The following is a 72,089-nucleotide window of genomic DNA, read 5'->3' as shown; positions in this document are numbered from 1 at the left end:
TCCTTAGTATTTCTTTGGGATATAATCCCAATAACAGCAATGCTGGGTCAAAGGGTATGCACAGTTTGACAACTTTTTGGGCATAGTTCCAAATTGTTCTCCAGAATGGCTGGATTCTTTCACAACTCCACCAACAATGTATCAGTGTCCCAGTTTTCCCACATCCCCTCCAACATTCATCATTATTTGTTCCTGTCATCTTAGCCCATCTGACAGGTGTGTAATGATATCTCAGAGATGTCTTAAAAATTAAAACATTTATTATGAAAATAATGTTTCCTATACAGAATGAATTAATCCACAATGTATAGTAGAAATTATTGCCTTAGTTTTGATTCCTATAAATTAGCAATCAGATTTTAATTTGTGAAGACATTAGAAGAAAGCTTATTAATTTGTATTTGAATCTCAGCTCTGCCACTGATCACTTTCTTCTCTGCCTCCTATATAAATGAGGGGATAAAAATCAAGGATTAAAAATACTTTTTTTACATAATTCTAAATCTTACTATTCATAGGAAACCTTTCTTGTAGCAAAATTTCTTAGGCCCAGCAATTCAGAAATGAAAAAAAATATGAATGACATGTGTCATGATTAATTAAATTTAATTAATTAATTTAATGTTAATATGACATGTGTGGATTGATCCAGATTAAAGATGGGGAGGAGTTGAAAATTTAATACAATTGTGTAAAATTTTGAAATTTCTATTGAATTGAATATATTAGAAAATAGTGATCAAAATGAAGCAAAACAAACTATCTTTCTGTTGGTGAAATGAGAATTAAATTTTGTGGCTTTTGGATAGCTTTATTTTATCTTTGAGGAAATGGGGCAGTATATTAAGATTTAGTTGGGAGTCTTTTTGATGTTGAGTTTGAATCCCAATAAGTCACCAAGATTATAAAACTAAGGGGAGTCATTTAAATATTTCTATCACATCTTTGTGAGACATTGCAGTAAAAGATACTCTATCAAAATTCCTCAAGGCTAAAATTACAAATAGAAACTCTTTCATTTGGATATGACTATATACAGTTGTCCAGAAAGAAATGTTATATGAAACTCTAATCATGGAATTGTTGAGAATTCAGATTAAGCACATTTTAAATATATGTTTAAAGTACGTAATTTTCAATTATCTATAATCAATTACAATTAGAAAAAGAACACACCTTTCTGACTAAAAGTTGTAGTCTTTAGTGTTCTCTAAGAAAAATAAATGCTATTTACATCTGAGGGGATAAATCTATACCATATACCAGCTATATTAAAATATAAATATTTTGACAGGAAAAAAAACCTACAAACAATCTGAAAAAAAAGAAACACATTGTGCTTTCTTATATATATATATATATATATATATATATATATATATATATATATATATATATATATATATATATATATATATAAAATATATATACACACACATAAGCATGCTGCTCTCATATCATTATATAACAATCATTAGGAAGTAATACATACATATATAGGTTTATATATAATTATACATATACATATATATGCATATATATATATATATATGTTAGAAATACTCATTCAACAAACAACAAAGTAGAAATTTGTTTGTTGTGATGTAAAGAACATTATTATAAAAGACCTTGTTGGAGACTGAAACCTAGGGGATGGGCAAAATGTTTAGACAAAATTTTTTAAAACAGCTTAAATACTAAATTAATCTCAGTCAAACCTTGCTTAATTATACCTTTCAGATGTTAGAAAAAATTGGTTGAATTTTAAAAAATATTGCTTTTCCATGAGGAATTTGTCATCTAGAATAAGTCCCTAAATAACACAATAATTCCATAGTAGGATGAAGGGAAGGAGGATCCAAGAGGCTTAACAATAGTACCAGAAGTCCCAAGTAAATCAGGTACATATTTCTATATGTCTGTTTAAAGTCAATAATACACTTTCAAAAAACAGTGTTTCCTTTGAGACACAAGAGACCAAAAAGAGCAAAAACACCATAAGCCTCAAGTTTATTTCCATTATCTGGTCTTCACCTATTGTCTGGCCCTTTATTACTGTGATATTTCTTGAACAATAACAATAAAGAGAAAATTTCTTCATTGTAATCATTTTTCTAATAAATTTGTATATATAGCAAGAAGTGGTGTAGAACAGTCACTAGGGTTATTTTTTAGGGCCTCTGAGAATCCAAAGTATAACAGAATATCTATGCTCTAAAACTGATGACTTCATTTGAAGAACACCCTGTCATTTATTCACACCATCTTTTTGCTCTTACCTTACATGCATTTAATTTTTATTTATTTCAAATCTTGCTTCTATTTCCACCATACATTTATATGTGAATCAATTCACTAGCATTATAAATTGCAAAGAAGGCAAGATTCTTGTTAGATAAAGAGTTTATTCATGTAGGTATTCCCAGGAAAATTATACATCCAGTTCCTAATTTTATTTCGTTTCTTATGAAAGTAGATAACAATAACAGCAGTAGCAACAATATTAATAATTATAAAAATAAGCACTAATTATACATCAAAAATCAAAATATACATAGATGTACATTTATACATATGCATATACAATAACATGTGCTCTTCACAAAAATTCTGTTAGCTGTAAGTTTTATCTCCATTTTACAGACTCATTTTTCTCATGGGTTAAATGTTTTTCCCACTATGACAAAACTAGTATGTGGCTGAAGAAGATTTTAACTAGATTATTGCAAGTCCAGCACTCTATTCGCTATACCATTTCACCACCAACATATAAATAACTAGGTACATACAAAATGTATAAATGGTATTTGGAAGAAAATTTGAAGAGGATAGAAGAAGAAGGTAAAACAATTAGCATTTATATAATCCCTACAATGTGCCAGACATCTTATGAAATGATTTATTTTATTAAATTTTCTTATTTCTATTACTCACATAATTTTGGATATTGCTCCTAGATTTTTTTGCTTTATTTTCCTGCAATCTTATTCCATTCACCTTACCATTGTCCTCATTCATGAAACATACTCCTCTTCCTATTTAATACAGTTTAGCATACCAATTTTTAGTGCAAGAAAATATGAATACATCATTTGATTCTCACAACAATCCTGTGAGGCAGGTGTCTTTACTATACCTATTTTACAAGTGAGGAAACTGGGGCAAACAAGGCAAATTATTTGTCCAGGGTCCCAAAGCTAGTAAGTATCTGATGCTAGATTTGAATTCAAGTCTTTCTTTATCTTATTCATAAATTAGTAGGTTAACTCATGATTGCTTAGAAGTGGGGATGGAATTTGGGTTAATCCTTGAAAAAACTAACACTGAGATAAAGGAACAGAAAATCAGGTTTTTGATGTTGTTGTTGTTGTTTTGTTTTTTATCCATTATGAATTTTTTTTTTCAATTTACTGCTTTACTTCACATTTTAAATTATGAGATTTAAGTGTTTATTTTCTTCCACTTGTGATTAGTATTTTATTAAATTATCTTATTCCTATTAGTCACATAATTTTATATTGTTGTTTTAGATTTTCTTTTCCTTTAATCTACTTTCCTGCAAACTTATTATACTGACCTCACCACTCTCCCAGTTTATGAAACTTACCCCTTCCTGTTTAATATGGTTTGGTATACCAATTTTTAGTGCAAGAAAATATGAAGCACAGCAAAAGACTGAACAAAGGAAACAAGATAGATTTATTAAGAAGTCATGCTCTTCATAAAAAAGCACAAAAAGGGAAGACAGAAACCAGACACATCTTCTGAACTCTAATTTCAAAATGACATTATTTTCATGCCTCAAGTGAAATCAGATTTCCCCAATGCAGCAAAATGTGGGATGTATTTATTGGGTTCTTACCCGGGATTAAGCAAGGTGAGGCATTGGAGGATGGGAGCCAGTTGGCCTGAATCTGGAGAATCTGGGTGTCTGTGCTGATTTATCCTAATGGACATTCTACTAAAAAGCAAAATTCCTGGAGAATTGGTGGCTAGTTGATATTGGATTAGAGCAACATAGAATCTCTCTTCAGTACTTCATCTCCAGTCTCTTCATTTGTGAGTTCTTCAATTCTGAAATTTAATCTCACAAAACACATTGATTCACTTGAAGGAGATATGTGAGTTTTAGTCTAACTTTTTAAGGTATGTTCTTTTCTTGCCTCTTCTACTTCTTTAAATCCTACTTTCTGATTTATCTCATTGTAAACTTACAATAATATCTTAATGATTCATCTGTTCCCCTTCTCACCCCCCTCAGCAATTGGACTAAGTTGTCCAGGGTCACATAGCTAATATCAAGTGTCTGAGACCAGATTTGGAAGTCAGGTCTTCCAAATTCCAGGGCAGTGCTCTAAACATTGCTCCACCTAGCTGCACTTCCTTTGTTTATTTTTAACCTATTGTTTGGTCTGTCAGAGTTTGTGAGAGGTACTAATCAGAATATCTATTCCTCTCCCTTATTGGTCATGTGACTCAGAAATCCAGCTCAATCTTTTCAAGCAACAAGTATTAAGTGAAAGATCTTTTTAAGCAGGCTAAATTATGGTTCTTGTTTTTGGATATTAAAAACAAAACGGTTTCCTTTGAAGATCCCTTATACAATGAAGATTTTAAGAATTTGTATAAGAAATAACACTAGAATTTTTTTTTTCTTTCTATTACTACAGTCAAGAAATATATTGCTGTATGGAAGCTATGACTTTGAATCTATTGATGTAACTATTCTAGAAATGAAAACCTTCAGAAGGTTTACCCAGTCAAGTTACCTTTATGTAGTCTTTGTATACCTTTACTTATACAATAATAGACATAAGAAAATGCTTACTTTAATACTGGATAAAAAAGTATCTATTCACCTTAGTTTCTAGGTACCTATTCATATAAAGGACAAAATATATTAACTTTAGCAGGTAAACACTTTACCCTGAAGCAATACCAAATAGGGATATTTATCAACAATAAAGATTTATTCAATTACAATTTACATTTTTGTTACTAATAAACAGCCATGTATCCTTTGTCTTAGACAAACTATATATGTGTGTTTGTATATGTACACACACATACATACATATATGTGTGTGTCATTATATATATATAATATTTTCTTGTGATAGGGAAAAAAGGGCAATGATCACAAATTTTCTGGGAAGGAATGTGTATAATGCCCAAGTCATTAGGTCTTTTTCATCCTGGGTCAAGCTGAAACTCTGGTATCTGTTCACTGCCCTTTTTAAAAATTCTGTGTTTGATGCATATTCCCCAGGGTCTTACTCTCCAGGTTGTATCTGAACCATAAAGCTTTGGATTTTCAGAGTATCCTTCTGCCAATTATGGTGTGAGTTCTTTCATATCTCTCTGGACATGGAAAAGCAGCAATCCTTTGTCTCCCTGTGGGGATGTGATCGCATCCAGAACTATTGTTTCTGTATGCATTCTCTAACCTGAAGATTTTCTTTGCAGTTGGTTCTCACCGCTGGGGTATTTCTTACCATTTGGTGTTTTCAATTACATTTATTTATGGACTTCTCATTTTCTGGTCTATCCTTTTGAATTCATTCTTCCTCCCCACAGAGTAAAGCAGCCTTCATATCATATTTCTCTTCATGGCTTAACCTAAGTTCTGTATTTGCCCTAAATTTCTCAGTTCTATCTAAATTAAAGAAACAAGATCTGAATTTTACCTCTACTCAAAACTCTTTGTTCTTAACAAAGGACTCATTAAAACTGCCTTTCCTTTCTTTGCCAGTGTTACTAGTTCTTCATATTTAGTACTAAAGTGGAGAAAAAAATTATATTAAATTTCTGTTTTGAAGCTTTATTTATGCCTTTAAACACAGCATATCTTGTATAAGATATATTTGCCAGTTGAGTCTAACTTCTATTTTAGAATTTTGTTTAGGGAATGAATTTGACTCAGTAAAGAAACTTCAAAAAATATTACAAATATGTGCTCCTCCCAATGCATTTCACACAATTATTTGCACAGTGGTGGACTGATGCTTTGGGCTTCATCTACATGGTTTCCCTTTTGCATGCTGAACATAATTTGATACACTTTTTAAAATTTATTATTCCAGAATCATTTGATGTTCTAATTTACTTGGTGTGTCAGTTTTTAATTTACTACTAATCTTTCTTAAAAAAAAAAAAAAAAAAAAAAGGTTGATTAAGGATCATTGTAACCCTGCTTCTTAAATACTCCACTGCAAACTTGGGACTTTACTGAAATAAGCAAGGAGCTAGTGTGGCAGTTCATTACCTAGCTGAATTCTGTCTGTATTGAGTTACTGCCAGAAAATATTTACAAACTACAATCATAGGCTTTACCCTTCAATCAACAGTGGTATAAAGTGCTATACCTGAATATTGTTAATGCTTTCTGATTATCTTTCAAGATTAAACCTTGTCAATTTTGTTACTATCTTGCCTTTCAAAAGGACAGAGGCAAGACCAGTGAAGAATACAAACCTTTAGGGAAAAAAAGGTTCTTCAAAGAAAGAGCATAAGTTTTCAAATGTATCAACACAATTGGCATTGCCATTCTCTAGTTCTTTAGAAGCACATAGAGACTTTTCTCAAGAGAGAAAACCACCTACTTTAAAGCAGTATACTAGTATAACATAACAGTATTTTATTAACTCTCACATAATATGTACACACAATAATTTACAAAATTCTCTGGAAGTTTGTCTAAGTGAACTTTATTCTTTAAAGTACATAAGAATTGTATGGAAAAAATTTCAAAATTAAATTAATCAGAGAAGTAGGTGTAGTTTTATCTCAATGTAACTCTGGTTAATTTATTTTGTCTTTTCTAACTTTAGCCAGTTTATATTCATTTATTTATTTTGTGCTAGAGATTTAAATATGCATCTCATTTGAGTAAGTATATCAATTGTTCAAAAATATGCTTTTTAAAAATCTATATTTTTAAATCTAATTTTGGTTTTATTCTGATTTCCTTGTTTTGTCTTGTCTTTCCTTAGTTTATTATCCTTATTGTCATTTGTCTTTCCTTCACTTCATTTTTGTGCCTTCTCTTCCTAATTTAATTCCTCCATAGAATACCTACTATTCATAGGTAGTTGTTTGTCCTTCCTTCTCTTTTCTATTTGTTCAGTTCTGATTTTTAGTGAGTCATTTTCTTCATTAGCTTTTTTTACTTCTTTTTGTATTTGTCCAATTGAGTTTTTAAAAATGAGTTATTTTGTGTTATGGAATTTTTTTCCATTTCACTAATTTTTTTTTTTTTTTTAGTGAGTTATTTTCTTTTTCTAATTCACAAATCCTGTTTTCCTGGGAGTTCTTTACATTTTCCAATTCACAAATTCTGTTTCCCTGCACTTCTTGTGAGTTTTTTACCTTTTCCAATTCACCTTTCAGGAAGTTGTTTACCTTTTCCAGTTCACCTTTCAGGAAGTTGTTGCTTTCTTTCATAGCTTCTCTTTCCTTTCCCCATTTTTTTTCTAGCTATCTTTTAAGATTTTTAATAGTCTCTTCTAGGAGAGCCTTTTGTCTTGGGGACCAACAGTTGTCTGGAGACTGTCTGCTATTAGTCTCCTTGGGGTTGAAAACTTGCTCTCTTTCTGTATAGAAGCTATCAATCATCCTTTTAATGTTACTCATTTTTTAAATCCTGTAGGATCTGCCTTCAGAACATGGATAGGTGTATGGATGGCCTCTCAACCAGCTACAAGGAGTAGCCAGGTACAGGAGTGCTCTGGGAAATAGTTCCCCAAAGGAAGTGGCTCAGGTCTGCACAGCCAGACTGCAAGAGATGCCCTGCTAAGAATCCTGCTGTGCAGATTAACGAATGCCTTGAGGCAAGAGTGTGAGCAGTGAAAGTGTCACTACCTCAATACAAAGCTGATGTAAGGCTGTGGGTATTATCAGCTGACCAGATGAATAGTCCTGCACTAACTGGAAGTGTTTTTGCCCCAGAAGCAGGGTCTTTCTGAGGAGGTTCAGTTGCCCCAGGCTGAGCCCCCCACTGTGCAGATTAGAGGCTGCCCTGAGCTGCACCTCCCTGGTTTGTAGATTTGCAGCTGCTCTAATCTCTGTGCTTATCCACAGCTTTACAATCAAGGCAAAGTAACCAGTTTATGGCAGGGTCATTTCCACTGCTCTTCTAGCTACAGAGGCTACCCCTGTTCCTGATCTGCTCAGAACACCAGACTTTCCTATCTCCCTGCCTGCCAAGGGGACAAACCTGCTCTGGAGATCTTCCAGATTATCTTCAGCTGGTAAATCATTGCATCTTTAATCTTCATTAATTTCACTAGTCAAGCACTATTTTTGAGGCTAAATTCAAAGATTGGTATTGAGGGCAAGAGAGGAGCTTAAAGAGCTTGTGCCTTCTCTGCCATCTTGGCTCCGCCCCCCTGTCCTTCCTCCTCAAAAAGTAGATGTAGTGAATTGCAAATGAATTGGATTTAAGTGAAGGTGAGCTCTGATAAGGAATCAGTCTAACCCTTTCCTCTGGTGCCATTCCTTTGGTTCTCATTTGATGGCCAATAATTCCTTTCAGAACAAGTTTAATATGCTCATTGATGGATTTAATGATTCAGAGTGAGTGCAAATAGTAGGTTTTTTTTTTTTTTTTTTTTTTTTTCTGTTTTGGCCAGAGAGTCTTCCTCTCCCAGATTGATTTTATTTTGGGACTAGGTAAAAGAGACCAAAATTTGCCTCATTTTTACCTAATCCTAATCATTGAAAGGTCATTGTTTCAGACAAACTGAGACCTAGGAAAGATTTTGGCTCAGAAAGACCAAGGCCACTTGTAATGTTCTGTTGTCTCTAGAAACTGCCAATCACTCTCTGGGAGGAGATCTGCTGTCTCAACTCAATCCCAGGCTAGACTCTTCTTCCTCCAGAGAGCCATCCCAACTCTGTCCTAGAGTAGACTAATTCCTTTCTCAATGTTGTCTTCTTTTATCCTCCCAGAGAATGGGCATGTAAGAACTCAAGGGCTTGTGGGAAAATTACTTCAACCAATGAACTTTCTCCTTTTAAAGGTTGTGTAAACTCCTTTTCATATGTAAACTCCTCCTCAGAAGTTCAAAGGGGTAAACTCCCCTTAAAGGCCAGAACCAAAGGTGTGAACTAGAGAATTGTTAAGGACTGACTTAGCACTTAGTAAGAACCTAACATCTCTCCCTTTCTTTTGATTTAGAACATAGGATGGTCATGACCTTGAAACATAAATCCATCAATATGGGAGATATTACATATAATTGCATAGATTACATAAACACATAGTAACATAGTAACATAATACATGCTAGAAGTATATAACAAATAACATGATCAAATAATCATAAATTGAGAATTTATACATGTCCATAAGTCCATTGTCCATTAGTTCATGTGCCAAAAATCAAATAATTCCTGCAAGTTTTGAAGTCCTCCAATAGTCTCATCTTGTGTTAGGAAATCCAATGATTCCTGCTGATTTTTAAATCCTTTAACAGTCTTATCTTGTGTTAGGGAATCTTTAGCAGTCTCTTTATCAGCTTTTCTTTCAGTGTCAGATGTTTCTTAGATCTTCTCCTTTGTTTTGAGGTTTTTCTCTTTTTCCGTCTCTCTCCAGGTGCTTGTTGCCACCTATCTGTTTCCTTCTTCATCTGTTTCCTTCTGTCTGTTAAAATACAAGCAAACCCTCTCTCCCAGGCAGTTAACCTATCTAATTTCCTTCTATTTACCACTTTCTAAATCTCTTCTCATCATCTCATTGGAGTTGTTTGCACTGGACACAGCTCTGTTGGTTTAAAAGGCCTGTATTCTCCCCAAGTGTAATCCATCTTTGCAATCTGATTGCCTTTTGGCTGATTGATCAGGTAATCCCTTTCTTCCATGTGATTGATTTTTGGCTGATAGAAAGGCTCTTTGGGTGTAACCTCAGTTGCAATCATGCCCCACCTATCCTTTGATTGATATCTTGGAGCTGGACCCCGTTTCTCATTTCCCTGGGTCAATCTGCATTCTGAGGGCCAGTGAAAGCTTTTGTGACGTTTTGGACATGGAGTTTTAGGTTTTCTTTCACCCTGTCTTCTCACTCTATCTCCATATCTACATTGAGCTCTTAGATGTCCAATTTTTCCACATTGGAAACATCAATGAATTTCTCTAGAAATCTGTAGCCAAGAGGGACCCTGTCTTTCCATATTCCTAATGTAGCACAGTGTCTTATGGTCTCCTCTAAAGGAGCATCTTTGTCTAGTCCCCATGTAATTCTTTTGTAAATCTCATTGGCATTTTCCTTAGACAGATGTCTGGTCATTATTTCTATAGCTGCATTTTCTCCAATAGTTCTTTTGACAGCAGTTTGCAAACATCCCACAAAATCTGCAAAAGGTTCATTGGGACCTTATTCTATTTTAATGAAAGCCTCCCCCCGATCTTTCTGTCCATGGAGGGAACTCCAAGCTTTTATTTAGCCTTAGCAATTTGCTCATACACTATCATGGTATATTTTAATCTGTTCTGAATTCTCTACATACTGACCTTCACCAGTTAATTGCTCAAAAGTGAATTGTGTGTTAACTTCTGTTTCCAAATTGCATCTGACTTGGTTCTTACATAATTTGTGAAACTCTGCAAGCCACAACAGATTTTGTCCAGGTTCTAAACATGTCCTTGCTATGGATTTCCAATTATTCGGGGTTAGGACTTCATAAGACAAATCATCTAGTAACATTTTAACATAAGCTGATGTAGCCCCATAAAGGATACAACCTTTTTTCAAATATTTAATTTTATTCAAATCTAAAGGTATATATCTTCTCCTTTTTTGACCTACAGAGTCAATCTCTTCAATCACAGGATATGCATGTATAAAATCACTTATGTCCTCTCCTTCTCTCTTAGCTTTAACCAATACTTTTTCTAATCTTGTCATAGGCTGCTTAACAGTCGATTCTGTTTGTATTTCTGCCTCTTCCCCTCTTCCTAATTGTTCCACCCCTGAAGGGTTAATTGAGGGAAGAGATGGGAAATGCTCCTGTTGCTCAGAATTGTACTTAACTTCACTGTTATCTGATTCATCCTTTTCACCTAGTTTAGTTGACACCTCCCCATTTTGCTCCTTCTTCTTTTCCTTTAGAATAACAATTTTTAAAGCCATTTGGATTAAATTGTAGGTATGAAGTGTATTTTTGGAAATTAAGTTTGGTTTGGAATTGTAGTGTTCACCTAATTGCTTTTCTACTAATTTCCACTCATCTGGATCCAATTCTTTTTCCAGAGAAAAATAAGGACATATGACCTGCACAGTTTTTAAAAGCTCAGTAATCTCCAAAATTATAATCAATCCTTGGCTTTTCATAACCTTGATAATACTCTCTAAACATTTTCCTTGAACAGAAGGCATTTGCCCCATTTCACTGAAATTCTACTTTAGCTCTTTAAACAAAGTTTAACAAAAGTGTAACAAAGTTTCCTTGTTACTCATGCTTCTGGGTCAGAGAGACTTTTCCACTGACGTCTGGATCAGAGGCTTTTCCACTGGACCTCAGAATGCAGATTGACCCAGGGAAATGAGAAGTAGGGCCCAGCTTGGAGATCTGCTATCTCAACTCAATCCCAGACTAGATTCTTCTTCCTCCAGAGAGCCGTCCCAACTCTGTCCTAGAGTAGACTAACTCCTTGCTCAATGTTGTCTTCTTTTATCCTCCCAGAAAATGGGTGTGTAAGAACACAAGGGCTTGTGGGGAAATTACCTCAACCAATGAACTTGCTCCTTTTAAAGATTGTGTAAACTCCTTTTCATATGTAAACTCCTCGTCAGAAGTTCAAAGGGGTAAACTCCCCTTAAAGGCCAGAACCAAAGGTGCAAACTAGAGAATTGTTAAGTACTGACTTAGCACTTAGTAAGAACCTAACAGCCTCTCACTGCATCTGGGTCTATTTCTAGTCTATATTTTGTCATTGGACTCAAATGGGCTCAGGAGGAAGGAATGAGACTTAGTAAGCTTTCACAGTCCTACCTCACTTAAATCCAATTTATTTGCAAGTCATGCATATCTCTTTTCTGATGGCATGGTCCTCTTCTAGGTTGAAGGATAAACAACAATCTATGAATAGTAGCATCTGTCCCACTGGGACTCACATGGTCAGTTCCAGTTGGGCAACGCAGGAACTTCCTCCTTTTCTTCTTCTCTCTCTCCTTCTCTTTTATCCTTCCTTCTCTTCTTCCCTTCACTTTTCTTTGCATCATTCTCTTTACCTTTATTCCTTTTCTCCATCCTCCCTTTATTCTTTTGCTTCTTTCCTTTATTTCTTCCTTCCTTCTTTTTTTTTTCTCCTTTCCTTTTCTTCCTTTCTCTCCACATAAGGCAATATATTCCTAATTATGGATGCTCTTGTGGGAAATGTAAATAAGTCCAGGTAGTAGGAGATGAACATAGCATGTCATACTCAGTAATAAAATCAGGATCACTAAAAATAAGAAGGAGCTAAGAGCATAAAGGGAAACTAAAAGCAACAAAAAGATTGGAGAAAAAAATGAAGGCTCAACAAAGAAATAGACTTTTTGATTGGAATGGATAGGATGATAATCAACAAGGAAAATGTAGAAATGCTCAATTTTTTTTCTTTTCATGCACTAGGCAAGAGATATCAAAGAATATTAAGAATGAGTTAATAATAATAAAGATAAGTGAGTCAACAATAAGAGGATATATAACTACAACTGATGGCTTCAAGAAACATGTGCCAAAATAATTTTATGATTCAGTTTCATAGAAACAGGCAAATGTATTTGCTGAGCCACTGTCCACAATAGCTAGGCATGATACTGGAAAACAGATTCTATCATATTGGAAACTAGAGAAAGGAACAAAAGACTAAAAAGAAAAAAAAAGTTATTTTCAAACAACTAGAGAGAACAATATGTACAAACAACAATCCCTAGGATTATTATGGAATTGATCATTAAAAAGAAGGTTAGAAAAGATATTGAAATGGAATTAGTGATTATGAAAAACCCAGCCTGACTTTATCAAGAACAGATTCTTGGGAATCTACCTACCCAAGATGCATAATGAAACTACATTGTCAGATCTACAAACTTTGGATAAGGAAATAAAATGATTAGAAATCTGTTGATCGCTCATGGATAGCCCAACCTAATATACTAAAAAATATAATACTACGAAAATTAAAACAATTATCCAGTGTTATCAAAATCAAATTGGCAAAGTATTATTTTATAGGACTACCAAACATAATAATTAAATTTGACTGGAAGAACAAAAATCAATTATTTTAAAAGAAATAATGAAATAAAATGGGAAAATTTTTTTTAGTTTATTAAGTCTAGTTGTGCTTGATTTCAAACTATATTTACTACAAAATAATGACCCAAATCATAGTGGTTAAAAATAGAGAGACTAATCAGTAGAACAGGTTTGTAATTATTTATTCAGTCCAACTATTTGTGACCCCATTTAGGTTTTTCTTAGCAAAGATACTGGAGTGGCTTTACAATTTCCTTCATTAGGTCATTTTACAGATGAGGAAACAGAAATAAACAGAGTAAAGTGACTTGCCCAGGGTTATGTAGCTAGTAACTATCTGAGATCAAGTTTGAATTTAGGCTTTTTTTTGACTTTACTTCCACTGCTTTATCTACTTTGCCATCTACCTATCATTGGAACACAGTAAGCCTACTTAATAAACCTTACAGAAAAAAACTAATTTAGTAGCCTAGCATTCAGTCATCCTAAAGATCCAAGCTATTGAGTTAAGGAATCATTTTTGACCAAAATCTGTTGAGAAAACTGGAAAGCACTTAGGAAGAAATTAGGTATAGACTACACCTTCTGTCATATGCCAAAATAAGCTATAAATGGAAATGTAACCTAAATATAAAGGGTCAAATAAAAAAATGACAAACTAATTTTCAGATATAGGGGAGATATTCATTACTAAACAAAGAATAGAGGGAATGATATAAGACAAAAATTCTATTTTTCCCCAAAAGTAAATCATATACTTCTAATATTAGAAGGGACACAGGTAACTGGGTCAAAAAACAATATCTGCCACCTGATGAATATCTAATGTCCAAAATATATATTAATAATGAATTTAATTTTATTAGAATAAAAGTTATTCATCAAAATGGTAAATGGATATGAACAAATAGATTTCAAGGAAAGAAATTTAATCTATTTATCACCATATAAAAGTGTTCTAAAAGCTAATAAGTATATACATGCAAATTAAACAACTCTTTAGATTTGTTTTATGCTGATCAGATTGACAAAGTAGACAAAAAGGGAATAATAATTCAGAGAACTGTTAATAAGCATAAAGGAATCCACTAAATATGCAGTCAGATACACATATTTTGTTCAAAGTCAATAAGAGATTTTGACTATGCATATTTTGCTATGAATTTTTTTTCTTCTACACTGAAGGATGTTAAAGAAAAAAAAAGTAACCCAATATTTCATAATTAAAAATAAAATAAAATTTAATGAGAACAAACTAATCTCAAATTATTTTTGGACAGAATTTCTAAACCAGGAGATAAAGAGATAAGACACAAGAAAAGTATCAATAGAAAATTAGAAGGGATTATTACTAGCTAGTAGGAAAAGCAAAATAAAACAAAACAAAAATCATAGATCAAAAAAGCTATTTGTATACAAAATCACAGATCTTGTGTAATAATTCAAAAATATTTTAGGCAAAGAGGTATAGTCCACATCATAGATATCAACTAACAATACTATTTGCAAGAGTAGGTATGTATTTCATGAATGAATTATCGATCTTTCTTCAAAATAAATTTAATAAAAGGCTAATTCATTAACAATGTATATTACAGACCCATGACTATAAAGGCAAAAGATTTTGTGGTATTCTTTTTTTCCCCTGAGGCAATTGCTGTTAAGTGACTTGCCCAGGGTCATATAGCTAGGGAAGTGTTAAGTGTCTGAGGACAGATTTGAACTCAGGTCCTCCTAATTTCAGAGCTGGCGCATCTAGCTACCCCTTTGTGGTATCTTTTGAACAAATAATGCAAAGTCTCATGTAGAAAATTAACGTTTTGGCCTCATTTCTAAAACATATAGAGAACTGACTCAAATTTGTAAGAACTCAAGCTATTCTCCAATTCATAAGTGGTCATAGGATATGAACAGACAATTTTCAGATGAAGAAATTAAATCCAATTCTAATCATATGAGAAGGTACTCTAAATCACTATTGATCATAGAAATGCAAATTAAGACAACTCTGAGATACCACTACATACCTGTCAGATTGGCTAAGATGACAGGAAAATATGACAAATGTTGGAGTGTATGTGGGAAAACCGGGACACTGATAACATTGTTGGTGGAACTGTGAATGGATCCAACCATTCTAGAGAGCAATTTGGAGCTATGTTCAAAAAGTTATCAAACTATGCATACTCTTTAATTCAACAGGGTTTCTATTGGGCTTATATCCCAAAGAGATCTTAAAGAAGGAAAAGGGACCCACATGTGCAAAAATATATGTACAGGCCTTTTTATAGTGGCAAGAAACTGAAAACTGAGTGGATGCCTATTAATTGGAGAACGGTTAAATGTTATGTATATAAATGTTATGGAATATTATTGTTCTATAAGAAATGATCAGGAGGATGATTTTAGAGAGGCCTGGAGAGATTTACATGAACTGATGCTAAGTGAAATGAGCAAAGCCAAGAGATCATTGTACATGGCAACATCAATATTATACAAAGATCAATTCTAATGAATGTGCCTCTTTACAACAATGAGAAGACTGATGCCAGTTCCAATGACCTTGTGATGAAGAGAGCCATCTACTCCCAGAGAGAGAGGACTAAGGGAACTGAATGTGAATCATAACATAACATTCTCACTCTTTTTGTTGTTGTTCACTTGCATTTTGTTTTCTTACTTATTTACTTTTTTTTATGATCTGATTTTTCTTGTGTAGCAAAAAATAAATTGTCTTAATATGTTTATACATATTGAATTTTACATATAATTTAACATGTTTAACATATATTAGTTTGCTTGCCATCTAGGAGAGGGGGTAGAGGGAACGTGAAAATTGGAAACACAAAGCTATGAAAGGATTAATGTTGTCAAATCATCCATGTATATATTTTGAAAATAAAAAGCTTTAAAATTAAAAAAAAAGAAAATAAACTTTTGGAAATTCATATTTTTCCTTGTTATTTTCTATTCTCCTGTTATTTTTTTTATAATATAGGAAACTTTTTCATATATAACTGAAATACTCAAAAGTCCTACTTTTGCTTCATTTTCACTAAGGGCTAGTATCCATTTTACTAGACATATTTTTCCTAGTGTACTGTCTTAAGTGTGGACTGTTTGGGGGACTATCATATGACTTCAAGGAGTGTTTGATCAAATAACTAGCAGGTGGAGAAACTGAATACATGAAGCCTTGCCCATGATAGCTAATTGTTGGGCTTGTTTTTAACAAAATTAAGTGTATCTTTGACTCATTATCTAATACTTCCCTACTTCAGTCCTTCTAATAGCTGTTGAAACTCCCAACAAATTATACCAGGATTCAGTTCCTGACACAATTATAAGCTCTCTATGGCCAATTGTTCAAAGAAGCAACCTTGTATATTCTAACAGGAAATCTCCTACTGATTCATGCCCTCCCCATAAATTTAACCCTTGTCCATCTTCACAGGACTCAATCTCTCTAAAGATGGTCAATGTTCTTTAGGCAGTGGATGCTGAGCCCTCCCCTTCCTTTCCATTTTAGTGTAATAGAGTGAAGGTAAGCAGGGACAAATATATTTTTATCTGCATCACAGAATTTATTATCTATCTTTCCCCCATAATCTCACCTCTCTTCCTCATTTAATTATTTATTATCAAGGTCATTAGCATCATTCTTGTTTGTCATCAAAATCTTTTTTCTCAACTCTTCAATTTCATTTTTCCTAAGTATTAAAACAATAATTACAGATTTTGGAGGGTAAGTCTCTAATTAGTCACCTTCACACAGCCACAACCCTATTTCAAGCCCTGATCAGCTTTTCTGTGGATTATTTCTTTGGTTTCCTACTTGATATCCCTCTTTACCTTCTGGCTCTTCTGTTTTTACCGATCTGGTAATGAGATTTTCCTAAAATGAAGATGTAATTATGCTATCCTCAAATTCAGTTAGCTCTAGTGTTTCCTATTCACTGTTAGAATAAACATAATTTTTTCTGTCTGTATTTTAAAACCCTTCCCAACCTGACCCTAGCCTTCCTTTCCAGACTGTATATATTTTATTCTCCACAATGAACCCTGTAGTCAAACTATTATTTTGCTTACTCTCATAGAAAAAGATAAAGCACTCAAATATGATTAAGACATTAAAATATGTTAATGAAAGAGAATGGATTAATATTTAAGTCTTTCTGGTGGGTTAGATATTTTTAACTTTTGTTTGGTATTTTTGCTTTAATTATAGTAAATTTCTATACAAAGAAAAATGATTCTTGCTGGGAAGCTTATATAGTAACTGTCCATTATAACATTATAACCTTTTTATTTTTTTTACTATGTATCTTTTAATAATAAATAATCTTAAATGAATTTACATGCTTGGCTAGTTACATTGATCAATTTAATGAATAATTGCTCTCTAATAAACAAAAAATATTTACAAATCTGCCTTATCCCCCAGGACATATTGGATTTTTTGGAAAATACTAATACATATTCAATCACATGGATGACATTAAATTATCAATAATAATTGTTTTGGCATAATTATATTATATCTTAAAAGAAAAAAATATTTCATCTTTTATCAATCATTTGTCTATTTTTGTGTGTTAAAAGTGTTTAAATCGTTTCATACAATAGTACATGTATAATACTTATAAATTGGGGGTGTATGTTTATTTTATTTTGTATTTATATATTTCCTTATCCATTTTTAGTTTATTAATAGATTATACTGACAAAAAAATAACAGACTGCCCCAGTCCACAAAGATTTCATAAAAGAAATAACAAAATATTTAATTCAGTTGTAATAGAAAAGAAGCTTATAACAAAATAAATGAGCAACAGGTTCATTCTTCATCTTTTTTTCCCATTTCTATACATAAAAAGACTACAATTTTTGCTTTCCAGGAAGTAGCAACTCCTGGGGAAATTATTTGACAGACATGTCATCTATATGTATCAAATTTTCAAAGTCACTTATAGAAGTTTATATTTGGGGGGAACTTTGGAATCAATGTAATTCAACAAATATAGAAAATATGAGTCATCTCTAAAACAAGGGACTTGCACATGTTCATTTAGCTTGTAGATGGAAAAAACTTGAACTAGCATCCTAATCTTTTGCAAATTTGATACATATAGATGATGTTTGTCAAATAAATATGTTCAGAAGCTAATTAACACATTGCACATCAGAATCTAAAATATATTTCAAGTCTGAATTGATGAGAAAATTTAATAAAATGAAATTTACTCTTTCTATTACTTTAATTGATCTGTGATCTCATTAACTCTAGTACTACTTCACCAAAATAAGACAACTAGGAACAATTAGTAACCCATTAAAGCTTTCTCTCCTTAGTGCATTCTTGTCCTTGATACTTATCAATTCTTCATAAAGAACTCTCTAAACAAAGATTTGAAGGAGTTGCTTTTTTTCTTTAATATTTTGTGTACAGTTGTTAAGTCACATTGTTCATCCGATATATTTTTCTCTCAATATTTGCCAAACAAGCCTTAGTTTCTAGTTATTCATGTTCGTGATAAGGATTATGTTGTTCAGTCATTTCAATTATATCTGACTCTTTATAACCCTTTTGGGGATTTTTTTTGGAAATGATACTGGAGTGATTTCCATTTTCTTTTCCAGCTCATTTTTCTGGATAAGGCACCAGGGCAAATACAGGTAAGTGACTTATTAACACAGATAGTAAGGGTTAGATTTCTGAGGATAAGTTTGATTTCACAAAGATGGGTTTTCCTGATTCTAAGCCCATTATTTTATCCACTTCACCACCTAGAAGCTCTTATAGATAGAAATATGAATATATATATATATATATATGTATATATATATATATATATATATATAAATACATACACATTTTAATAACATCAACTTTCATATATATATATATATATATGTATATATATATATATATATATGAAAGTTGATGTTATATATATATATATATAGCAAATCCCTTAACTGTGTCTTTGTTTGCCTGAAAGTTTTCTTTTTTCTGAGGTCATAGTCTAATCTTGTAGTTAAAACAATAATCTCCCAATAGGTACAATTTGTGATAATCGAAAAAGTAAAATTTTCTTGATTTGATTTGATAGACTTTGTATTTCTCTGATCCTTTGTCTTTCCTCATCCAATTGCAGTCCCTGTGTAATAAGTAATAAAATCACAGTATCACAGAAAAGTAAGGAATATCAGCAAAGAATTATTTCCTCCAGTATTTGCACAAATATGGCCATCCAGTCTTTCCTAAAAGACCCTTAGTGAAGGGAAATAGTCTAGATATTTTCTAAACAGAATATCACTTCACTTATTGTGTATAATGTACTCTTCTTATTGTATCCCATAATTGTCGTATCTTGTGGGAGAGAGTGTCAGATCACAGGTGACTGACACATAACATATATAGATATAGATAGAGATCTATCTACTTTCAAATTAACCCAATGTGATGCCCTCAAAATATAGATTATAATTTCCATAATACATAGTCTCCATTAGCTTAGTGGGAGTACTTGAGATTGAACACTTTATTTGCAGATGTCCTAGGGAAATAATTTCACCTCCCTTGACCTCAGTATTCATATTTACAAAATGAGAGGATTGGACTAGATTCCTTCTGATCTCCCTTCAGATCTAATTCAGTGATCCTGTGTTCCTATTAAGGTAATTGTTTTTTGGCCTTATTATTGCTGATGTTGGACTTCAAGATGAATATAAGCTAGTATAATGCAGCAGGAAAAAATTGATTGCTATCTTATTAGCATTAGTGTAATGTTTAGAATGAGAAAGGCAAAAGTACTATTTTGCTCTATCCGGTTGAAACTACATATGATGTGTTGTTTTCCACTGTGTATGCCAAATTTGAGGAAGGCTATTAATCTGTTGCAAGGGCAGAAATGAGCAAGCACAAGGTAATGACTGAAGTGGAGATTGTCATATAAAGTACAATAGTAACAGCAACATTGTGTGATGATCAGCTATGAAAAACTTCACTTTCTATAGCAATAGTATAATCAAAGACATTTCTAAAAGTCTTATGATGGAAAATATCATCCATATCCAGAGGAAGAACAATGGATGCAGATGGAAGCATACTATTGTAACTTTTTAAATTTGCTTTTTTTTTGGTTTTTAAAATTTATCATGTTTTTCCTTTTATTCTGATTCTTCTTTCACAATATGACCAATATGGAAAGATGTTTAATATCATTGTACATGAATAGCTTATAGCAGATTGCTTGCTGTCTTGGTGAAGGGGAGGGAGAGAGCGAGAAAATTTGGAATTCAAAAATCTTACAAAAAACAAATGTTGAAAACTATAGTTACACGTAATTGTAAAAAAAAAAAAAAGTGCATTAAAGCAAAACAAAAACAAAACGAACTAAAAATAACCGAACGAGAAATCTGTAAAGGTATTCTTTAAAATATTTTTTAACCAAAAAGAAAAGAAACCATAAAGCAAAGGTTCTTAAACTTTAAAGTCTATAAACTTGTATCTGTAATATTTTCACAATTATAAATCAATGTTATTGGATTTATTATAATGTTTTATACATCGCTCTCTTAGCAGTCCCTGGCACGTAATAAGTCCTTAACAAATATGATTGATAAGTTCACCATAATGCTCAAATTGTCTTTTATGCCAATAATTTTAAGAACTCCTATCTTAGAGCTAGTGGGTAAAGAGGGATCCAATTGCTATAGCATCCATCAAAAGTTAAATGAATCAAAACTATTAAATGATTTTCACCTGCTCTCTACAAAGCCTGCATTTAATTTTATTGTAAAATAAATAGTATCATGTAGATTTGTCTCTAGTAGGCTTGTGCCACAAGTACAAAATACAGATTTTAATCTCCAGAAAAAAAGAGAGTTTCACTTCCAACTTGTGGAATTTAAGATACTTGTGAGTATTCTGGAAATACATATCCAGAAGTGAGTTGATTGAGGTGAGATTAGAGTCTAGTATAAAAGCTAGGAATTAATACATAAATTTGTGAGACATATACACAGAGATAGTGAAACTATGGGAAATCAGGGAGCACATGTATAGAAAATAAAACCTGGGAAAAAGCTCTATTGGATAAGAGAAGGGGATGAAATGGTTTGGTTTGGGGAGTACTGGCGTTTCATGGCTCCATGAAGGAGCACTTGATCTTTTCCCTTTTGTTTTTGAAATATTTAATAAACCACATACACCTTGGGGAAAAAAAAGAAGAAAAAAAAAACCTCATATAAAGTACAACTGAAGGAGCTAAGATAATTTAGATCAGAAATAAGAAAACTTATAGAGTAATAATAACTAGCATTATTGTTTTTTGGAGTTGTGCAACTATTCTGGAGAACAATTTGAATAATCATGCCCAAAGAGCTATAAATCCTTTGATCTAGAAATACCACTAACAGGTCTATATCCCAAAGAAATCATTAAAAAAGGAAAGGGTCTACATGTACAAAATATTTACACTAAATTTGGAGGGTTTGATAACCTGAATATGTATGTTTGATATATTATGAACCAGCTATGTGACCTCAAACAAACCCTTAAATCTGCAAAGGCCTTAATTCTTTACCTATAAAATGGAAATAACTCTATTAAAGCTATCTTAGAAATTTGTTTGTGAGAAAAGTGTTTTGTAAGCTATCAAGAACCCTTAAATTTGAATTATGTGTTATTCGTTTCAACTCCACTCCCCCAAATCACTTTCTCACACAAACACACACACACACACACACACAGAGTAGCTATTCAGAAAATGATTATAGTATGACTGATTGAGTTGTAAAACACTGTTAATATTGAGTAATGATTTTAATCAATATCTGATAAAGCAAATAAAGAAAATTACACAGATATTTATTTTTAATCTACCATGAAAATTGGCAAAGTCCATTTCAAGGGTCTCAATAATATAAGAGAACCTTGACAGTTTCACAATTAGACCCAGAAATGGTGCAGTGGGGAAAAATTGTTGGATTGGGAGGACATAGGTTCTAATATCCATTCTGCCTGTAATGACTTGTATTACCATGAATATATCACTCACCTCTCTGTTTCAGTTTCTTCACCTGAAAAGTGGGAGAAATTGAAATTGATGAGCCATAAAAACTCTTCTACTTACAAATATCAAATATGCAACTTTCTTTGCTGAAGTTTTTTTCATATATACCCTATGTTGACCATTATTTGCAATGCTTGACTACCAAAAACTGATAACTATATAAACATAGATAGATAGATAGATAGATAGATAGATAGATAGAGATATAATTACAAATTACTGAATTCCTTTTAGACTTTTTTTCAGCTTTGTTTTTTTTTTTTTTTTGGTTAGAACATGTAATATTTCTTCTCCTTCCCTCAATTCTCCAGAATACCATATATATGACTATAAAATCAAGAGACAGAAGTAGGTAGCAGGGCATTTAATATAATACAAAACTGTGCCCTCCAATACCTTCCCAGATTTTTTGGTACTGCCTTCTTTTTTGACAAGTCAGTTTCTGTACTCACTCTTTTAGGTTTTGGGTGAGAAGCTAGGTGAATTGGAGTTTGCCTTTGCTCTGACTATTTTCTGGTAAATGAATGCTTGTACAACACGTGAAATGAGATTCACTTTAAGTCAGATTCAGCTCCCGAGGTTAACTGCTGCACTCAGAATTTTCTTTCTCTCTTTTTAAAGAGTGTATTTTGAAGGTTGGATTCTGTCAACTAAGAAAAAAGAAGGAAAATGATATTAAGTTCAAAATTGAACTTTTGACCCCCAAATAGATCAGTGTTAAGGATCCATCATGTGGAATTCAAATGCTGTATTCCTTGCTCATTATAAGTAGCCTGCCCACTATATAGATAGCCATTGAGCCATAATTGACCTTGATTAAGCACAAGTGATTAGATACACAGATTTATTAAAAAAAATAAGGTTTCTAAATGATTTTAAAATGGCTTTCTGTGACTAACAGTATTTTTCCCTGGTACCTGATGAATCATAAGTAAGATTGACTGAATAGGGAGATTGTAGGATTCTAGATCTGGAAGTTTCTAGAACTTGAAGAGACTATAAATATCTTGTCCACTTCCTCATTTTGTAGATGAGTAAACTGAATATCATATATTGAGTTGGTTACTTGCCATGATCACACAAGCAGTACCCCAGGATTTACTCAGATCCTTTGATATCAGCTGCTTCTTTTCCACACAATTAACAGATAAATGCATTCATCAGATTTCATAAGCATCCAGATCCAGCTCCAACCTTGGGAATTAAAAATAACATGGAAGGAAAGGCATTTGGGATCTGTTCAATGATTAGAAAACCTCATCTCATATTGAAAATAGAGAATAGAAACATTTTCATTTCATTGTGCTAAGATGATGGCAGAAAATACTCATGATCTTGAGTCAACCATAAATGGTTGTGTGGAGGCTGATGGGAATAGATTTAAAGTAATAACCTTCTTAGGACTAATAATTTAAGAAAAAAAAATTTTCTGACTGTAGTATTTCAAAGGTTGAGGATTATTGAGCTTCAGAAGTATCCTAGAACCTCAATGGTCTTCTTCCTTTTTTGTGATTATGGATTAATTAGAGAAATATTTAGATGTAATAGGAATCTGGTAGTTGTGGAGATTTCATCAGGTTCCTTAGTTTTTCTAAACCTCTACAAGATATGTCTGGGAGCTCTTGTTTCCAAGGGAATTGTAATGATGTGTAAGGGAAATTCCTTGGAGAGATTGTCTAGCATATGTAGGCAGTCTGTAACTAGTTATTAATGACTAACAATGTGGTCAGCTTTTTTTACATTGACTGAGGAGTTAGCATCTTCAAATACTCCTGAATCAGCTTCAACCTTTTCTATTATTTCTTTCATATTTGAGGCAGTTCTATGACTCTCCACTCACAGTATCTGAAAGTGATTTGTGTCTAATACTAGCAGTCATGTGCTATGAAGTTGGAAGGAACAATGCTTTATAGGAACTAAGCTAATGTATGAACTTTTAAATCTTCTCACAGATCAAAATGGCATAAAGGAAATTATAGCATAGTTCCAGGGGTGGAATGTGTGTGTGTGTGTGTGTGTGTGTGTGTGTGTGTGTGTGTGTGCTTCTAATCTTTGGAATAAATATTCCTTCACAAATGTTAATTTATGTTAACTCTTACATGGAAATAAAACACCAGTAATTAACCCTTAAAAATAAGCAGATTATAATTTTCAGGGACTTTAATGAATAGTAATAAAGAAAAGAAAATCAGTTACTTAGTCAACTAGCATTTATTAAATACTTATTATCTGCCAAGTTCTATGCTAAGAGGTTGGGATACAAAGAAAGGAAAACAAACAGTCACCATTCTAAAATAAATTTTAGTATAATGGGGTCACACATTGAAGTAACTATATAGAAACAAGTAATATGAAGGATAAATTTGAAATAATCAACAAAGGAAGAATACTGGCATCAAAGGACATATCCCAAACTTTCAGAGTTTCCTCCTAGAACCCTGAGAGAGAATAAAATCATATTTGCTACATTTTTAATGTTCAGTCATTTCAGTTATATCTGACTCTTTGTGGCTCCAACTAGGGTTTTATTTGCAAAGATTCTGGGTTGCTTTGCCAGTTCCTCCTATTTATTTTACAGATAAGGAAACTGAGGTAACCAGGATTAACTGACTTGCCCATGGTCACATAGTAAGTGCCTGAGGCAGAATTTGAACTCAAGTTTTTTCTCGGTGTTCCATCTATCTAGCTACCCAATTACAAAGGTCTCTGCATCTAGCATTTAAATTCTTATTGAATTTAAAAGAGATATTATTTACTTTCAACTCTTTTTTCACATTTGATGTGTTCTTTAAAGTTTCTATGATAGTACTAAAAATTCTCCTTGCATTTGGCCGATCGTTATGGTTTGAGATAAGTTTTACCCAAATAATCAATGTGCAATTTAGTCCAGTGCATTCTATTAATATACAATTTTATCTTCAAGGATAATTCTGTACATGAAACATATTCATCAGCATCTACTAAAGCATATTGTAACCAAAAATATGTGATGTTGAGCTAGCAAAAGATTCTTAAGCAATCTTTTGACTTGTGTAGTCAATTCAGCTACCTATTTCTAAGTGCTAAATTTCTGGAACAAGGTTCTTTTTTTTGTTTTAATTTCTAATACTTCTACTTTACCACAACCCACAACTGTTTATATATTTATATATATGTATATATGTGTATATATATATATATATATATATATATATATATATATATATATATATCATATTATGTTATGCTAGAGAACATCATCTAATATGTAATATACAAACACATACACACACACATATATATATATATATAATATATATGTATTTGTCTATATATTTATATATATATATATCACTGACTTATTAGTCACCAATGAAGTTCAAATTGCCAAAAATAATATCATTCACTCCTCTTCTACACCTTCATCTTTGGTGAATGTTCTGTAGCACTCAATTTTGAGTATTCTACGTTCTATTGGACAATTTTTTTTCTATATTTCAGAATCATTATGTTATCATGATCTGCTTCTTAACTTTCTAAGTATTCCTTATTTTACTCTATTTTCTTGCAGATCCCTTTCTTTTGGCTTTCATCCAAGCTCCTATTACTGAATCTTTTCTTACCCTCCCCTTCATGAGAGGGTCATGAGTAAATGTTCATGAAAAAGATACAGTACACTTACATTTTGGATTTGAAGGAAGAGAATAGTTTCCTTAGGGGGCAGTCACATCTTGCAATTGATAAAATGTTATGTTTAGAACCTGGAAGGCCTGAGTTCAAATCCAGCCTCAGACACTTACTGATTGTGTGACCTTGAGCAAGTCACTTAATGCTGTTTGTCTCAGTTCCTCATCTTTATAGATGAGCTGGAGAAGGAAATGGCTTATCATTCTAGTCTTTTTGCCAAAACCCTAATGGGGTCATAAAAAGTCAGACATGAAAAGAATGATAAAACAACAATTTGATCAGTAAATTAAATAATGATGACTGATCTGTTCAATGCACATAGGTAAGATAGAGTTAGTTCAATCTACCCCAAATTTCTCCTCAGTTCAATCAATCTTCCATTTAGCCACTAAAATGTATTTTTAAAGCTCTAGTCTGGTCATGTTACCCCATCTCTTCAATAAATTCCAATAGCTTTCTATTGTCTTTACAATAAAATACAAAATACTTTGGAATTAAAATCCCTTCATAACCCTTGATTCCTTTATTTTTCCAATCTTCATTCATCTTGTTCCCCTACACATACTTGATCCAGTGACATGTGTCTCCTGGCTATTCCTCAAAGGGGACATTCCATCTCTTACCTCTTAGCATTTTTTCTGGCTTTCTTCCATGCCTGGAATGACATCCTTCTTTTTGACCATCTTACCAATTTTGCTGATTCCCTGACTTATATAGGATGTCTTCCCCAATCCTTTTTAAAGCAAGTACTTTCTCTCTATAAATTATTTTCTGAGTTGCCTTGGACATGTTTATTTCCATGCTGTCACCTTTAGATTATAAGCTCATTGAAAGCAGTGACCGTCTTTCTTTTTGTATCTCCAGCACTTAATACAGTGCCTGGAACAAAATAAATGTCTATTGATTTATCTATCATAAGTAAAAGCTGGTATAAATTAGTTTGTCTAGAATAGAGAGTATGTGAAAGATCATATTAGATAAAATTGGATTAAAAAGTTAGGATACAGGCATAGTGTCTGAGGTCTTGCTTTCTAAACCAAGGAATTTGCATTCTATCAATGGACAATAAAAAACGAGGAGTCAAATGGTCAGATCCATGCAATTGAAGATAGATTTTGGCAATTGTATGTGGGAAATATTTAATTGGATTTGAATTGGATTCTGCAAAACTGATTAGAAGGCAATGGCAAAAGTCCAGTCAAAAATCTTAAGGATATGACTTAGGATGATGACAATAGGAATGGAGAAGAGAGACAGAATTTGAGAAGTTATTCATATTTAATTTATAGCACTTGACTATCAATTGATTGGATTTTAAAATGAAGAAATGAGGGGAAAAAAGAAACAATGGATGACTAGATGAAAAATGTGCCATTGATAGCAGCATGGGCATTGATAGGTGTCAGGATGATACAAAAAAAAAAAAAAAAGGAAACTTTCATATTAGTCAAAAATAGTGATAGTTTTGAAACATACTTTAAGAGGTAAAAATGTATTATTTTATGTAGATGCATATAAACAAGTAGAAGTTTATATTCTATAAAAAGTTGGGTAAGTACATACAAATGAGTTTCGTTATTACATAAGGCCTTAAAGAAGATCCTCCTTTGAGTTTTGGTAAAAATCTCAGGAAACAAGAAAAAAATATATATAGTGGCAGAAATAAAAAGAAAATTTGGATAGATATTTTGTCAAACTAGGAAGAATACATTTGTTTACTTAATAAAAGCTCCATAGAATATTTTAAATTATACTCTTATGTGCAAAAAAAAAAAAAAAAGAGAACAGATATTTCATTTAACAAGTCAATAAAATAAAACAGTTTTTTTTGTCAATATGACAAGTGCAATACAGATATGATTTAATACCTTTGCCAATGGAGTCAAAGAACTGATATTCCTAATGATTTGCCAATCAAATCTGATATATAATAATATCAACAAGTGAAATACTAAAATTCAAACAAAATTGCATTACTAATTAGTAGGTTTTTTAGAGAAGGTCTTTTCCATGAAACTCCAATGGAAGAAGGACTAGATGAATTCACAGGACTTTTTAATATTAGTCCTGGTGGGTCTGGATGTGTAATGTGAAGAAGGGCAAGGAAGAGGAGAGGAGAAAGAAATGAAGTGGAGGGGAGAAGGGAAAATTTTTTTGTTTGTTTTTTAGTAATGTGGAGTTATATTAGGTTATTATTTCAAGCTTTAATATCTTAAAACTTCATGAACTTTTGAGACAAAGTATATACATTTTTAAAATGAACAATTTTTACAAAATTTTCTTTCTCTGTTCAGATTTGAATACAGAAATGCTTCTTTTTTTATTTTAAAGTTGAGAAAAAAGTTTAAACTTAAAATATAAAATTTGTTTTCCATGTCCCTCATCATTTTTTGCAAAGAGGATTATCAAGCATTTGTCTTGGATAGTTTAAAAATTGATTTATTTGATGCAAGAACCTTAATAAGAAGACTAAAGTTTTGTTTTTTTTTTTTCCCAGCTCTTATCCTCTTATCATTCTTTTCCTCTTTATGATTTTTACAAAAGATTAGAAATTTAGAGTTTTAAGGTCAACATCAAATTGATCCCTGTGATTATACTAAGGGAACAGATGCCCAACTAGATTGAAAAAGGAGAGAAGAAACCTTAGCCTCTGAGACTGAAGGGAAGAGGGATAATATATCTATCCTCAGTACTTAACACACTGCTTTGCATAGAGTAAGATCTTAATATGTGATTTTCAATTCATTTCATGCATGCATCCATTCATTCATATGAGTGATTGAAATATACAGCTTTCTATTTTAGAAAGACTATTCTAGCTGTAGTGGTGGGAGCAACCTTCCCCTTTCTTTTCAGCATAAAAGTAAATAAAATTATTTACATAAACTTTAGACTGTCAACATCCTCATTCTAAGAATTAAGTAGTTGTAATAAGTGTCTTTACTGACTTATTTCATATATATTAACATACATCTTATTCCTTTGCATCTTTCCATAAATTTCACCAAATAGTTGCTTTTTAGGTTATCAATCTTAGTTTAAGAGTAGGAATCATCTTCCCAAGGGTATGAGTTCCAGCTGAGGAAGATGCTTCTTTTTAAAGATTTCTGCCTCCTGAATCTGAATAAAAAGCACTTATCAAATAATACCTTCTAGGAATGTCAAATAAAGGAATAGCTAGATGTATAGGTAGACTTTTCAAATTAGTTATAGATATTGATTTTCCTTTTAAACCATTCAGGGAAATTATTAACATAAAAAATAATACCAATGTATTTTATTTCTATGAATGAAGACTATTTCAGTACCAAATAAAAGTGATGATTATTTCTTTCCTTTTATAGTACTACTTTCCACAAATTCAAAATTCTGCTTAACTTAGCTACCTTAAGATCCTAGCACAAATAACATGTCCCTGGTCAGAATGAGAGACCTACCATCTTGCTTTATTCTCTTCCATTTTCAGATTCTCCTTTTTGTACCATCATTGAGACAACTGTCTTTCACTGAGGTTCGTGGCACTCAAATCTATCACATCTGTCTAAATCCTAGTGGTCAATATCTTTCATGCTATGACATTCCTTTCATTTTTCAAGATGTTCAGTGCCTGACTCAATTTTTCCCTAACTCCCAAGTCTCCAAATACCATCTTAATACAGGGAACTTCAATTCTTAATTTTTCAGTTCTTCTATCAATCTACCTCCCACTACTTTCTATGTTGGTCCACTGCCAAGGAAAATAATTATGATCTTTTTTTATCCTTTTATCATTAAATATTTCATTAGATTTTATGACCACAAATCCTCATTTTATTTTCCATCATGGTCTCCAATCCCTCCCTCCCCCATTTTTCCTCCTGTCATTTGCTTTATATTTATCCGCTGGCAAATCAGCCCTGTTTTTTCCCTCAGTTCTCAAATCTCTTTCCATATTTTCCCTCTCTCCAAAACAGCTTGCCAGATCCCAACTCTGAATTACTTCTACCACCATGCTACTGAATGAAGCTGGAAAATAACACATTTTGATCTCTCTGCAAGTAAGAAAGAAAGAAAGAAAGAAAGAAAGAAAGAAAGAGAGAGAGAGAGAGAGAGAGAGAGAGAGAGAGAGAAGAAAGAAAGAAAGAAAGAAAGAAAGAAAGAAAGAAAGAAAGAAAGAAAGAAAGAAAGAAAGAAAGAAAGAAAGAAAGAAAGAAAGAAAGAAAGAAAGAAAAGAAAGAAAGAAAGAAAGAAAGAAAGAAAGAAGAGAAAGGAAGGAAGGAAGGAAGGAAGGAAAGGAAGGAAGGAAGGAAGGAAGGAAGGAAGGAAGGAAGGAAGGAAGGAAGGAAGGGAAGGAAGGAAGGAAGGAAGGAAGGAAGGAAGGAAGGAAGGAAAGGAAGGAAGGAAGGAAGGAAGGAAGGAAGGAAGGAAGGAAGGAAGGAAGGAAGGAAGGAAGGAAAGAAGAGAGAGAGAGAGAGAGAGAGAGAGAGAAGAAAGAAAGAAAGAAAGAAAGAAAGAAAGAAAGAAAGAAAGAAAGAAAGAAAGAAAGAAAGAAAGAAAGAAAGAAAGAAAGAAAGAAAGAAAGAAAGAAAGAAAGAAAGAAAGAAAGAAAGAAAGAAAGAAAGAAAGAAAGAAAGAAAGAAAGAAAGAAAAAGAAAGGAAGGGAGGGATGAGGGAGGGATGGAGGGAAGGAATAAGAGAGAAAGAGAGAGAAAGTAGGGAAAAAGGAAGGGAGAGACAACAAGAAAGACAGACTGGATAAGAGACAAAGAGAGAGACAGAGATAGAAAGAAACTCAGAGAGAGGGAACAATGTTATTAATAGAACAATTGAATGATACATTTTTAGAGGAAAAGAAAAGTTTTTACTTAAATTACTCTGACTGATGTCAGAGGCAGGATGACCTTGAAAATTATCCAAAAACATTTCAAATTATTCAGAAATGGGTCAAAGGCTTCAACCATTGTCATGATTGTTTTCTACCAAGGGAAAGGTGATAGACCAGTTAGGTAGAATATAGGAGTGGGTCTAATCAGATACCATCCAGACTTGTATAAAAACAATATAGATTTAAATCTCGAATATACATCCAAAGTCATCTAGTCTAAAAGTGTAGATGAAGCAACTAGAGTCCAGAGAGGATAAAAGATTTGCCAATGTCATATAAGTAATAAGAACTGGTATTCCAATCACTCTGATCAAATAAGATCTAGTCTTTCCACTTCTTTGTGTTGCCTATAAGCCTTCCAGCCTTTGTAAGCATTATCTTGTATACCTAAATTCATTGAAGGACATCTAGCTTCTTGGTATCTTCATGGAATTGAAAATAACTGTTATTAAATTCTTGAAGTGATTTTCAGTGATTGAGTTTTTAGGATAATTTGCAAACTGAATATTTGTTGTAACTTACTACTAATGGCACAACTTTTCCAGTATTCTTCAGGATCTCTTGGTTCCATAACTTTATTAAATTCTAATCCAATAAAAATGCAAAGATAATATTCTATTTATCCATTAACTTTCTGGGTAACCAATCATTCTTGGACTTAGAAACATTATTAATAGTGAATTTATGTCATCTATTTTGACATCAGGAAACAGGCAAAAATATTATTTATAACATAAAGCATAAAACCTCAGAAAACAAACTCTCTGCACCTGTCCTTTGCCCTATTTTATGACCTAAAAAACAAGAATGCATTGCATTTTATTATCCTTCACTGCTCATTTCTGTTTATTTGTTTATCTATTGCTCTATTCAGTATCTGGAGTTAGACATGTCACATGCATTTAAAATATGCACTCTGTAGATTGTTAGGCAAAGTGAAAGCTTCCAAATATGAGAAAGAGGCTGCCAGCAGCAACAGTCTTGAGATCAGAGGGTGTGCTCATTATTCCTGAGCCTGGGGCATTTCAGGTTCCTTCCAGCAATTTGTTTTTTCCCCTTGTTTAAACATCATTGAACTTGCAAAATGTTTTGCTTCAAAACTTTATACTATTGCCAGTCACTTAATTTGTTATTTATGTTGGCTCTAAAAGGAATTTACTCCTTTTTTAAGGCATGGCTCCAAAATTGAGGAGACCTTTTTTGGATAAATCTTCAAGATATTTTGAAACAAAATTGTGATAATGGTTCAGAATTTGCTGCTCACTGACAGTATTACTACACTAAGAAGCTAAAGGAAATGTGCTGTGAATTTCTATTTCAAGCATCCACTTATTTTTTTTTTCATGCTATATAACCAATATTTTTACATTATGGATCAGACTATACTGGGAAAACAGCAGGTTTTCAATGGAAGTTAATTTATACTAACAATCTAAAGAACAATGGTGAGGGTACAAGTGTGTCATGCAATCTAGATGCCTGATTTAACCATTTTCTTCAATTTAAATGAACCTTTTTAACTCTTTTATATTACTATACAGAACTGTTTGAATATACAGTAAAATGTTCACAAGTTCTCAATGGTGGGGTGGAACATTTTCAAGGGAGAGGTAATGGAAAGAATTTTTTTTTTTACTTAATTAGATGGACAAATCAATGATTTTCTATTAAGGAGGTGAAGAAAACTATGGTTAGTGGAAGAATATCCATATTTCAAGTACCATTGCCAATTTGGTGGTATTGTACACACATGCAAAAAGGCAATTTTGTTATATGAAATAAGGATTAGACTTGAAGTCAAAGTCCCAGGTTCAAATGATGATTCTCTTGATCAGCTAGATGAATCTGGATGCTGCTTCATTTCTGGTGAAATTTATTTTGTTCATTTTCATTGCTGTTATTGTTGTTTGTCCTTCATCTCAAAGAGTACTATGACATCAGTGTCATATACCATAATGAGGTAGGGTGTCCAATCACCAATCTCACCATCTCATTTGAAGGCTTCTGGGTCTAATGGCAAGACATAAATAAGAAAGATCAGAGATGGCACCCAATGTAGTGGGAAACATTAGCATTTTTAAGATAAGGTCTTTTTTTATTTTTATCTATTGCTGTGCACATTTTTAACTGTATTTGTTTTTTCTCCCTTTCATTCCCCCTCCCCAAACCCTAAGCAGGCTATAGTTAAGGAAAAAAAAAAAAAAAAAAAAAAAAAAAAAATATATATATATATATATATATATATATATATATATATATATATATATATATATATTTGTATATTTATATAAAAATAAACACAGTAGGATTGCCTACTTAATCCATTCCCATTGTGATTTTCAGAATTATGAGAGCCCTCCTCCCTGCTCTAATGCCTCTGTGTTTATTTTTCCTCTGCAATTCATTTGTATAATAATTACCATTTTTGCCTTAACTCTGCCCCAATCTTTCTTTTGAGCTCCCCTATCATTGATTTCATTCTTAAACATATGCCATACATATCTGTACAAAAATAAACATAAACAGTTTGTCCATATTGAGTTCCTTGAAGTTAATCTTTGATATTGGCTCTTATATGTTAAATTTTCTATTAAGTTTAGATTTGGTTGATAAAAAGGCATGAAAATCTGAAAGTTCATTGTCCATTTTTTTCTCATTCAATAATACAGATAATTTTTGTTGCATATGATATTGTGGTCACAGGATTAGCTATTTTGATTTCAGGTCATACAGTCTTTTATTTTGCCTGCTGATAAATCCTGTACAATTCTAATTGTAGCTCCATTGTATTTGAATTTTTTTTTCTTGTTTCTTGCAAAATGTTCTCTTTGATCTGGGGATTTCAGAGTTAACAGTAATGTTCCTGAGTGTTTTTCAAAAAGAATTTTGTTTAGGTGATGATCGTGCTGTTGTTTTTTGTTTGTTTGTTTGTTTTTGTTTTTATTTTTATTTTTTTCCCCTAATTCTACTTCCCCCTCATGTTCCATAGCTCCAGGACAATTTTTCTTGGATTATATTTTTCACCATTGTGTCAAGTTCCTTTTTTGTTGTTGTTGTTATTGTTCACAACTTTCAGGCATTCCAATTCTTATATTTTTTTCTCTTCTGGATCTGTTCTCCAGGTCTGTTTTTTTTTTTTTTTTCCTTATAAGATTTTTCATATCTGGTTCTATTTTTTTCCTTTTTTATAATCTCTTTTTGTTATTTCTTTGTCTCTCATAGCTTTACTGGCTTTCTCTTGTCCAATTCTAATTTTCAAAGAGTTATTTTTGTCTTTGAGACTCTATATCTCCTTTTCTGGTAAGTTACCTCTTTTTCATAATCTTCTTGTTTTTCATGGGCAATTTTTATTTTTACTTTTTAGTTTTTCCTCATCCTCTCAGTTGATTTTGAATTTATTTATTTTTTTTATTTTTTATTTTTTTTTTTTTAGTTTTTCTATAAATTCATTCTGGGAGGAAGTCATTTCACATTACTCTTTAGGGGAGAGTCTTCACTTTTTCCATAGTAAGTTTCTATAGGGGGGGCAGGGTTCTTCTCTGCCAATTCATTTTTTAATAAGAGGTAGGGGTGTAAAAACCTCTAAAACTGGGGTGTGGGGGATGGTGTCCCTGGCTTTATTTCAGCTATCCTTTCTGTCCAGAAATCCTAAGCCAAGAGTTTCCTTCTCCAGCAAGTGCCTGCAGCCAGCAATGTCCATTTCCCCCCTGTCTCTGCACTCACTAGTTGTACTAGTTCCTTCTTGCTGAGGAACTGGAATTCCTAATCAGTTGGGGTTCTCTCAGTATTTTTAGACTCAAACTTGCAACTCCTCAAGCTTTTTTGTAGGGGAAAGTTTCTGTGGTTCCAACTGAGGGTCCAGTCACACCGGAGTTGCTCCAGGGCTTCCCACTTGATATTTCTGTGGAGCTAGCTTGGAGATCTTTCCTTTTCATATGGGTTAATCCTCTTTCTTTGAATTTTCTTGGCTTGTTCCTGGAGGACCCCTGTTTTTCCCCAAGACTTCTTGATTTTTCATAGCCTGTTTGCCCTGAGATACAAATTTATTCTATTTGTGGGGGAAATCAGAACTTGAAATTTGATAACCTACTCTTCCATATTCCCAGAATCCTTTAAGCTAAGGTTTTTAACAGGCCTGTTTGAGTCATTCCAGTGATTCAGGCTAGGTAAGAAATGAGGCAGTTTTTTGCCTAGTTAAAAATATCTATCAATCTTGATGGGAAAGATCAGTGTTTCTCACTTTTTTTGTTGTTGTTGTTGAAATAATCTCCTTAAAAGATATGTAAAAAGAGCATAGCATCAATGGAAGCACATGAAGTGAAGACATGCATTTCTATAGATTGATCTATGAGATGCTAAATGGATCAAGGTCCAGGTATTTTATAATGCCCTTTCTAATTCAGGTAATCTGTGGAAGAAACATAATTTCTACCTAATGTCATCTGAAATATGAATTTTATGCAATAATAACTTGGCAATAATAGCTGTGGACCATATAAACAAAATGTATTAGAACAATACTTCTTATTTACCAGTGTTAGTTAATAAGATGTTCATATATTAAATTAATATTGACTTTCAGATTTACTGGGTTTATCGTAATAGTCTTTAGTATAGTATTGAAATTAAAGGGATTTAAGCAAGAAAAATAAGTTGTATTATTAATCAAGTAGTGCTTGATTGTCAAAAAACTAGAAAGTATATTCCTATGATGTCTTTTATTCTTCAGATAAATTACCCAAAGAAAGTACACAAAATAGCTAATATCTCAGTTCATCATGCTTATAGTTTTACCACTCTAATTGGCAGGATTTTAAAAATCATGTTTAATTTTTCATAGCAGTATCAGAAAAAATTTACTAGAAAAATACATGAAAACCATAAAATAAGTTTACACCCTGGCAGCCCCTCTTAAGATAATGATAGAACTTTTCAGTAACCAAAGGGAAACAATGCTTCCAGTGTATTGCACTAGAAATAACCTCTATAGACTGCTGTTCTAAATAGACTTGCTGACACAAAGTATTTTATCAATACAAATTGTGAGAAGTGGTATCTAGACAGAGTTTAATAGTTACCAACATTCAACATTCTGTCACCAAATTGCTGCGTGTGCATCCTGCATGTTATTGCAGCTCAAATTTTAACCTTACCTCTGAGTAGTCCATAAACAACTGTTTTCAGGAGAGTCAAAAGATAAATATACTTTGTTCACAGCAATAGTAGCTGTAAAACAAGCAGTTTCACCACAAATATGACCTTGCATAGTTTACTTTTTTCACTCTTGCCAAAACCCTTTAGTAGAACTAACAGATCCTTAATTCAATTCTATTGTCTTAATTAACAATCAGTAGTTGAAGGAAAAGAAAGATATTAGCTAGTGAATTTTCGTATCTATTCTTCTTTATATTTCTATAAAGTTTATTTTTGAATTTAAATTTATTTAAGGTTGTCACACAGAAATCTTAGGTTCCAGGTTTATTGTTTCTGGGTCAATCCTGATAACATTCCTTGGAGATTTAGTAGAATCTTTGATTTCACAGGGAAAACATTGTTATTAGATAAGTTATTGACATTTCTTTCATATACTATGTCTATGTGTATCTCATATGCAACAGAGAATAATGTAGGAAAGGGTATATGTTTGTGTAAACATAGGTAAAAAGATTACCATTATAGTTAATATCTCTTTAAGTAAGACAATATTTTAGATAAGTATTTTATTTGTATTCTATTTATATAGGCACATATATGTACTGAGAAAGAAACCATGCATATATGTATATAACAATGGATCACATTTTTTTTTTTTTTTGCATTGTCCTAAAAGCCCTATTGCAATGGAACTTCTTTATAATGAGGTTTTTGTATTTCAAAAACTGCACTACTATGAAAAGATACAAAAATAAACAAAATAAATATTCATTTCAAATATATGCAAACCTTGATATAGCTAAGTTCTGGTTTTTATCATATAGAATATAAATATATACAGAGTTGTGTATGTGTGTTCATATATAAATGATGCTTTAGACAATGGAAGATAGTTTGGAAATAGCAGGTAATTCCTAAAACTTCCAGAGCTTACTGAAGTGAAAGAAGGGGTTGTGGACTAGTGAAAAGATATTAAAATTTTCCTCTTCAAAATGCAAATTAAAGCAACTCTGAAGTACCATTATATACCTCTCGGATTGGTTAAGATGACAGGAAAAGATAATGATGAATGTTGGAGGGAATGAAGGAAAACTACATTACTGATGGAATTGTGAATGGATCCAGCCATTCTGGAAAGCAATTTGGAACTATGCCCAAAATTTATCAAACTGTGCATACTCTTTGATCCAGCAGTGTTTCTACTGGGCTTATGTCCCAAAGAGATCTTAAAGGGTGGAAAGGGACCCACATGTGCAAAAATGTTTGTGGCAGCCCTCTTTGTAGTGGCAAGACACTGGCCACTGAGTGGATGCCCATCAGTTGGAGAATAGCTGAATAAGTTATGGTATATGAATATTATGGAATATTATTGTTCTGTGATAAATGACCTGCAGCAGGATGAATACAGAAAGGCATGGAGAGACTTACATGAACTAATGCTTAGTGAAATGAGCAGGACCAGAAGATCACGTCAACAACAATATTATATGACAATCAATTCTGATGAAAGTGGCTCTTCTCAACAATGAGATTACTATGGCCAGTTCCAATGATGATGAAGAGAGCCATCTGCACCCAGATAGAGGACTATGGGAATTGAATGTGGATCACAAAATGACATTCTCTCTCTTTTTGTTGTTGTTCACTTACAGTTTATTTTCTTATTCATTTTCTTTCCTTTTTGATCTGAGCAGCAAGAGAATTATATAAATATGTTTACAAATATTGAATTTAACATATATTTTATCATGTATAATATATATTGAATTTTTCCCAAATGGGAACACCAAAATTGAGACAAAAATTATAACTATAATTATATTTTTCAAAAATTAACCAAATTTGATAATAATGAAACATTGGGTCATTGGGTCTCCTCTGATAAACTGCAACTACTCTGTATAACTACTCTGTACTTGATGAAAAGTACAAAAAACACTGTGATCCATTGCAAGTTCAACGTTCAAGGTAGTCAATTTTCTGTTCATGAGTCTGATTTACTTCCATACTGCAGACTCTTCCCAGGTCTTCTGGCTCCAGCACACACACACACACACACACACACACACACACACACATACACACACACACACACACACACACACACACACAGATATACATGTATGTATTTTGTGGGTATATATACTCTTGTGTACGTATGGGCTTGCACAAATTTATATGAGTATATATGTGTATACATAATGCATGTATTCATATATCAGATAATTTTAAACATCTAAGGGACATGATTTCATGCAGTTTTAAGTGGTATGGAGTCATCCCTCTTTTATTTCTGGCCCCGAAAAAGAGGGGAAAAAATCTGAAAAGTTAAATGACATCTGTGAAAAATGGTAGAGCTGTATTAAGCATGTCAATCTACAAAAGCAAAGAATTTGGAACCTTTCTTGATCAGCCAAAAATCTGTCTAAATATAGAAAATGATGGCCAATCATGCATAAGTGAAATCCATTTCTGTATGTTAAATGTCAGCAGTGATGGATATTTATAGGGGGGGAAAGGAAGAAAAGGTGCAATGGTAGCATTATAGATCAAAGTTTTGAAAAATGACATTGATATGTTTTGACAGGAAAGAGAAGAATTGAAATATTTTGGAAAGGATAAAAACTGAAGGGAAAAAATTTTTAGACTCTGTACCATGTTCTATGGGCATCACCATATAGAGGTCAGCTTAATATTTTATTCATGAGAGGAAAATGTTTGTCAATTCTACAGAGGCAAGCTTTCCAACCAGGATGCTGAGGGACCCTGAGTTGACCTTGAATGAAGCTTACAGAAATTCCAAAGTAAGTTTTTCTTTGTTTGTTTGTTTTGTATTTGTTTTTGCTATTTCACAGAAGCAGAGTTAGCCAACTCTTGGTAATTCTACAGTCAATATTGATTTTCATATGGATCCCCTTGTTTTCATTTGATTTTAAAACCTGTATAATGAGGGAAATTAATTCTCAGTTATTTGTTAAGACTATGAAAAGTCGGATGGAAATATAAAGATACAATATACATTCTAGTTAAAATAATAAGAGCAGTATAATATGTGTAATAGTGGAAAACAATCAACAAATTCATGGCTCTTGGTATATGAAATGGATTCTCTATATTTTTAATGAAAAAAACTGATCATTGGCTTACATAAGTAAGGATCTATTCCTTATCATAAATATTAATATCTGACAACATTCACTTAGACTGGATTTCCAATGTGAGGTGAGTAGAAAATCTATGAAGGTCAAACATGTGAAATGAAAATATGCTTTTGTTTTGGGTCCCTTCTTTTATCAAGGAAGAACATCTTCTCTAAACAAGTGACAATAAGCAAAGAAGTTGATCAATCATAAAAACAATGTAAAAGTATTTCAGTGTATGTGTTTATTCTCTCTCATACTTTCTGATAAGTTGTTGTAATTTCTTTGCTATTATTTTATTTAAGATTTTTGCATCAATATTCAATAGAGAAATTGGTCCCTAATTTTCTTTCTCTCTTTCTCTATTTTGGTTCTTGGTTTAGGTATCAGTATCAATTTGTTTTATAGAAAGAATTTGGCAGGATTCCTTCTTAAGCTAATTTTTTTTTTTTTTTTTTTTTTTTTTTTTTTTTTTTTTTTTAATGGCAAATGGTTTACAGAGCATTGGAAATAATTGTTCTTTAAATGTTTGATAGAATTAACTGTTGAATCCATCTGGCCCTGGAGATTTTTTCCTAGGGAGTTCTTTGATGGCTTGTTCAATTTCTTTTTCTAAAATGGGGCTATTTAAGGAATTTATTTCCTCTTCTGTTAATCTGGACAATTTTTAAATATTCATTCATTTCAACTAAATTGTCAGATTTGTTGGCATACAGTTGGGCAAAATACCTCTTAATTATTGCTTTAATTCTCTTTTCATTGATGTTAGGGTCACCCTTTTCATTTTTGATGTTGTTAATTTAGGTTGTTGTTTTTTTTTTTTTTTTTTTCCTTTATTTATTCAAATTAACCAAAGGTTTATCTATTTTATTGGGGTTTTTTTTGGCATAAAATCAATTCTTAGTTTGTTTTTTTTTACCAGTTATAGAGTATTCTTAGTTTCAATTATATTAATTTCAGAATTTCTAATTTGGCATTTAATTGAGGGTTTTAATTTTTTTTCCAGCTTTTTTAGTTTCGTGCCCAATTCATTGATCTCCTCTTTCTCTATTTTATTCATGTAACTATTTAGAGATATAAAATTTCCACTTAAGAATTGTTTTGACTTCATTCTATAGATTTTTTATATTGTCTCATTCCTGTAATTCTTTTGGATGAAATTATTATTTCTGTGATTTGTTTTTTGATCCACTCATTTTTAGAATTAGATTATTTCATTTCCAATTGGAATTTAGCTTATCTTTCCCTGGCCCTTTATTGAATATAATTTTTATTGCATCATCTGAAAAGGAAGCATTTATTATTTTGTCTTTCTGAATTTGGTTGTGAGGATTTTATACCCTAATACATGGTCAATTTTTATGTAGGTGCCATGTACTGAAAAGAAAAAGGTGTATTCCTTATCTCTTCTAATAAATCTTTTTTTTTTTTTTTTTTTTTGCTTATCTAAAATCAGAATTTCTACCCCTGAAATATAAATACTGCTCCAACCTTTTTCACTTACTCTGTATATATCTCTCTGTTTTCAAATGTGTTCTTGTAAGCATGTTGTAGGATTCTCAAAACCAGAATCCACTCTGTTATTCACTTACATTTTATGAGAGACTCCATCCCATTCACAGGTATGATTACCAGGTGTGTATTTCCCTCCAGTCTATTTTCTGTCCTGTATATGCTTTGGTTCTTCCTTTCCACCCTGTGGACACTTAGTATTTTGTTTCTAACCCATGCACCTTCTACCTACCTTCCTTCTGTCATCTCTCCTCCCTTCTCTTAACCCTTTCTTGTAATGTTTCTAACCTTTCTTCCATCCAGCCCCTCCCTTTTCTTTCTCCTTTATCTTCCTACTTCCTTATGGATAAGATAAATGTCTACTAGTCAACAGAGTGATTCTATTATTCCTTTGAGCCAAAACTGATGAGATTAAGCTTCAAACAATGCTTATCCTTCCCCTGTTCTTTCCCTCTATTGTAATGAGTCTTCTGTGCTTCTTCATATTGTCTAATTTGTTGAATTTTACCTCCTCTTTCCTGTTTTCCCAGTAAAATTATTTTCCCATCCCTTAATGTCTTTTTCTTTGTTATCATCATATCAGAGTCCATTTATATTCACACCCTCAGTCCATGTATGTCCCAACTAACTCCCCTAATAACAGATTCAGTTTTCAAAATTACAGATATCATTTTCCCATCTCAAGATATAAACAAGTTAACTTTAAAATTATATATATATATAGTGTGTGTGTGTGTGTGTGTGTGTGTGTGTGTGTGTATGTATGTATGTGTATATATATATATATATATATATATATATATATATATATATATATATATATATATATAATGAATATTGATGCAAAATTAGTTTAGTCCTTGTTTTTCAATAAAAATTATTGCAAGCATTTTACTTCATTGAAGATCCATCTCTTCCCCTAAAAGATAAAAGAAGATGCTCAGCCTTGCTGGGTAGTTGCTTCATAGCTGTAGCCCCAGATCCTTTGCCTCCTAGAATATGGTATTCCAATATTGCAGAAGCTGCCAGATCCTGGGTAATCAGTAAAGAGTATATACGCTGCCAGACAATTCCTGTGTGTAGGTACCTGTTTTGATTTCAGTGCTCTGGTCACCTGAGTAAGACAACATAATACAAACCATTTTATACCTTTCTTTGCCCCTTTATCTTTCATTTTTAGATACTTTGAGATAAGGCTTTAAAAAGAGCAACTGAAGATTAGGCTACTTTTTTTCTGTGTGGGTGTTTCCCCTCTGATTGTTAAAAAACAAACAAACAACCTTACAATACCTGCTTTAGGGGGAAACCATATAATAAATAGGTTTATCCTCTTTTCTTGGAGAAGACCAGTAACTTACAGGATGATGTAATGTTTCATGAAAGAAAGTTGAGATACTGTGATTATTGTAGACTGGTGAAATCCCTTTTTAAAATTTCTCTGTTTCTGTTAGGAAGGTGAGGTACTACCTTGTAAAGCAATGTAATTGGGTCAAAAATTTTGAAGAGTCTCATCTTAGTAAATTATTGCTTTTGTGACTGCTATAGATAAGTCCCTTAAATGCTTTGGGTTTCCATTCTTTTCATCTATAAAATGAAAGAGTTGAACTTAGATAATAACTAAGAGGTTCTTTTTAGCTTTCTAAGGGGACATCATTACTACTATGTAATGTTTTAAGATTATCTCCATCCTGAAGAAGTGTTTCCCCTCAAAAAGTCATATTTTTATATCTTGTATTATGAGTTGATGAGAGAAGTTTCTGTTATCTAATGATACTTTATGCTGAATAATACTTTTGTTTCTCTATAAGCTACTTCCCTTTTCTCAACCATTATTCAGGTTTTTTTCCCCCTCAGACCACCAGGGGCCCTGCAGGCATTTTTTTTCCCATTCATTCATTCATTCATTCATTCACTATTCCCTCAATAAATATTTATTAATGGGAAAGAATTCATTAAACATCTACTTTGGTTCAAAAATGTGCTAAACACTTTATAAATATGATTTCATTTGATTTTCACATTAGTAATAAAGTATTTTACCTAGTTTTCTAATTGAAGAAAAAACTGAGGCAGACAGATTAAATGACTTACCCAGGGTGCTACCTGATATATGTATAAAATGTCTGGAGTCAGTCTTTTTCCTCACTCTCAGAAAAAATATTCTATTCATTGTATCACTTTGTTGTCTCAAACAATAGAATGATGAAATGGATAGGGACATTAAGTATACTGGGAGGGTTGGATTTAGGAAGACCAGTATCAGTTCCTGACCCTGGCATATATGAATTGCATGCTAAAAGATAAACCATTTAAACTCCTAATGCCATATGCAGCTAAGACTGTATGCTTTAGACAATTGATAATACATATTAATAAAGAGTAAAATTCCTTAAAAAGATGCAGTTACAGGGTGTGGACCAAACAATGTGCCATGTAGTCTATTAGGAATTGGAGCAAATAGAAATATTTAAATTATAGATCATGTTTGTGTATGACTTTATAATTTTCAAAGTCCTGCATTAAGAACTGCTCAGTGTAACAGCTAGCTCAAATATTATTTTCTTTATTTTGTAGAGATTCTCTGAGTTGATAGGATCATGGGAGTTGCAAGAGATATTCCAGTTCAAACTTCTCAATTTACAAATAAGTTTAAATCCCTGGAGAAGTTAAACAACCACTTCACAATAATATTGTTAGTGTCAGAGGTATTTCTTGAATCCAAATCTTCTGATTCCAAAACGAATAATCTTCCCACTGGACTACTGGAAACTATACTATGCCTATCTCTGAGAAGTTTATAATCTGATGGAAATGATAATTAAATTCTATAATACAAGTAGAATTTGAAAGGTGCATATGAGTTCAAAGAGTTACAAAAATAGAAGTTTCATAGAATCTAACTCACATGGTGGCTGTTTTAAAAACTCTATTCTCCCTTTAAAAGATATATATCTACACACACACAAGCAAACACATACACACACACACACACACACACACACACATATACTATATATATATATATATATATATATATAGTATATGTGTGTATGCATACATATGTATATAGAGATATGTATATATTTATATGCACACACAAAATATGTTTTGATATATGTATATTGCATATACAGTATATGCATGTATGCGTGTATATGTGCACATGTACAATCACACACACATACACATTCACACAGAACCCTTGGGGAAATCTGACCTTGCTTTCCTTGCCGTAGCAAGTCTCTGACACCTGGAGAGGATCCAGACACTGGAAGCATGCAGGCTTAACATGAATTGCTTAAAATGATTCCCACCAAGGCGGTGTCAGGAACAAGCTGGTTTCTTGTCGCCCTGATAACAACGATAAAATCTCCTATCTGACTATGTGACTGTGGCAGTACCTTAATAAAACAAGCAACTTGTCCAAATGGACTATATTCTCCTATTTTGTTAAACATGCCTTCTGACAGATTTAGATGCTGATGAGATCTCAGAGGCACAGGATAGCCCCAAGACAATCAAATCTCCTATCAGGTCTCCTGTATCTGGTGAGTTTTTGAATCTCTTATTACCTGAGCTAAAGAAAGTGATTCTTTTTGTCTCCTCTTGCTCATTGGGCAAGTCAGCTCATGAAACTAAAGTTGTGAAAAAGATCCCTCAAACTCTACATGTGTTCAACTCCCTAAGGCCGCAGGGTGATTCTGTCAAAAGATAGTAACTCATTCAACAATCTCTTTAGTGCAAATACTTCTTTTCTGTTTGTCTAATGCTCTCAGTCCCATGATAAGTTTTCAGAACATTCACCTCCCAAGAAGCCCAGAACCAGAAGAGAAGCCCCTTATGGCTCACAATGAAATCATCCAAAGGCACAAATCCATCAGAAATGAACAGCGGTCTGTTTACTGCCAGCAACTGCTTTGCATCCATGACACAGAAAGGAAATCACTCTTTGCCCCGAAGAGGCAGATCTTGAAATTTTTCAGTAATATCTCCCTCAGCATGAATTCACTTTCAATCCATCTTTGAGACCAACACCCATGGCTATTGCTAAGTGGCATATCTACCACATGGTGGAAACACATTATAGATTGTTTAAAAAAATCAATTTCTAGTTTTACAAGATCAAAAGAAAAAAAAATCTAAAAAAGGTTTACAAAGGGACTGGACTTTATTATATAATGATAATCATTAGACTATACAGATTCCTGAAAGAGATGCATGGGAGAAGAATATTATATTGATTAACTAGCAATAAATACTCCTGTTATAGTTCTAGCTGAGCTGCAGGATTCACTGGCAATAACATTATTGATCATAAGCACTAAATATCTTATCTGTAAATAAGTTATTCTGTTCTTGTTTTCCTATATTTATCAATCATGGAAAAGCAGTGAACCATAGGAAGAAAGCAGATTTCACTAGACGAGGCTGTGACTTGGGGGGATGGTGGAGAAAGTTAGTGTGATATTTTAAACTCTAAATACCAAAATCTAAAAATAGTTATTTGAGGTAATTTTTCCAATTAATATGTCATTTCAATATATTAACAGAAAGTAGTGGGTAAGAGGTACTATTTGAGGTCATGCTCATCATTCTGTAATGTTAGGTAAAATTCAGACAAATCATTTAACTTTCCTGGGCCTAATTTTTCTCATCTGTAAAACAAGGAGGTTGAACTTCAGAGCTTCTGAAATTGTTTCCCTGTGATCCCACTAACACATTTAGCTTATGTGTTGATGGAACAAGAATTAGAGGGAAAGATTTTGCTATCTAGAATATCTTTGTCTAGGTTCTTCATTTGGTCAAATTTGATCTATCTTGAAAAACCCTGCTAATTTTCCCCTTTCTTTTATGCAGCCTTCTCTGATTACTATTTCCCCTTAGAATTTTCTTACTTGGAACTTTCTAAATTTCTACATCATATGTTTGTTACCTATCATACAAGTCATCACTTATTTAAGTGGGTTTGCCTTTTTTTTTTTTCCCAATTAAGATCATAATCTCAATGAGAGAATGAACTCCATCTTATACTTCCCCCTCATCATACATAGATAATAGAGTGCTGGACTTGTAATACGTACTGAAAAGAATATATTTTTTTATTCATCAAGATTTTTCAAAAGTACAATATACTTATGACTTCTGATTTGAGTTTTACATTTTGATATGTTCCCTTGGTCTTAAATGCTAATTTTATCTGAATACTTTTTCATTCAAAAGTCATTAATGACCCTAATCACCTACAAAACAAAACAAATACAGCAATTTGGATTTCTCTAACTTGTATTCAAGACTCTCCATAATTTGGTTTTGCATAATTTTTCAATTATATTTCCTTCAAGTTTTCAACATAGACCCAGCAGTCCAATCAAGTTCCATGATCTAATGGTCCCATTATATTTTATGTATATCCCCGTGCCTTTTTTATCTTGTTCTCTGGATTAAAATGTCAATTCTGGATGACTATTCGGTAAGTATATTATAGAGGAAATTCTTCCAGGAAGAGGAGGAGGAAAAGGAGAATGAAATAGTAAGTAGTAGTAGTAAGCAGTAGCAACAGAAATACTGATGTTGGTACAGGTGCTGGTTATAATAATAGTAATAATAATGACCACAATCATATTAATGAAAATAATAAGAGATAACATTTATATGTCATTTTAAAGTTAGCAAAGAACTTTACATATGTTATTTCTTTTGATACTTAGAACAACAATGTAAAGTGAAGGCTATCATTACCCCCCCATTTTAAAGATATGAAAATCATGGCATACAGAACTTTCCCTTTGTCCTAAAGGTAAGAATGTGAGAGAAAATTTAAATGGAAGACTTCTATTTCCAAGTCCCATGTTCTATGAATTTCAACTAAAGAGTTTCTTAAACTGAGATCTATGGAATAGTTTTTTCTTTGTTTGTTTTAAACATTTTAATATTTTTTCTCTCTAACCATAATTGTTTTATTTTGTGCATTTAAAAATATTTTTTTTAGAGTTCCATAAGCATCACCACATGACCAAAGCCCTGTGCTGCTGAATTCACTAACTATAATACTATTAAGCATAAACTATGAGCATATTCTAAATATATTTAGACAAAAATGGATATGATTAAAATTCTCAAGACTAAATAGTACCCGGGTACTATACTGTAATTCTACATATTACTATACTGTAAAATACAGCTTCATTCTTATCTAAGATTAATTGAAATCTGGGCAACCAACATTCTGAAATCAATATCTAGTCTTTTGTGTTCTAGATTCAACAGAAATTATTTTACAATGCTTATTTTTTCTTTAAAAATAATCAAATAGGGGCAGCTAGTTGGCGCAGTGGATAGAGCACCAGCCTTGAAGTCAGGAGGACCTAAGTTCAAATCTGCTCTCAGACACTTAACACTTCCTGGCTGTGTGACCCTGGGCAAGTCACTTAACCCCAGTTGCCTCAGCAAGAGGAAATAAAATAAAATAAAATTATACACACACACACACACACACACACATAAACATATATATATATATATATATATATTACATTCCTAATATTAAAATAATAGCTGTTTGGGTGGATATTAATAAATGGTCTAGGGATAAACAGATCTTCAATTGGTAGAAGATTTCTTGACACAAAAGAGTTCTGGGCAAATCCTATACATCACTGTAGAATTCAATTAAAAAAATCCAAAGAGGACAGATCCTGAGACAATGTAAATGATCATCTGGAAGCACAGTGCCTTCTAGAAAACATCTATAATCACTAATGCTGGATTATTGTAGGATCATGGAGTTCAAGACTTATATGGGAACTCACAAAATATATTGAATATTAATTTAAAGATTGCTTCATATTATCAATGCATCAATACTACAAGATGAATAATTTTATGATTGTTGTTTTTCTCCATCAGTGCAAATATAATACATCTATTATATAATAGCTATCCTTTTCAAATGTTTATAGCTGAAAAATTCATTAGTTTAAGGGCACTTTAATGATGAGTCCCTGCATAGGAACATTGGCAGGTCCTTATACTATAGACATATAATACATTATTAGGATTGTATTTCCAGATTACTAGACTATATATATATATATATATATATATATATATATATATATACACATATATATGTATATATATATATACATATATATGTATACATGTATACATATACCTGATAGAATCTTCCTTCTATTGATATAGCCTCTTCCCAAACCAAGAATCACCACCATATCTCAGTAAGTCATCAGACTTAAATTTTTTTTTTTTTTTTTTTTTTTGAGACTGGATGTCTCTCAGTCAATCAGAGACCTCCCAATGCTAAGGGGTATGAAAGATTTAACTTGTTCAGTCTTTCTGACATGGTTCAGTTTTCCCCCCCTTAGGACGACTGGTAAACTTTCTCTCCTGGGGCCCAATCAGTGTTATATATATTAAAAGTTTCACCTTTAAATATTTAGTTATACTTCAGCTTAAAACCATTGACCTCAAAATTTTAGTGTTCAGTAGTAAAGATTAGAACCGTACATGTGCCAGAGTACAGAAATTAAAAAAAAAGTTTTAAATAATATGATTTTAAATAATCCTTGATTTAGTCAAGTAAATATTATTAGATGGAAATCTAAGCATGTGTTCATTTTGTCTTTTGTTTTCTCCTGAAAAGATTTACCCAAAATAAGATCATTCTCACAATTACTGATAGAAACATATGCAAAATGCTGAAGTAACATTTTAAAAAATATTTATTACATACAGCTTTGGATTCATTTTTTTTTTTTTTGTGATCTATATCCTTGGCAAATTATACCCACATCAGGTGTCAGACTATCTAATTTTGATAAAAATATCCTGGGCCAAATCTACAGTTTTCTACATTGCTGCTCCCACTTTTTTACCCCATTTGGTGAAGGTGGAGATAAGATTCACAAAAGCAGTTTGGTTGAAGGCATTTCAAATTGGTTTACAGTATGGGCACTGTGATAGGGCAGAGTAAAATGTTTGTCACCCAGTCAGAATCAACTTGTCATGATTAGTCCTGGAGAGCAGGCAAACTTTGAAATGTTTTGCCTGGATTTGTGGTAAAGAACAAAGAGGCATTCAATATCTTGAATTAGACATGCTGCTCTCTCAGTGATATACAATCTTATCAGCAGAAATGAGAATGAGAGAAGGTAGCTGTCCTCTCTGGATGGTTGGTTTCTCGTTGGACATGGCCAGTGTTTTATCACCACTCTAAGAAGGTGTCAGCATCAAGGTGCATGAGAATTACTCAGGTAAGCTTCAGCCCGATCGAGGCTAGGAGACTCAGTATATTCAATAAATCAGTGAGTCCTTACTAGTCCTTTAGCATCCACAACATGCTCCTGGATCATTTTTTTAATTAAAAGCTATATCACTAGATGCAATGGAAGGAGGCAGGTGACTGATGATAGTGCTTCCGTTCTCACCAATAACTTTTATCTTGAGTGTTTTCAGAATTTTTTTTTTTTTTGCCTTTCCATGTGTGTATTTATTGACAGTTGCAAACAGCTATTGTACTAGTTATCATCAGAGAACTGAATACATTAAAATATATCTCAGACTGACAGTGTTAGTAAAGGTTGAAAAAGGTCCTTTTTGAACTCAGGCTTCTCTGTCAGTGGATTGATAATGAATAGGAATACGCTCCCACCTTTATTTGCATGAGGGCAGTAGTCACTGTCTTACCTTGAAAGATATTACTTCACTTAAATGAGAAATTGAGAATAGGGGCTTCAGGAAATTGGGAAGGAAATTTATTATTCTATTCATAGTTATAAGGAACATACAACCAATATTTTTGTCATGAAATGAGCCTAGACTCTAATTTGAAGGCAATACACAAAGATAATTATTCAAATACCTATTTTTGGCTATATGTTTTATTTCTGATCCTTTTTATATCCCAGGCTTCCATGGCTTTTCACTTACTAGAACAAAGTTAAGTTAAAAAAAAAAAGATTAATGTAGAAATGTAGAAATTAGAGCTAGAAATGAGATAACTGTCCACACCCCATCTGCTCCTCTTCTTCTTCTTCTTTTTTTTTTTTTCTTGATAGGGAATACATTTTAGCGTTTAGCATTTAGCAAGTATACATCTTTCAAGGAATGCAATGATTATATAACCCACCACTTGCTAGAGGCAGCAATGTTTACTAAAGACTCATCTGACATTTCTACTCTCCATTATACTTTCAAACTCTTTTGTTCTTTCAACTATTGTCAGATTCATCTGTCTCTTATTTTTCACATTCCTCATAATGCCCAAAGTAAAAACAAAACAAAACAAAACAAAAAAAAAAAAACTCTTCATATTTTATTTATGAATTTTGTCTCTTAAAATTTCTCATTTATGTCTTAGAATTTTCTTGAGTCTCTCTGTGTCTCTCTCACTCTCTCTCTGCTCTGTCTCTATCTGTCTCTCTGTCTCTCTTTGTCTCTGTCTCTGTTTCTGTGTATGTCTCCCTCTCTTTTATCTCTCTCTCTGTTTGTCTCTCTCTCTCTCCTCACACCATTGCCCTAAGTCAGGAAGACCTGAGTTCAAATTAGGCCTCTCAGACTTAATAACTTTGTTATCATGGGCAATTTTTTATTTTTTTTTTACTGTCTACCTCCATTTATTCAAATGAAAAACAGAGATAATTATAGCATTATTACCAACAGTAATGATGAGGCTCAAATGAATTAATATTTTTAAAACACAGCATAATTTTTGGAATTCTACTTTACTGCTTTTTCACTCCTACCTATTTCTACTTCTTTCATTTCTTCCTTTTTCCCTTCTTCCCTCTCTTTTTCTCTTTCTCCTGGTTTTTTTCTCCCTTTCAATTTTTCCCTTCTTTTTTTCCATCTTTTTCTCATTCCTTCCTCCATCCCTCCCCTATTTTTTCTTTTCCTTCTCTTATTCCCTCCTTCCTCCTTACATTATTTTCTTCTCCTTATATATTATTTTACTGATCCAGAATGTAAGCTTCTCTATAAAAAGGGACATATTTTCTTACCTGAATTGTGTTCTTATTACTAAGCATTGGATATGACACAATAAGTACTTGAGAAATGATTCTTTATTCCTTCCTTCCTTCTTTCCTTCTTTTCTTTCTTTCTTCAATAATTGTCCTTCTTTTTAAACTTCCCAGGTTATCATTTTTCCCCTCACACTGTGGGATCCATAATTAGATGAAATACTCCAGATTATGCTTGATAGAATACTATACAGTATAGCCATCATGTTTTAATAACTAAAAATATCTCATGTCCAAACTTATTTTTTCTTTTCTTTTTTTATGCCCAAACTTAATTGACATGCAATATATTCTTTAGTCAATTTATTGCTAAAAATGTTAAACAGAACCCAAGGACAAATCTCTGTGATATAGAGTATTCTCTCTATACCACGCTTCCAGCTATGTTAAAGTTGAATCATCAAGAACTCTTCTGTGTACAGTCATTCAACCAATTCTAACTCTATGTTACTTTATTTTCATTAGTATATATGTCTCCTTTATGTGAACAGATGTTTCCAATTAGGACAAAATTATAGAAGTGGGAAAAAATCTCCTTGTTTTGAGAAATATGAAATGGCAAGGAAACCAATATGTTGGAGTAGAAACAGCAACCCAGCTGAATTCTCCTATGATTTTGCCCCAATTTGCAAATAATACATTAAGTACAATTCTAGCATGGCAGAGCCCAGCTTTAAGGTAAAGTTCCAAGACAAGATAAACAATAAAAAACTTAGCAAAAACAGAGTGAACTATTGTGTTAAGGACAACAAAACTACATAGAAGTAAAGAAAATGAAAACAACTACATGTGAAACCTAAAAGAAATATGCTTATTGGACATAAGCCAAACAAGTATTCCTAGAAGAGGTTGTTTTGTTTTGTTTTGTTTTGTTTTAAATGATGAGTGGTAAGAAGAAAATTGGGAAAAGAAGTTAGAGGAGTGCAAGAAAATTATAAAAAGAAAATTACCAATTTAACAAAGATTCACTAGTTTAATAAAAGATGTATCCTAAATAGTAAAATCAGCCAAACAATAAAAAGGAACAAGTAAGCATTGAAGAAATAATTATTTTAAAAAGTATATTTCAGCAAAAATGAAAAAAAAAGAGGTAAAAAATTCACTGAAGAAAATAACTCATTAAAGTAGAATTGGCCAAATTGGGAAGTGGAAATGAGGAGAAGCATACACATACACAAGTGCACACGTGTGCATGCGCACACACACACACACACACACACACACACTACAGGAAAATAATTCCTTAAAAATTAGAATTGAGCAAGTGGAACATAATGACATAATGATATCAAGAAATGATAAAATAATGAGAGTGAAGACTTCCATACATTCCTGATGAAAGAACAAGAGCTGAATAAAAAATTTGACTTTCAAATAAAAAACTCAAGAGATGCATTAAAAGGTAACCATGAAAGAAAAATCATAAGGGATCCAATAAGGTTAAACTGTTTACATTCATATATGTGTTTATATATATATGTATGTATATATATATACATATATACATACATACATATATATATATACATATATATATATGTATATGTAGATGGCATGGTATGAATTGAATATGATCCAAAAAAATAAAATTGAAGGATTAGAAATATGAATGCATTGAGAAAAGGATAAGGCACAATTATAATGTGATAAATTATTTGACATAAAAGTGACTTTTTTTGGGGGGGAGAGAAGTTGGGGGAATGGGGAGGGGGAAGTATAAACTCTACTATCATCACAATTTACTAAAACAGGGAATAATATATATTCTCTGTTGGGTGCAAAAATCTAACTTAACATATGGGAAATTAGAAAAGGAGAGGAGTAAGAGAATGAAAGGCCTATTATAAGGGAGGACAGATTGGGATAGTTGAAACAGGGAATAACATATATACTCTATTGGGTGCAAAAATCTAACTTAACATATGGGAAAGTAGAAAAGGAGAGGAGTAAGAGAATGAAAGGTCTATTATAAGGGAGAACAGATTGGGAGAGTTGAAAGTCAGAAAAAAAACACTTTTGAGAATGGATAGAGTAAAAGAAGAAAAACAGAGAGTGGGGGACAGATAAACAGGAAAGAGAAGGACTATTACTATGAGAAAAGAATTATAGGTTCCTCTAATAAGGACGTTTTTTCTTAATTATATAGAGAAATTATCAAATTTACAGAAATAATAGTCATTTATCAATTGATAAATGGTCAAATAATATCATACAATTTTCAGATAAAGTAATAAAAGCTATCTATACTCATTAAAAATGTTTAAATCAATGTTTATAAGAGAAATATAAATTTAAAATCTCTGAGCTGACATCCCTCTCCTATGAGATAAGCTAATAACATAAAAAAATAAAATGTTGGAGGGAATAAGGGAAAATTAAGACACTAAAGCATATTGGTGAACTTGTATAGTGATTCAACCACTCTGGAAAGTAATTTTAAACAAAGGGCTATAAAACTATGCATATTCTTTGATCAAAACAATACCACTACTAGGTCTATATCCCAAGTAGATTTTTTTTTTTTTAAGATGAGAAGTACATATATGCTCTTTTAATGTTGGCAAAGAATTGAAAAGCAAGTTGTTCTTAGGAAAGCCTTGGAAAAACTTGTATGAACTGATGCAAAGTCAAATAAGCAGAATCACAAAAACACTATGTATAGCAATAGCTACATAATATGATGATCTGTTGTTGGGAACTATTAATAAAATATAGTATTCTAAGACAATTCCAAAAGAGTTATTGTTATGGGCCAGAATTCTGAACTTGAAACAAAGGATTCTTACAAGGTACTAAGTCAGTGGAATTGATAGAGACAATAATTATCTAATTTAGCATGGTTCAATATGATTGATTTAATCCTACAAGGAGATGCTTTGGGCCAGAACTTGAAATAAGGTACTAAGTGGAATTGAGGAGACAATGGTTAAATCTAGCTTAGCATTGATATAATCCTACAACAAATAATGGTTTCTTAGTGATATAATGATTGGTTTGTACTCAGTGTGTAGCATATAAGCTAGGAGCCTCAGCCAAGGAGATTCAGAGACAAGCCGACAGAAGGCTGGAGGCTTTAGACTGGAGTACAAACCCTTGGACTCAGAAAGATTCATCTCATCTCACAACGCCTTGGTGGCAGGCTCTCCTCCTTCGCTTCTCCACTGAAACCAACTCTGGAAGGCTCTCCAGAAAACTAACCAAGTCCCAAGTGAAGGAGATAGAACTTTGAAGGAGATAATAAAGAATTTGGACTTTTACACGAGCCTGTACTTGGGTGGGTGATTACTATGACTGAAACAAAGGCTGCCTCCAGAGACCCCAAGAAAAACCTCACCAGAGAACATTATATTTTGGCGAGAATATTACAAGTTATTATGAAAAACTCTATCCATTTCCAGAGAAAGAAGGGATAGGAGTCTAAATGCAGATCAAAACACACTTTTTCTTATTCCTTTTTTGTTTGTTTGTTTGTGATCTGTGTTTTCTTTTACAGCACAACTTATATGAAAATATTTTTTGCTTGACTGCACATGTATAATCTATGTAAAATTGCTCATCTTTTCAATAAAGGGCGGAGGAGAGAATTTAGAACTCAAAAGTTTTGGGGAAAGAATGGTAAAAGTGGTATTTTAACATGTTATTAGAAAAATAAGATATTAAATTAAAAACAAATAGTCACCACTAATCCTCCCAAAAATAGGCAAAGAAAGTGACTAAGAAGCTTGTATTCTGGGTTCCATTAAGGAATTTTCCATATGCTACTGTCTCTGCTAGCACAGCAAGCACATCAATACTGCCTCCTCCTCAAAGAACTGTGGCAAAGTATGAAAATCTATTTGATTCAGATGCATTAGATAGAGAAGGAGTTATTAGAAATGGGAGAGGAAGAATCAAGTTTACTGATTTCTTTGAGAGAATCCATGTTACAAAATACAGAAGCATTTGAAACTCTTCCTAAGAACTCCTAACCCTCCTTTGGTCAACATTATGGAAAGTAGCAAAAAATGATTGATTCAGTTTATCCAGAGAACAAAATTTCAGAGAAACAAGTGTAAGGGAGCTAACTTCTTCCTTGAAGCTAAAGAAAAAAGAACAGGAATCCAGAAGGAAGCAATCTTGTCGCTCCCACCCTCAAAGCTAATTGTGATCACTGACAGACGGCAGTGAAATTGTATTTCTCAATATAAGTGGAAGTTGAACCATTTTTGAGTTCCAGTCTTAGAGAACTCACCCATCAAAAAAATTAAGAAGAATCATAAAATGATCAGCAAGCAATATAGAAAAAAGCAAACCAAAAAAAAAAAATCAACAAATCTCTCAAGGAAACAAAGTTAGTTGAAAACTTGCAGCACAAGGATTTAAAACAACAGAGATGATCAAATTAAATGTGAGGATAAATATCAAAAAATTCAAGAGATTACAAACCTCTTTAAATAAACATTTCAAGATAAATTAAGTTGAACCAATACTTCATAAAATAGAAAACTCTGAATTTCCAAAAGAGTATTTAGCACAGCAAGATGTTCTAGACAGAGAGAGATCGAATTATTATGAAAGTTGTAAGGGAACCAATGATAGCATTTTAGCTTGCATTTAACAAATAATGACCAGATTTGTAAAATGAAAACTGAATCCATGGTAGCAAGTCTCTGCACTGAAAGGAAGAAAACAAGCCTACTATGTGGTAAGCACTGTGCTAAGAACTTGACATATATTATCTTCTTTTATCTTTACAGCCATTGTATAGCTAAGAAAATTGAGAAAAAACAAATTGTCTAGGCTAGATTTGAAATCAGATATCCTGACTACAGGCTTAATACTCTGTCCCCTGCACTACCTTACTGCTGAAGGGAAAGAAGGAGCAACATAGTAGGGCTACACATAGACAAATTCAGAATAATCCAAAAGAGAAATAAAATGCAATTACATGAATACTTCATTTTATTGTGCTTCACTTTATTTCTCTTTGAAGTTATTACATTTTTTTTTACAAATTGTAGGTTTGTGGTATCCCTGCATTGAGCAAATTTATTGGCACTATTTCTCCAACAGCATGTGCTCACTTAGTGTCCCTGTGTCATATTCTGTAATTCGTGCAATATTTCCACCTTTTTCATTTTTATAATTTTATCTATGGTCAATAATGTTTCATATTTCTATCGTAATTGTTTTGTGGAATCATGAACTGGGCCCATAAAAGACAATAAACAATAAAAAATTCTGTGTGTTTTCTGACTTCCCCCCCACCAGTTCCTCTCCTCTGCATTGCCTATTCCCTGAGACACAACAATATTGAAATTAGGGCAATTAATAACCTTCCAATGGTCTCTATGTGCTCAAGTGAAAGGAAGAATCCCATGATGAAGCAAATTCCATTATTGTCTTATTTTAAGAAATTGCCATAGCCATGCCAGCCATTACCAGCACCATGCTGATCAGTCAGCAGTCCTCAACATTGAAGCAAGACCCTTCACAATCAAGGAGACTAAGGCTTTTTAAAAGCTCAGATGACAATTTTAGCATTAAAGTGTTTTTAAATAAAATATAAAGATTATTTTTAAACTTTGCTACATCATACTTAAAAGACCACAGTAGAATATAAACACAACTTTTTTATGTTCTGGAAAACCAAAAAATCCATGTGACTATTGAGATATTCACTTTTATTGTGGTGATCCACAAAATCTCCAAGGTATGTCTGTATTTCAAATATATACATATATAAGCAAAATCATTAATTTTGAAGAAAAGGTGATGAGAGACAATTGAAGTATCATAAGCTTGCCAAGAGAATATGTTAAGCCAAAAAAAGTAATACTGAAATGCAAGAATTAATATAAAAATACTGCTTTGAATTTTTGGATACAAAAATGTCATCCTATTCTGTGTTGTTCAGAATATTTCCCCCTCTATCAACCCTATTCTCTAACTATTCTCCAATCATTCTCTATCTATTGGATGTTTCCTTACTGTCTACAAACATGTCAGTCTCCCCAACCCTCAAAAACTCCCCTCATTTGATCTCTTTCTACTATATTTCCTCTTACCAGGAAGTTTTGTTTCAATTGGTGACTCCAATTCATTCCAGTTCTTTTTCTTCTCTTAACTTTTTTCAATCAAGCTTCCAACCTCAACATTCAAAATGTGTATAGCATCCAAATTCTGAGAGAAGTTAAACTAGTTGCAAGAAGAAATAGATGGCAAAATTGTTAATATGGGATGTCAACCTTCCTCTATCAATCTCATTATTCAATAAAACTTTTTCACTCCAAAGTCACTAAAGACCCTCTAAATGAAAAATCAAATGCACTTGTCTTAGTCTTCACCCCTTTTGGCCTGCCTACACACTGTGACATAGCCAACCATCTCTTTGTTGTTGTTGTGTTTTTGTTTGTTTGTCTATCTTTTACTCATTAACGCTGAAAATTGTGTGTTGTTGTGTGTGTATATATATGTGTGTGTGTATGTGTGTGTATGTATGTGCGCATTACGTGTTTTTACACACATTCATTCATATATACCTACAATGCCCACATACTTATGTATACATGCTATCTACATGATCCCATATAGTGTTGTGACCCACAATTTAAGAAGTTTTATAAAATTGAATAACAAAAATAAATACAATGAATTATCTACAAACCATAACACTGGAAATGGAAAGACCAACTATTAAAAAAAAAAAAACCTGAACATTATTAAATTAGAAAAAAAGTATCATGGCTGGAAGAGTTATATTTATTTTCTTTTTTATCCTTAAAAATATTATTAGTTTTATGGGATAGCTCCATTGGAAAGAAAAAGAAAAGGAAATTGGGGAAAATTATGATCATAAAAAAAATCAAAAACAGATACTAATAAGAACTTATTTTAAACAAATAAAAAGAAAGAAAATTCAATAAAAGAAAATAATTTGAAGCATCCCTACAAAGAAAGAAATTATTAGATTATTTGACTTGCAATTGCTGCAGAGAAGAGAAATATAAGAAAAAGCAACTAAATTATCCAAAAAAAAATTTGTAAAATAAATCCATTAACCTATCTCTAGAGAATCTTTTTAGAAATAAAAAGATGATTATACCAATTGGATTAAACAATGTCTACTAACATCACATCAGCAGAGAGAAGATTAAAACATTTAATTCTAAAATTACATAAGAAGATACAAATTAAAATCCAATTAAAAGGAGAATTGATACCTCTATGCGTAGGCTACAATAAGGCAATTGGTAGGGGGCAAAGGCAATAACATAGAAATTGGTTAAAAAGAGAATTCAAACTCCATACTTCAACAGCTTTAATTGCAAAAGGAAACAAGACAAAGAAAGAATATAATAAGTATACAAATCATGAATCAAATAATAAAGTCTTTGAATAGACAAAAAGGGAAATTAATTATAGAAGAGAACACCATGAAGAAATCCTTAGGGAAACACACATACACACACACATACACACACACACACACACACACACACACACACACACAAGAAAATAATGTGTAGGAAAATATTTGAAAAACCTAACCAAATATGTATAGAAAGATTTGAGACAAGAAAATGAAGGGGGCAGGTGAAAATAAATGACTATATACCTACTCAATAGAAAACATTTTATAAATCAATAAATTAATAAAATTCCAAAACTAAGAAAATTTTTCACATATATGGTGAGATAGTACTATTGAGGGTGAGAGAAAAAGAGACAATGGAAAAAGATTTGCCTTAAAAATGAATAGGCATTGTCATCAAGGGCAGGGAGTACAGGGAGGGGGGGATAATTTGGAAAAATGAATACAAGGGATAATATTATAAAAAAAATTACTCATGCATATATACTGTGGAAAAAAATTCTAAATAAAAAAAAAATGAATAGGCAAAGTAAGGCAAGGAAAGGAATCATAGTAAAGAAAGTGACTTAGAGACATAAAGTTACTTATATGTGAAATATTAATGCTTTTTAATGATGATAATTATTTTCAGATCATCAGTATTATTTCAAGAATCCAGGATTCTGAATGTGAATACTTTTCATTAAGGAAGACATTTTTTCTTGGGACCTTTGTAGATTGTCTTTATGGAATACTAAGGGGGAAAAAACACAATAAAAAAAACAGACATAAAAATAAACAATAACACATCAATAGCAACAACAATCAATCCCCTCAAAACAAACAAACAAAAAATTCCAAGGAACAACCCATTGTCATACTATACAATACTCATTTGTCATGAGTTTGCAATAAATTAATGTGTTAATTCATTCAAATAAGTTGATTCATTATCTTATTAAAATAACATATTTGCCATGTTTCAATAGCTTCATAGAAATAATGCTTCATCAAACAAGCACATACAAATACATATATGCACATTCTAATGATGGAAATCCTAATCATTCCAATGGTGGAAATGAAATGTACCTTTAAAAGTGAGGGGCTATCTCTAAAAATACATGAAAACAATATGCAAATACTCATCTATTAATTGGAATGGCTGACATGGAATATAAACCTATTTTCTCTATGATAAAATCCAAACTCTTTTTTTTTGGGACACTTAGAACCCTTTACCATTTGATTCTCACTATTATTACTGACTAAGTTTGTAGTGTTTTATGCAACCCTCCATCCCAGATCATCTGACTTACATGTTATCCATATACAACATTTCATATCCCACTTAATGTCTTTTAGACAGACTGCATCTTTCCTGAAATCCTCCTTCCTCTTATCTTTATCAAATCCTGATTTGTTTTAAAGCTCAAATGAGGTCACATTTCCTATATTATAATTCTTGATTTTACTTCCCCTCCCTCCCACACCTAACTTCATGATTCAAATTTATTTTGTGAATATTTTGTACTTAAGTATCTGTGTATTTGCTATATGCTTCAGTACAATGTGAGGTCAATGAAAGAAAAAAAGAACTATTTTGGATGTTTGTATTACTTCTAACTGGCACAGCAGTTTGACTTTAAAAGATATTTAACAAAGTTCCTCTAGTTGAATTAAGTATAATTGAATAAACCTCCTAATTTTTGTCTTCATGTAAGAGCATATATAAAGTTTAGATAATAGAGTTGTTAGTGTTAGACTAACAATCAGGAAAAACTGGGTTAAAATCCTGCCTCAAACATGTATTTAACTTTGTGATTTGTATGGAAAGTTACTTTACAGATCTCCATCTCAATTTCTTCTTCTGTATATGGGAGATCATAATAACATCTTCACCGTTGTGAGGAGCACATGATCTAACATATGTAAAACTCTTTGCAAATCTTCAATGTTTATAGAAAGTCATTATTTTCATTTTAGTGGGTCTCTATTATCTGTAAAATTGCAAGGATTTTGCCTTTTCTTTCATCTCTATTTGGTCATCATTTTTCCACTCCTCTCTGAATATATGTGATGCATACAGAGGAGCTATCTTTCTGTTGCATAATGTTTTATGCACTTGAAACTTTAGTCTGTTCTTCAAGCTTTAAGCTTTAAAGCAGTTTGAGAATTCTTTTGAAATATTTGTAAATTGTGCTGAGATTCTTCAGTGAAAGGAACCAGGCAAGTATAAGTTATTTTGAGCATTTGCTAGTGATTGTGTTTAATAATTTTTCAGTGTATACCAATTTTCCCCTTCCTTTGACTTATAAGCTCCCTGTATTCCAGAATACTTCCTACCACTTGTGTTTTGTAGACTTGTCTTCATTAACATTTGTTATTGTTAATGGTGTTCTCTAGGAAGAAGTGATTCATCATATCTTCAAAGACAACTTTTTATATATCCATCCATTTATCATCCTCATTGCTCAGTATGAGGGCATTCAGTTTCCAACAGATAGTTTTTATACTAATGTTCCTAATTTAACAAGTGTCCAAAACATCATAATGTAATAACTTCATAAAACTTATAAATCCAAATAAATTGTTCCAGGTTCTCTCCTATTACATATTTATCAAAAAAGAAACATATATGAATTAATCACATGAATATTCTAGCATAAGGAATTAAGTAATCTTCACCACTAATATATATATGTGTGTGTGTGTGTGTGTGTGTGTGTGTGTGTGTGTGTGTGTGTGTATAGCGATAGATAGATAGATAGATAGATAGATAGATAGATAGATATTATAGATATAGTTTGCCTAGCACATGTCTTTTTGAGAGTCCCATTTGAGAAACAAAACATTATGCTATTAGGCAGCCAGATCCTACTTAATCTTACTTTTGCATTAGGAATGAGAGATTGAGTATTCAACTTCATTGTAAAGACAAAGAAATTGAGATCCTTAGTGTATAAAGAAATCTGTTTCTACCTCAGTCCCTTATAACTATAGCAAAGGTTACTTAAATTTTCATTTATTTTCCTTCCACACTTTATGTAGATTTTTAGATCTAAGAATATAAATTATGGCTTACATCATCTACACTGTGTCTAAGCATAAGGAACATTAAGGGCGATAAACTAATAGGAAATTGATTTTCCCCCTTTTAAATGTAAAAAGTTAGTTATTATTGAGATTTCTTCAACATTTCTCTGAGTGCTACTTGAAAGTGAGATATAGTGAAAATATTTCTATTATTTTAGCATTTGATTTGTGAAGTTTTAAATATTTTTTTCTTCTAGTTTCTAAATCACTTCAGTTTTTATGTGGAGTCATCTAAAGTTTCTACAAGTAAAGTAATAATTTTAAATATATAATGCACCAATTAATTTTAGGGTATTTAGTGCTGAGGGAAGCATTCTGGCTTCTAAAAAGAACCAATTATAGTTCCCCTTTCTATTTTAACCTCGATCCTCTTCTCTAAGAGAAGATATGAAAAGAAATGTTAAAAGTTATGTAAATGTTGTATTTCAATTGATCTTGTTTAATTTAATCTTGAGTGAAACAAATTCAAATTGTGATCCCAATAATTGAAAAGAATTTGATTTGAAAGCAAACAAGCAAAGTTATAAAAGGACTCAGTTCTCCAAAAACGAAAATCATTAAAATAAAGATCTAGTGTCAAAACAAACAAATAAACAAAGACAAAACATATTTTGAGAAAAGTATTTCCCCCCTGGATTCTCTTATGTCTCATTTTATCTTACAAATGTATCAAACATGAACATAACTTTATAAACAAAACTTCAAACAGTTATATAGGATAGTTGCTTCTTAGTCTCTTCATTAAAAAAGTAATATTCTCATTTTTATGATCTGTAAATCAACAAAATGATTTTAGTTCTGTAAAGTTTTCTAAAACAGTTTTACTGTAGATATTTCATTCCCCCAAAAATTTCTATACCTTCCTCCCCCTTTCCCCAAATGAATTTGTTGCTGTTTTTTTAATTGTATTCAACTCTTTATTGGATACAATTGAAAAATTGAGGTTTTCTTGGTAAACTTATTGGAGTGATTTGCCATTTTCTTCTCCAGCTCATTTTACTGAAGAGGAAAATGAAATGAAAAGGATAAAATGACTTGACCAAAATCACATACTAATCAGTGCCTGGAGAAAGATTTGAATTTAGGAAAAGCAATCTCTTTGAAGTAAGTCTGGCACTTTATCTACAGTATCACCAGAAGTCCATTTTTCTTCCCACTAATTAACATTTCCCTCATGTCAAGCTCTTTATTCTTGCTTTTTCAAAACATTTTTATACTGTCTAGGTTAGCTAACATCCTCCCAACCAACTAGTCTTAAAATACCGATGTAACTTTGCTTCTTCAATAACACTCATTTCACATATTCAATCCATTGTTAACTTGTGTTTTCACTCTCATCACATTCATTCAGGAACCACCCTATTGCCAACTCTCATTACCTTACATCTGAATAATTGTAATAGCCAAATGGTTGGTAAAGCACCTGCTACTTATAAACTGCAGTGGTTCCTTATAACTCCCAGGATTCAATAAATAATTTTTTCTTTTGAATCTCTTCTTAACTTGGCACTTTCCTACTTTCTCAACCTACTTACCCTTTCTTCAACTTTACATCATTCCATAATATAATAACACTAGACTTTTGCCTTCTTTATGTAGGCAGGCTTATTCAAGGTAGCAATTCAAAGTAGCAGCAGTGTACAGTACTATATTACATATGAATGTATCTACAAAGGGAAAAAGGGAGCTTTTTTCCATTAGGTTTCCTAAGAGTTTCATGCAAAATGGTGCTCTGAAACTGTGATCAGAAAATTGGGTTCACTGTGAATTAGAATGCAAGGGAGTTCATATAGTTGGCATAAGAAGATATACTTCAGGCTTTGGGGAATTGGTTGCACCTTAGTGCTTTAGTGATATCAAGGTTTCTTAGCTTAAGGTTTTAATTTCTTTACACAGCAAATGAACCTATTAATTTTCAGATTAACTCAGAACCCAAGGCTAAATATTTGGGCATAAAATATAAAATGAACATATCGAATTAAACCTAACAAAAGTTGGTTCCAGCTACTTTAGGCAAAGATTATCATTTTTTTACAGCTCCCCAGCTGAACTCCTGGTTGAGGGTGAATGAATCTGGAATAGATGCTAAAGCTACAAAAACATAGGATAAAACAACAAAAATTTCATTTAGTTCATTCAACAGAATCTTTTTTAAATGCCTCTATTCTGTTCCATCCTGTCCCCTTTACTCAGCCTTATTCCTATCGGAATAATCAAAATTTTTGGTCTGATATAATTTGATCTGATGAAAAAAATTTATTTCTTTTTTGCACCTTAGTAAGTGTCAAACTTTTATTTGTTATTCAAGATTTTTAAAATTAGGTAGTATCTACTGTTTTTTAGCTTTCTAATTGAGATTTCTTAAATTACTACCTTTCACAAACTTTACAACCCAAGCAATCTACATTGTTCTCTATTTTCTGGTAAAAAGGTCAGACTTTTAAATGCAATTTTTCTGGTGATATTGGAAGATTGTAAGGAAGAGTATACCACGATATCTGAATAATTGTTATTATGGTTATCTGATTTCTGATCTGATCATTTTATGAACTGCCCTGATCAAAGTTCCCTGTCAGTGATCACTTTTTGTTTATTTTTCTTAAAAAAAATAGTAAAAATTTATTACTCTTCAATTGCAATTCTCTTAATCTGAACCAAAGATATCTTAGTTGATAATTTCAATGGCCTTTCTCATTCTTCTCAACCTGACAGTTAATCACCCTCTCCTTCATACTCTCTTTCTCTCTAGGTTTTCAGGATTCCATTCTCTCCTGGGTGTCCTTCTATCTATCTGACCACTTCTGAATCTTTCCCTAGTTCCAGAGCATATCACCTAATTATAGATTCCCATAAGGGTCCTATCTTGTGATTTCTTCTCCAAATCCTCTATACTATATTACTTATTTTTTCCATCTGTTGCCATAGATTTAATTCTAAAACTACCTATCCTTCTGTAGCCTCTGCTGACGTCCAATGCCCCATCTCCAACTGTCTTCCTGACATCTCAAATTTTATTCTCAGTAGACATCTTGAACTTGACATGTTCAAAGACAAAATCCTCATCTTTCCTCCTAAGTCCTCCTCCCTGAGCATTCCCTGTTATTATTCAGGGATTCACCAATTCTCCCTAGACATCAAGATTCCAATCCAGATTCATCCTCAACTCTTCACTATCTTTCGCCTACTATATCTAATATGTTGCCAAGTTCTGTTAATTTGATATTTTGTGATCTCTCTCAATTATGCATCCTTCTTTCCTGTAACACTAGTGCTACGTGGTTGCAAGCCCTTGTCACTTTATATCTGGACTATTGCAATTGCTGGTCTACCTACCTTGTTTTCATTCCACTCTATCTTCTTAGCTACCAGTGGTTTTGCTAAAACTCAAGATGCAACTATATTACCCCCAATACTCAATAAACTCCAGTGGCTTACCATTTATTCCAGGATCAAATATAAAATACCTCGAGTGGTGTTCAAAGCCATTATTAACTTAGTTTTCTTCTACTTTTCCCATTGTTTACAGCTCACATTCAACTACATATTCTTCAATTTAGTGACACTGAATTCCTGACTATTCAAAAAATAAAACATCCATCCATCAACTTAGGTCATTTTTTGTGACTGTATCCCATATCTGGAAGTCTTGATCTCCCTCTCTATTTTCTCTATTGACTTCTCTGATTTCCTTTAAGTTCCAACCAAAATCCCTCCTTCTACAGTAAATCTATTCAAAGACATCAAAATATTAGTGACTTCCATTTCTTGTTGATTTTGTATTTATTCTTTTTACAGCTTGTTTTCAGCTATGTAATTGCTAGTTCCCCCCCACCCCCTCGAGTTGTAAGCTCCTTAAAGGAAGGGACTTATTTGACCTCTTTTCTGAATTCTCACATTTAACATCATGTCTAACACAAGAAATAATAAATGTTTATTGGCTGACTATTTTAGGGTTCAATGGTGAATGAAAATAAAATAATGGTAACATATTACTATTAAGAACGTAAATGGGAAACAACAACATAAGCTAGGTCCCAATCAGTGCAGACAACAAAGAGGTGACATGTCTTTGAATGCAAGTTAGAAGTTAAGATCATATAAAACATGGTAATTGGTTCAAGCCCCATGGAAATGAGCTGTATATTAGAATAATGCCCCACATATTATATTAATGTTTATAAAAATATTTGTGACTGTCAGTAATGGAGTGATGGAGTTAGTGTGGGCTGATCATATACATAGAACAATGGATCATTAATGTGTAGAGTATAAAGGCAATTGTACTGATTCAGTTTGAAGTATTCCCCCAAAAATATCTAAATCCACAGATAGAATGTGTCTCCTTGTCGCAGTTTTATGAGAAGCCAAAAATGAATATAAGAAGAGGAAGTTTGATCTTCAAGTTGTGTTTAAACAAGGCTCAAAGTCCAATTATAGATTTCATGTTTTTCATTAATAAGGAATTTGTTCTTATTTTTGATGATTTTGATCCTTTTGTAATCATTTATGGATACTGAAACTTTGTTAATATATAAAATGAAGTAAAATGAACTTTTTCTCAACATATTTTCTATGATGATGCTTGACAAAAAGAGCTAATTAATAATAATTGAAACAATATATCTATAACATCTCTTTACCTTATTTCTTTAACATTGTGAGATAATTCACGTAAATATCACTCCCAGTTTATTTCTAAGGAAAATAATATTCATAGAGGTTAAATAAATTTCTGATCTTAAATCAGAGCTGAAATCCAAAAATCCTCTCAATTTAAATACAGTACTCACTTTACTCTACTATATACATGGTTCTTTTTTCCTGTATAACTGTTATATAAAACTAAAAAATAATGTTATAGAAGACATTTTTGTTGTTGTTGTAGTAATTTCCTTTTGTTGTTGTTTTGTGAGAGGGTTTTTTTTTTTATTTTATAATTACTGTTTTTAAAGGAAAAAAGAATATTTCTTATTACATCTCATATATTTCAGCCATGGTACTCCAGATGATTTTTTTCAATTCTTTTTTTTTTTTATTAAAGCTTTTTTAATTTTCAAAACATATGAATGGATAATTTTCAACATTCATCCTTGCAAAATATTGTGTTCCAATGTTTTTCTTCCTTCCTCCAATCCCCTCCCCTAGATGACAAATAATCCAATATATTTTAAACACATGCAGTTTTTCTATACATATTTTCATAATAAATGTGTTACAAAAGAAATATCAGATAAAAAAGAAAAAAATGAGAAAGAAAAAATGAAAGCAAACAACAAAAAAGTGAAAATACTAAGTTGTGATACATACTCAGTTTCCACAGTCTCTAAGTGCAGATGGCTCTCTTCATCATAAGATCATTGGAAGTGTCCTGAATCATCTCATTGTTGAGAAGAGCCATGTCCATCAGAATTGATTGTTACATAATTTTCTTGTTGCTATGTACAATGATCTCCTGGTTCTGCTCACTTCACTTAGCATCAGTTCATGTAAGTCACCTCAGATCTCTCTGAAATCATCTTGCAGATTATTTCTTACAGAATGATAATATTCCATAACGTTGATATACCATAACCTATTCAGCCATTTTCCAACTGATGGGCATCCATTCAGTTTCCAGTTTCTTGCCACTACAAAAAGGACTGCCCCAAACATTTTTGCACATGTGGGTCCCTTAACCTCCTTTATGATCTTTATGGGATACATAGCAGAAACACTGCTGGATTAAAGGGTATGCTGTTTGATAGCCCTTTGTGCATAGTTCCAAATTGCTCTCCAGAATGATTGAATTAGTTCACAATTCCACCAACAATGTATTAGTATTCCAGTTTTCCCACATTCCCTCCAATATTCATCATTAGCCAATTTGAGAGGTGTGTGGTTGTATCTCAAAATTGTATTAATTTCCATTTCTCTGATTATTAGTAATTTATAGTCTTTTTCATATGACTAGAAATAGCTTTAGTTTCTTCATCTGAAAATTCTGTTTATATTCTTTCAGTAATTATCAATTGGAGAATGATTTGAATTCTTAAAAAATTGAGTCAGTTCTCTCTATATATTTTAGAAATAAAACCTTTTTCAGAATCCTCAAATGTAAATTTTTTTCTCAGTTTATTGATTCTCTTCTAATATTTTCTGCATTACTTTTGTTTGTACAAAGATTTTTTATCTTAATATAATCAAAATTGTCTTTTTTGTATTCAATAATGCACTCTATTTCTTCTTTGGCCACATATTCCTTCCTTTTCTACAGATCTGAGAAGCAAACTATCCTTTTTTTCTTCTAATTTGCTTGTAATAGCACTGTTTGTGTCTAATTCATGAATCCATTTTGATCTTATCTTTGTATATGGTTTAGGTATGGGTTCCTAGTTCCTGCCATACTAATTTGCAATTTTCCCAGCAGTTTTTTTTCAAATAGTGAGTTCTTATCTCAAAAGCTGGGGTCTTTGGGTTGGTCAAATACTAAATTCCTATAGTAATTGACTAATTTGTCCTGTGAATCTAAGCTATTCCACTGATTGACTACTCTATTTCTTAGCCAGTAGCAAATGGTTTTGATGATCTCTAGTTTATAATATAGTGTTAGGCCTGATATAAATAGGCCATCTTCATTTGCATTTTTTATTTATTCCCTTAATTTTTTTTCATTCTTCCAGAAGAACTTTGTTATTACTTTTCATAGTTCTAAGTATAATTTATTGGGAGTTTGTTTGGTATGGCACTGAATAAGTAGATTTATTTAGGGAATATTGTCATTTTTGTTATATTTGTTCTTTCTACACATGAGCAATTTATATTTTTCCAAGATATTAGCTCTGACTTTATTTTTATGGAAAACGTTGAATGATTTTAATGGCAGAAATTTGTCTATGGAGAATGAAAAGTGCACATGAACCAAAACCAGCACTAAATGCATATGAAGTAAATAGAGTTGTTCTATTTTTCTTCCCCTATCCTTTCGTCCATAGAGTCAGAGAGTATTAAAGGTGGACAAGACTTTATAATGTTCATTATTCCCAAAGGTTCAATAAAACTAGGAAATGTTTTTACCTTTACATAACTTTATGTAAAAAGAGATCTTTGCATTCTTCTATGAAATTGAAAGGGAAGAGTCAAGGATATATGTAGTATCCATTGAAATTTGGCAGATCTGAGTAAAGCTCTCTTGCCTTGAAGTACTAGGAAATGAAACACAATAAAGAGTATTTGATACATTGATGATCTTAACATTATATATGTGTTATTCACTGATACTTCCCTTCTCAGTTTCCTGTTTTTTATAAATGTTTTCCTCTTTCCAAAAACACTCATAACATATGTATTCATTTGCATTAGAATATTTCTTATAATTCTTCTAATATCTGAAGACTTCTAGAACCAGAAATTCTAGAATAGAGAACTAATTTTTTTTCCTCTACTTAAATATTCTGTTTTCTTTTTAGTTTAGTTCCACAGGTCCTAGATAATGGGATAATGGGATATTAGATGATGGGTATTTGTGGTCATTTTTTGCATAAGTCCTTATTGGTAATAATAACACTATAATCTCCTGATATCCACCTATTGATGGATATATATCCATTACCCTGTGGAGACAATTTTAACTTTCATGTTTTTGAAATTGTTGTCATTTATTACTTTTATCATGTTGGATCAACAGAAAATTTTAACAAATTTTTTTACAAATTTTAAACAAATGGATTTTGAACAAATGGATTTTGAAGTACAAAGTGGTTTTAGAACATTGAAATCAGAGTATAATAACCTAAATGAATTTTTATATTTTTTTCTATTTCATTTCAATTTTGATCTCAGTTTATTATTTATTTTAGTGCATGTCAAAGATACAATTGAATAATCATATAGAAAAAGACAGACTAATTCAATGGGCTGCTCATCTATCTTTTTGTCAAATAATCAACTATAGATATTTTTCATCAACTTTGTTTTTTTAATGCTGGTGATCAATCTCTTTTTGATTGTTGTGGATTTCATGGAACATTGTTATTAATAAGTGTCATGTCAATTAAAATATAGTCATATATTTTAGGGATAGTGAATAGACTGTCGTACTTATTATCAGAAAGACCTGAATTTCAGTTCTACCTAAGACAATCATTAAGCAATCATTTAATTTTTATTGACTTTTGTCTTATCTCTAAAGTGGGTATATTAATAGCAAGTATTGCCCAAAGTTATTAAGCATATCAAATGAGATAATACATACAAAAAGCTTTATTAAGTTTAAAGTATTATATAAATGTTAGCTATTATTATTATTATCCAGAACATTTTCTTGACCCAGGCCTACAATTTATAACAACTTAATATTTCCTACTTTTATACATTATTCGTCATTAATACTCATTTTCTCTCATATCATCAGTGTGGAAAGTATAACAGGAGATATTAAAATCATATCATAAATATATATATACATATATATATTCAAAACACATTTAAATACAATATTTACATATTTATTTCTCAGGGAATTATCAACATAACGTTTAAGAAATTGCCTAAAGTCTATTAGAAGGGAGGGCAAGATATATTACCAACTTTCTTCCAGAAAGGCACAACACAGTGGATTCAAATAATATTACTAAATAAAAATATAACCACCCAAGTGTTCAGAAAATCTTGATCAAGATTAGTGTAAATTGCTAGTTTGCGTTTGTAAACAGCATCTTTTATGTATTTGTTTGTGAAGTAGACGGAAAAGGAAGTCACTAGCAAGGCCAAAAATAGCTGTTTTTAAAGTAACCAATTTTCATTCATCCCCTAAATCTCACTACTCTATGTCACTAACACCTCCTTTTTCCTCTTCTCACTTTTTCAAATATTAATTTACTCTATCTCAGCCCATTCATATATTATTCTCCTATTCTGCCTTTCCCCCATTATTCAGTGCTACTCTCAAAATCTTATTCACATCAGGGTACGAATAAATGATAATAGCTTCAAGTATTTCTATTTCCACTGAAACATTTATTCATGATGTAAAAATAGGCAAATGAAGACTGGAACTTCAAGAATTACTCAAGATGTTGAAGAAACTGCTCTTATATATAAGGGGCTCCTTGACATCATTGAAATCATACTATGTAGGTGTTCCCTTTTGCCTAGTTGTAAGACAAGTTTTAGTCATAGACAGCAATGGACAGAGCTGCCATTTCTGAAAATAACTAATATCTGAAATTCTATCCTAAAAAGCTTCCTGACCAATTATGGTGTACAATAGTACAGACAACTTATAGAATTTACCCTTCAGTATGATATCTGGACTAGACAACAAAAACAATGACCTGCATCCAGAATTAAATAGGAGGAGCATTTCAGATTGCATTGCTTTTAGGAAATTATAACTTCTTTAATGACCACAAAAAAAAAAAAATCTAAAAAAAAAAAAAAAAATATATATATTTTTGTGATACTACCATTTTATTTGAGTTTTCATGTGGTTTTTGAGATGTACAACATAACAGTCTCTGAAGAAATAAAAATAAATATGCTACAGAGCACATAGAAATGAGTATGGATGATTTAGTCTGGGACATGAAATCAATGAGAAATTTGGAGGAAAAAAGCAGAAGTACAGAAAGTCATCCAGTAAATGTCTCATACAAAAAGAAAATGTGCTCGTCATATGACTATGGTGAGTTGGATATCCTGAGTATTCCACTGATATCCCCAAGATACCAAGACAAAGTAAGACCTTTCGCATTGTGGTGCACCTTTTAAGCTAACTTCTTGGAGGATAGAAACAGGAATCCAAAAAATGGACAGGCACAAATAGACTACAGCTTGCACAACTAGAAAGAACATTCTAATATTTGAGAACACAAATTCACTTGAGTATTGGGTATTATTGTTGATGTATGATGTTGATTCTATAAAGTTTGGGATAGCTAAATGGTGCAGTGAATAGAGCACCAGCCCTAAGTCAGGAGGACCTGGCTCAACTCTGGCCTCAGACACTTAATACTTCCTAGCTGTGTGACCCTGAGCAAGTCACTAACCTAATTGCCGCAGCAATAATAATAATAATAATAATAATAATAATAATAATAATAATAATAAATAATCCATAAGTTTATCAGAAAGTTTGTAGTCATTCTTGGCATTTTCTTTACACATCTGGAGTAATTTCTTTCTTCATATATGGCATAACACATAAATGCTTCTGGCTTGTTTGAAGACTCAAATAAATAACTATATAGCATCTTAGGAGCTAATTACAATTCAAATTCTAAATAAGAGGAAAAACTTCAAGGTAATCATGACAAATATCTTAATCTTTGTTTAAATGTGACCTAAGAGGATCTCTTGAATGTACACACTAAGAAAAATGACATTTAATTAAGCAATTTTTCCCATAAAACTAGGGAAATAAGTTCCTCACCTTAATATTTTTAGGGTATATTCTCAACTGACTGACTCCTTTTTTGAAGGTAGTAGATGATGTAGTAGAAAGCTTCCTGGGTTTGGAATCAGAAAGAACTGAGCTAAAATTCTTCTTCTGATACTTTTAAGCTATATGATCATGAGCATATCTCATAATTTTTGAGCCCAAGTTTACACCCACAAAATGGGAAGAACTTAAGTAATAAATACTAATCCCACAATGCTATTATGTCTTAAATTGTATGATATATACAAAATTCTCTGCCCATACACTGCTTAAATGCCAACTGTATGTATTCATTATTACTATCATATGTATGTATGCAATATGATATATGTATGTGTATGTGTGTATTACCAGCATGTGTTTTATATATATATTTTTTTTTTCCTTCCAATGTCTCCTCTTGTCATATCCATTTGTCTATGCGTTTGGCGAACTCTACTAGAATAGATTTATACTAAGACTTAAATATATGTTTCATTAAGAATTGTAAATCCTTACCCAAGAGAACCAAAATGAAAACACCCAACAAATAGCTAAGCCTTAGAT

General features: G+C 32.1%; 1 long non-coding RNA gene across 1 annotated transcript; it reads right to left on the bottom strand.

The window, feature by feature from the left end:
* Positions 1-22,726: 22,726 nt before the first annotated feature.
* Positions 22,727-66,479, bottom strand: LOC141564874 (uncharacterized). The gene is made up of 4 exons (XR_012488771.1): positions 66,434-66,479; positions 56,745-56,874; positions 23,392-23,515; positions 22,727-22,971 (listed from the first exon to the last, which is right to left on the bottom strand). It is a non-coding gene; the product is annotated as an uncharacterized LOC141564874 (long non-coding RNA).
* Between the last annotated feature and the right edge of the window lie 5,610 nt (positions 66,480-72,089).

This window comes from Sminthopsis crassicaudata, chromosome 3, assembly GCF_048593235.1.
Source record: "Sminthopsis crassicaudata isolate SCR6 chromosome 3, ASM4859323v1, whole genome shotgun sequence".
Lineage (NCBI taxonomy): Eukaryota > Metazoa > Chordata > Mammalia > Dasyuromorphia > Dasyuridae > Sminthopsis > Sminthopsis crassicaudata.
This window is presented reverse-complemented; position numbering and strand designations above follow the sequence as displayed.